The following is a 63,752-nucleotide window of genomic DNA, read 5'->3' as shown; positions in this document are numbered from 1 at the left end:
AGTATTTGGGAAAATGGCATCTGCACTGATCTACATGGGCAGTGCCCCATAGGGTTTTTTTAAATGTAGTATTTTAATTATCATTTAATTGAAGATATTTTTAATTTCCAATTGTGATGCATTTGATGTGTTATTTAGAAAATGTCATTTATACCTTAAATTATAAGGAGCTCATAGGTCTCTGTCATTAATGTTTTTTATGTTCATGGCCATGACAGCAAGACATACACCTTATGTTCTTTCAAACCATGAAGCTTGTTTTCTGTTGCTTTGTGGTCTCTTTAAGTATGTGTGAAGTGTGCTTCTTTGTCATCTTGTGCACATGCCAGTTTCAGAAGAGAACTTAAGTACAAGTACCTTAGTGTGAGACATGAAGACTGCAAGGAGCAGCTTATTGACCCCACTTGTGTCCAATAAGTTTTGGGGTTTCCCAATAAAAATTAATCTGTGAGATGTGCCACATGTTCTCATATTAGCTGCATGTTATCCATGTCACCTTTGTGAATATAAGATTCTGGCCTGACCTGTGATGGTGCAGTGGATAGAGCATCAAATTGGAATGCTGTAGTTGTCAGTTTGAAACTCAAGGCTTGCTGGTTCAAGGAACTTATGAGAGGCAACTCCTCTGAGGTGATGTTTCCACTTCTTTACATTTTCTCTCTCTCTCTCTCCTGTCTTTCTCTAAGATCATTGAATACATTTTTTTTTTCAAAAAATATTGCATTCTGTTATTCAGTTTTTGAAGTGTCCTTTTTTGTTGTTTTACAAAAATAGAGAGAGAGAGAGAGAGTCAGAGAGAGGAATAGATAGGAACAGACATACAGAAATGGAGAGAGATAAGAAGCATCAATCATCAGTTTTTGTTGTGGTACCTTAGTTGTTCATTGATTGCTTTCTCATATGTGCCTTGACCATGGAACTTCAGCAGACTGAGCAACATCTTGCTAAAGCCAGCAACCTTGGGTCAAAGCTGGTGAGCTTTGCTCAAACCAGATGAGCTTGTGCTCAAGCTTATGACCTCGGGTTCTCAAACCTGGGTCCTCTGCATCTCAGTCTGACGCTCTATCCACTGCACCACCACCTGGTCAGGTGTTTTGCAGTTTTCTATACACCCAGTATAAGCTCATTCTCTTTTATTCTTGGGAATAGCAGTTTCCCTTGAGCCTTTATTATACTTTGCAAATCCCTTGTTCAATTTATTATTTTACTTAATTATTAGCCCAGCTGCTAGAACTCTCAAAGTATGAAGATATTTTTAAATTTCATCGCCCACAGTGTCAATGAGGTGGCCTGTGACATGAATGGCTGGGGCACTAAGTCCTGGGGAGTCCTGCAGCTGAGATCATGAACATGTGTTGGCTAAGGGTAAGCATTATTACTGTTCCCTCTGTCTGTTTCTTGGTTTATTTTTTGGAAGTTTGGTAGAATGTGGTAGGGCTGCTGGTGATGTTTTTCTATTCTACATTTACACTGGTAATGAAATACATTTTGAAGCTCACTGCTTGGACTTAGGGAGTCATGAGATGTCCTTTATGGAGTCCTGCCTCTGTTTGCATTGTGAGTATCAGGTTCAGCTCCTGTATCTGTCATTTTGCAGGTGGGGTTTGTTGTTTGGCTCCTTGTCTGAAGTTTGGTTATAAGGTTGGGTACAGATCAGGAGTCTGTCTCCAGGGTTTGTTGTTGAATCTTTATTCTCCTGTGTACCTGGGGACCCCTTGCATGTAACCTCGTTTTTGAGTTCCAGTGTGGAGCCACAAGCAACTCCAGTTCTAGGACATGATGTATGGACGCTGGTGTTCAAGGTGCCGTGTCAGTTCCTGGCATTGTTGTGTCCTAGTCTCCGTTGGGTCTGTAGAGCAATGTTTGGTGTTTGGTGGGTGCCAAGTCTCCTTTTTGATTAGTCGGTTGGTCCATTGCTCAGTTTGAGTTGTCTATGGTCCATGGGGCCCTGACTTGTCTAAGGACTCTGGTGTCTGTTCAGTAATGATGTTGTATGGGGAAACAGAGCAAAACTAATGGGAGATTCTATTCTAGAAATCTCAGGATACTGCTCCAGGAAGGAGTCTCAAGGTTCCATTTAGTCATATTTGATAGAATGCTCCAATATTTGTAGGCTTGATGGCACATTAGAGTACTCCATTTTGTTCTGAGATGTCCATCATCCCATCAGCCCTCTGCTTCAGGTATGGGAGGAGTTTTTCCAAGGAACTGCTGGTCATGTTTGGGAAAATGATACAAAAAATGGTTCCAGTGTAGGAGAGGCACTATGGGAGACAGAAATGGGCAGGAAACACTGTGAGGTGTAGAATTAGATTGTTGATGGTAAAAAAAAAGTAGTCTTTTTTAGGTGAAAAATAGAAATATGGTTCAAAGATATCTGCATTTTTTAGTTTTCTGCCTTTCTGTTGAGAGAAATGCCCTAGGCATGTTCCAGGTCTATCACAGACTTTTGCATTAAATTTTTATATTTTTTAAATTGATTTGAGAGAGAAAAGTATAAAATTATTTCTTGGTCACTTCTCTTAGGTGCTGAGACCTGTGACAAAACCCAAAACCTTGTCACACAGATGGGACACTCCATACACTGAGCCATCTGTTCAGGGCACCATAGGTTTTTTTTGTTGTTGTTTTTTTTAAAATTATTTATTTATTTATTCATTTTAGAGAGGAGAGGGAGAGACAGAGAGAGAGAGAGAGAGAGAGGGAGGAGCTGGAAGCATCAACTCCCATATGTGCCTTGACCAGGCAAGCCCAGGGTTTTGAACCAGCGACCTCAGCATTTCCAGGTCGACACTTTATCCACTGCGCCACCATAGGTCAGGCAGGGCACCATAGGTTTTTAACATTATTCTCCTTCAGTAGATAAAATTATTTTAGAATTCTAATTACGGTGTATGTTACAGGTTATTTAAAATTGTATTTTATAACTGTAAGTAAAAGGACTTTCTGGTTTATCTGTTAATAAGGATTTCAAGGTCAGTTGTCATGAGAAGTGGAAACAGGTTATATAATTTCAAATATTTAAAGTTTTTTGTCACTTGCTTTATAGTGCAATATGGTCCCTTTTAAATGTGTCCTCAGTCTGTGTTTCTCTGCTGTTAGGCTGTGTGCATTTTTGGAACAACACCTTGGTGGCAGTAAAAAGAAACAGGGGTGGGTACAGTGCATTATCTGTCAGTGGCTGTATTGTAGGAATCAAGGCAAGACAAAAACGCTCAGAAAACTTGATGAAGGAAGTAGAATTTATTTAGCTGGTAGAGCAGATTGATCCCCAAAGAGAAAATCAAACACGTGCTCCACAAAGTTAGATTTCTTACATCTTATATACCAGGGGTCCCCAAACTTTTTACACAGGGGGCCAGTTCACTCTCCCTCAGACCATTGGAGGGCTGGACTATAAAAAAAACTATGAACAAATCCCTACACACACTGCATATATCTTATTTTAAAGTAAAAAAACAAAACGGGAACAAATACAATATTTAAAATAAAGACCAAGTAAATTTAAATCAACAAACTGACCAGTATTTCAATGGGAACTATGCTCCTCTCACTGACCACCAATGAAAGAGGTGCCCCTTCTGGAAGTGTGGCAGGGGCTGGATAAATGGCCTCAGGGGGCCACATGCCGTAGTTTGGGGACCCCTGTTATATACCTTTTACAGAATACAAATATTCATGCAAGGGGCTGGTGATCCCTTTTTTCCAGAGGTACATGTCACTCTCATGACTCCAGGATGAGAAGGTGAATTCAGGTGGAATAAGAAAATAAGTGTTAGAATTTTTAATTAAGGTATGTAAACATGGTTTCTTAAAAGTTTTGGAGAAAAAGGGGTTTTCAGATAAGTTCTATCTTCCTTGCTCTGTGTAGCAAGTGGTCCCAGGCACCCTTTCATAGAAATATAGGAAGTATTTAATCTCGAATGTCTGACTCAGTTACCCATGCAGGCTCTCTTGCATTCTTCTTGTTTTTTTCTCCTCAGTGAAGAGGAGGCCTGCCCCTCCTTCTTTACTTGATCCACTTACTTGCTTATGTTAACTAAGTTTTCTCTCTACTGGTTTTCTTTTTATGTAGTAATCTATTGGTTCTGAAAGAGGTATTTTTTATCTTTAAATGAGAGAGTTGGATGAAATCCATGGTTATGCCCTGGCCAGGAAGCTTAGTTAGAGTTTCATTCTGATACACCAAAGTTATAGGCTGAATCCTTAGTCAGGGGACATCTAAGACTTAATGAATACATGAGAACATTGGTACTCTCATATTTAAACTTCAGCAGTTTTAACAGATGTGAGTGCCATAATATAGAAGTCTGAATTTGCCATTTTCTAATCATGTATCAGGTAGAGCTTATTTTTAAAAGGTTAGGTACTTGGTCTTGTCAAATAAAAAGCATGAAAACTGGGAGTATTTAAGGAGTTTATCTGAGCCAAAATGACTCCAAATTTTTGGAATGAAGATCTCCAATCCTGCAGACTGATCATGTAGCAATTTCTGTTTTACTTATTTTTAACATTTAGAGAGTGGAGATAGAGAGAAGGGGGAAGAGCAGAAAGCAACAAATTCCATATATGCCTTGATCTGGAGAGTTAACTCATTTTACTTTATTTTTTAAAAGATTTTATTTTATTCATTTTAGAGAGGAGAGAGAGAGAGAGAGAGAGAGAGAGAGAGAGAAGGGGAGGAGCAGGAAGCATCAACTCCTATCTGTGCCTTGACCAGGCAAGCCCAGGGTTTTGAACCAGCAACCTCAGCATTTCAGGTCGATGCTTTATCCACTGCGCCACCACAGGACAGGCCTGATCATTTTATTTTATTTTATTCATGTTAAGAGTGTGGAGACAAAAAACCAAAAAAATTTTTAGAGAGACAAGAAAAGGGACAAATAGTGACAAAGAGGGAGATAATGAGATAAGCATTAATTCTTTATTAGAGCAACCTTAGTTGTTCATTGGTTGCTCTCTCATATGTGCCTTGAGCAGACTAAAGCAAAAGTGACTTCTTGTTCAAGCCAGCAACGTTAAACTTCAAGACAGTGACCACAAAAATCATATCTATGATTCCACGCTGAAGCATGCAACCCTGCACTCAAGCTGGTGAACCTGTGCTCAAGCCAGCAACCTTGGCATTTTGAACCTGGGTCATCTCCATCCCATTCCAATGCTCTATGCACTGCACCACTGCTTGCTTAGGCACCATTTCCATTTTATAGATTAAAAAACAGGAAAAGAGGAGTTGAGAATCCTGCCTTAGGTCACAAAGCTGGTGAAGGCAGAGCATAGATTGAAACCCACTATGGAATGATCTAGAGTCCATGTGGTTTACATCATAAGATTCTCATTCTGAAGAAACAATGAGAAGAGAGTGAGGGAGGCTAGCTGTCCAGTCTGAGCCAGGGACATGAGCATGCACATATTCCTTCCTGGTTTTCACCAGAGACTACAGAGGTCAGAGAAAACCAGGACAGGAGCCAAGAAAAGCCAAGGGAGGAGGGTGGTGAGCCTACTAGGTGAGAAGCCTCTACTTCCTGGGAGTGAAGGAAATCCCTTTCCCTGGTGAGTCTGTCTCAAATCCCTCTCTGGGAAGTAACCTATGTAAATTGACTCCAGATTTTCATGTTTTTAGGGGTTGAGTTCCTGTGCTTGACAGTGTGAGTTCTCTGTGGCCATCTGGGAACTCTCTTCTTTCAGTGATGGGAGGGGAAGAATGAGTTATGTGGGCACCATAGTTTTATGAAGATTTATTAGAACAGAAGAATATTGGTGTTGACATTCCCATATCACTTGAGGAACTATTTGTCAAGCTAACCTTTTGTCATGAAAGTGAAGAAGTTGTTTTGTTACTTCTATACTAATTAAAATCTTATGAGAATAAGGGTTCAGTAAACTTCCTGTGAAGTCCTCTCAGAGCTGGGATATGACCTGTGTAAGAGCTATGAATGTAGAGATGCAATTTAATGCTAATAATTCACTCTCTCTTTGTAAACAAAGGGCTTCTTCCTTGACTGTGTCCTCTGGAGTCTGAGGAAAGTTGACTTCTGTGAAAAACCTCACTCACACATACTGCAAACATAGCAGTTCTACACTGAGTGTGTTCTATGGTGTCCGAGGAGATGTGACTTCTGTGAAAAGCCTTGATTACATTTCCTGCAAACATAGGGCTTCTCCCCTGAGTGTATTCTCTGGTGTCTTAGGAGATCTGACTTTTGTGTAAAGCCTTGTTCACACTCCCTGCAAACATAGGGCTTCTCCTGTAAGTGTGTTCTCTGGTATGTGAGGTGATGTGCCTTCCTTGAAAAGCCTCAATTACACTCCATGCAAACATAGGGCTTCTCCTCTGAATGTATTCTTGTGTGTGAGGAGATGTGCCTTCCTTGAAAAGCCTCAATTACACTCCATGCAAACATACGGCTTCTCTCCTGAGTGTATTCCCTGGTGTGAGAGGAGAGTTGATTTCAGTGGAAAGCCTTGCTCACACTCCCTGCAAACATATGGCTTCTCTCCTGAGTGTGTTCTCTGGTGTGAGAGATTTGATTTCATTGAAAAGCCTCATTCACACTCCCTGCAAACATAGGGCTTCTCTCCTGAGTGTATCCTCTGGTGTCTTAGGAGAGTTGATTTCATTGAAAAGCCTCGCTCACACTCCCTGCAAACATAGGGCTTCTCCCCTGAGTGTATTCTCTGGTGTCTTAGGAGATTTGACTTTTGTGTAAACCCTTGTTCACACTCCCTGCAAACATAGGGCTTCTCCCCTGAGTGTATCCTCTGGTGTCTTAGGAGAGTTGACTTCATTGAAAAGCCTCGCTCACACTCACTGCAAACATAGGGCTTCTCCCCTGAGTGTATTCTCTGGTGTCTTAGGAGATTTGACTTTTGTGTAAAGCCTCGCTCACACTCCTTGCATACATAGGGTTTCTCCCCTGAGTGTGTTCTCTGGTGTATTCAGAGATCTGACTTTTGTGCAAACGCTTGTTCACACTCTCTGCAAACATAGGGTTTCTCCCCTGAGTGTGTTCTTTGGTGTGTAAGAAGACGTGACTTTTGTGTAAAGCCTTGTTCACACTCCCTGCAAATGTAGGGCTTCTCTCCTGAGTGTATCTTCTGGTGTTTTACGAGAGTTGATTTTATTGAAAAGGCTCGCTCACACTCGCTGCAAACATAGGGTTTCTCCCCTGAGTGTGTTCTCTGATGTATTAAGAGATATGACTTTTGTGCAAACCCTCGTTCACACTCCATGCAAACATAGGGTTTCTCCCCTGAGTGTGTTCTTTGGTGTGTAAGAAGACGTGACTTTTGGGTAAAGCCTCATTCACACTCCCTGCAAATGTAGGGCTTCTCCCCTGAGTGTAACTTCTGGTGTCTTACGAGAGTTGATTTTATTGAAAAGGCTCGCTCACACTCGCTGCAAACGTAGGGTTTCTCCCCTGAGTGTGTTCTCTGATGTATTAAGAGATATGACTTTTGTGCAAACCCTCGTTCACACTCCTTGCATACATAGGGTTTCTCCCCTGAGTGTGTTCTCTGGTGTATTCAGAGATCTGACTTTTGCATAAAGCCTTGGTCACACTCCCTGCAAACATAGGGCTTCTCCCCTGAGTGTATTCTCTGGTGTCTTAGGAGATTTGACTTTTGTGTAAAGCCTCACTCACACTCCTTGCATACATAAGGTTTCTCCCCTGAGTGTGTTCTCTGGTGTATTAGGAGATATGACTTTTGTGCAAACGCTCGTTCACACTCCCTGCAAACATAGGGCTTCTCCCCTGAGTGTGTTCTTTGGTGTGTAAGAAGGCATGACTTTTGTGTAAAGCCTCATTCACACTCCCTGCTAACGTAGGGTTTCTCCCCTGAGTGTATCTTCTGGTGTCTTACGAGAGTTGATTTTATTGAAAAGGCTCGCTCACACTCGCTGCAAACATAGGGTTTCTCCCCTGAGTGTGTTCTCTGATGTATTAAGAGATATGACTTTCATGCAAACCCTCGTTCACACTCCTTGCATACATAGGGTTTCTCCCCTGAGTGTATCTTCTGGTGTCTTACAAGAGTTGATTTCATTGAAAAGCCTCGCTCACACTCGCTGCAGACATAGGGTTTCTCCCCTGAGTGTATTCTCTGGTGTATTCGGAGATCTGACTTTTGCGTAAAGCCTTGTTCAAACCCCCTGCAAACATAAGGCCTCTGCCCTGAGTGTGTCCTCTGGTGTCTGACAAGAGTTGACTTCTGTGAAAATCCTCGCTCACACTCCTTGCAAACATAGGGTTTCTTCCCAGAGTGTGTTCTCTGCTGTGTGAGAAGATGTGACTTCAGTGAAAAGACTTGTTCACACTCCCTGCAAACATTGGGCTTCTTCCCTGAGTGTGTCCTCTGGTGTGTGAGGAGGTCTGACTTTTGTGAAAAGCCTCGCTTACACTGCCTGCAAATATAGTTCTTCTCATCTGAGTGTGTTCTCTGTTTTTTGAGGAGATGGGACCCATCATCAAAGTCTTGCAAACAATCTCCATATTTGATAGTTTCATTTGTCGACATTACTACTCTCATAGACAGTTTTTCTGTGTCCACTGAATTCACTTTCTGGCCTCTGCTTGGTGCTTTCTGTATCATTCTCTCTTGCTCACTAGAGCTTCCCATGTGTCCTTTGGGAGGTTTGAAAAAGGCCCTTGAAATCCTCCTTGGCCTGCTTCTCTTAATCAAATGTTTGGACTTTTCTTTGAACTTTTGACCTTCAGCTTTGTCATTCTCGTTGTGTGTATTAGTATGAGGCTGCTGCTGATTTTCATTCTCTGGGTAGGGATCCTTTGATTTGAGGTGTTTTCTTGTAGATGTTCCGGGGAGAATATCAAAGGGGTGATTGCATTGCACATGTTGACTGAGAAAGTTCTGACTGGAGAAGGCCAGAGAGAAGGAAGAACATGAGTGTAACTCTGGCTGTGGTTCTGCTGAAAGAGAAAATTTTGGTCAGGACAGATGTTGACAAGGCTGCCTGGGTAATATGTTTTGTTAAGACCTGTCACACAAGTCATTCTTATGGGGTTGACAATGTATTCTCTTTCTCCCCCCACAAAGTTTTTTTTTACAGTCTCTTTTCTCTTTTGATTTTTATGTAGTATATCTTCTTTAGAAATCCAGAAAACACATGCCAAGGGTATTTTCTATGCATTGTCAGATGAGGAACTGTCAAGTAGCATCAGAGGCTCTTTCACCCCCTGTATGGTGGAAAATGTTGACATTTCCTATCTACATGTAGCTTTTAACACAGTTCTTTATAAAGACCACTGATTCCAACTAGGAATTGCTTCCATCATAGGTTTTTTTTTTTTTTTTTTGTATTTTTCTGAAGCTGGAAATGGGGATAGAAAGTCAGACAGACTCCCGCATGCGCCCGACCGGGATCCACCCGGCACGCCCACCAGGGGGCGATGCTCTGCCAACCAGGGGGCGACCCTCTGCCCCTCTGGGGCTTCGCTCTGTCGTGACCAGAGCCACTCTAGCCCTGGGGCAGAGGCCAAGGAGCCATCCCCAGCGCCCGGGCCATCCTTGCTCCAATGGAGCCTCGCTGCAGGAGGGGAAGAGAGACAGAGAGGAAGGAGAGGGGGAGGGGTGGAGAAGCAGATGGGCGCTTCTCCTGTGTGACCTGGCTGGGAATCGAACCCGGGATTTCTGAACGCCAGGCCAACGCTCTACCACTGAGCCAACCGGCCAGGGCCCCATCATAGTTTTTGACAGATGATAAACTAACAATATGTCCTTCCTCAAGCTTCATATCAAATATTCATACTTGATTTTATTCAGTGTCAGCCCATTTCATATACAATGGAAAGTCTTTTAAAAATGTTTCCCCAACCATACTTTTTAAAAATTAATTTATTTTTGAGCAGAAAAGGAAGAGGAGGAAGAAAAAATAGAGGAGGAAGAGCAGAATGAGAAAAACAAGAAGAAAAAAGAGAGGCATTTATTCATTGTTCTACCTAGACATGCAGTCATTGGTCATTTCTAGTATGTGCCCTGCCACAGGCTCAACCTCGGTATTACAGGTTGCAGCTCTAACCAACTGAGCTAACTAGCCAGGACCCGCAATCATACTTCTTGCATGCCTGGCTTCTATTCCTCTTCAGCTAAACCATAATCCTCTCTCCCTTGGAGATAAATGAAGCTCTGAGAGGATTACCACTAAACTGTATTCTCCAAAAATGAACAAAGCAAATCTTAAAGAATAAGCCACCATATAGGCAAGAACAGCACCATTATCCCACCACACTCAGGAAAGTTTCCAGCATCTTAGCTCGGATCACAGTACTGCATTTCAGGCTTCTGGGCATCTTTGAAACTGCTCTTACCCTATATACTATACAGAGGTGGCCCTCAGAAAACAGGCCAATGCTTGTTTTCCCAGTGGATAGAGTGTTGGCCTGGCATGTGAACGTCCCAGGTTTGAACTCCGGTCAGTGCACACATGAAAAGTGACAATCTGCTTCGCTTCCCCTCTATCTCCCCTTTCTCTCTCTCTTTCCCTCCTACAGCCAGTGGCTTGATTGGTTTGATCATCAGCTTGATAGTTCAGTTGGTTCAAGTGTTGAACTCAGGCGCTGAGGATAACACAGCTAGTCTGAGTATGGACCTCAGACTGGGGTTGCTGGGTGGATCCTGGTTGGGGCACATTAAGAAATCTATCTTCCTTTGTCTCACTTAAAAAAATTAAATTTCTTAATTTTTTTTTCATCTTCATAGAAAGTCATGGTTAGTGCTGTGTTAAAAATCTGATATTCCTTGCTTAATGGTGAATGGCAGTTTCTTATTTCACTTGGTGACTGGGGAGTGGCAGAAGCAGTGAACAAACAGTATCAAAAGGGCTTAGGAATTCATTGACTTCTCAAGAAATATTTGTCCTAGAGAGACCTGAAGATGGCAGCGGAGTTGGCAGATGCACAGACTCCCAGCTCACACCACCAAACTAAATTACAAATTAATTTAGGAACAATCAGTGTGAAAAACTAAAGCCTGGACAAGAACAGTTTCAAATAAGCCCCTTGCTGAGATCAGTAAAGAAGACTACCACCAAGATAACTCAGAAAAAAATAAACAAATCAAGTCTTCAAATCGGCTCGACTAGAAAAGCCAAACCTGACAGTGGATTATAAACAACAGCTGATAACAACTCAAGACCTAGAAATAACACAAATAAGAATTGTAGGCAGACAACACCAAGCCTAGACTCAACCAGATCTACAAACAACACACCCAAACACACACACATAATGAGAAGACAGAAAAGTGCAATCCAAATGAAACTACAAGATAAATCTCCAGAAAAAGAACTGAGTGATATGGAAATAACCAAACTGTCAGATACAGAGTTTAGAATAATGATTTTTAGGATGCTTAGGGATCTTAAAACAACAATGGGTGGTCATTATGAACACCTAAATAAAGAGATAGCAAATATAAAAAAAAGATTGAAATATTAAAAAAGAATCAGTCATAGGTGATAAATACAATATCAGAAATGAAGACCACAATAGAAGGAATTAAAAGCAGGATGGATGAAGCTGAGGATTGAATCAGCAAGTTAGAAAACATGATAAATGAAGGCACAGAAGCAGATCAGAAAAAAGAAAAGAGACTCAAAAAGTCTGAGGTAACTCTAAGAGAGCTCTGTGATAACAAGAAGAGAAATGACATTTGCATCATAGGTGTTTCTAAAGAAGAAGAGAAAGAACGAGAGATAGAAACTTTATTCAATCAAGTCATAGCTGAAAACCTCCCTAAATTGATGCAAGCAAGAATTTCACAAGTTCAAGAAGCACAGAGAACTCCATTAAAGTGAAACCCAAAAAGACCTAGACCAAGCCACATTATAATTAAAATGTCAAAGCTAAGTGATAAAGAGAAAATATTAAAAGCTGCTAAAGAAAAGAAGGCTATCACCTACAAAGGAGTCCCCAACAATGACATCTGGATTCTCATCAGAAACATTTGAGGCCAAAAGGGCATGGCAAGAAATATTCAAAGTAATGCAGAACAAGAGCCTACAACCAAAACTACTTTATCCAGCAAGGCTAACACTTAAAATTGAAGGAGAAATAAAAAGCTTCCCAGACAAAAAAAAAAGAGAGAAAACAAAAAAAATTAGGCTCTAGCTGGATGGCTCGCTTGGCTGCAGCATTGTCTTGCAATTCAGAGGTGGCTGGTTCGGTCCTTAGCTGGGGCACATACAGAAACAGATTGATGCTTCTGTTTCCCCCTTACCCCTTCCTCTCTCTGAATTCAATAAAAATAAAAGATTAAAAAAATAGAAAAAAATAAAATAAAAAAAGAAACAGAGAATATTTTTTTAAAAAATTAGGAATTCATTACAACCAAACCAGTGCTGCAGGAAACGTTAAGGGGTCTGTTGTAAAAAGATTAAAGTGGGAAAAGAATATAGCAAAGAAGAAATACAGCTTTAAAGAATAAAATGGCAATGAACAACTACATATCAATAATAACCTTAAATGTAAATGGATTAAATGATCCAATCAAAAGACATAGGATAGCTGCATGGAAAACAGGACCTGTACATATGCTGTCTACAAGAAACATGCCTTAGCCCCCTGGTGGGCATGCCGTGTGGGTTCCAGTCGGGCGCATGCAGGAGTCTGTCTCACTGCCTCCCAGTTTCCAACTACATAAAAATACAAAACAAACAAACAAACAAAAAACAACAGAGACACACCTTAAAACAAAAGATGCACATAAACTGAAGGTAAAAGGATGGGAAAAATATTTCATGCAAATGAAAATGAAAAAAAAAAACCTGCGGTAACAATGCTAATATCAGACAAAATGGAATTTAAAACAAAGACTATAGTAAGAGATGAAGAAAGTCATTACATAATAATAAAGGGAGCAATCAAACAGGAAGATATAACAGTCATAAATATCTATGCACCTAATATAGGAGCACCTAAATATATAAAGCAGACTTTGATGAATATAAAGGGTGAGATCAACAGCAATGCTATAATAGTAGGAGATTTCAATACCCCACTAACATCACTAGATAGATCCTCAAGAGAGAAAATTAACAAAGAAACAGCAGACTTAAAGGACACACTATCAGGCATCCCCAAACTATGGCCCGCGGGCCCCATGCAGCCCCCTGAGGCCATTTATCCGGCCCCCCACTGCACTTCCGGAAGGGCCACCTCTTTCATTGGTGGTCAGTGAGAGGAGCACTGTATGTGGCAGCCCTCCAACGGTCTGAGGGACAGTGAACTGGCCCTCTGTGTAAAAAGTTTGGGGACCCCTGAGGAGATCAACTTGATTTAATCACCTTTCACGCTAAGGCAGCAGAATATACATTCTTTTCAAGTGCTCATGGTACATTCTCTAAGATAGACCACAGGTTAAGAAACAAAACCAGTCTCAACAAATTTAAAAAGATTGAAATGATATCAAGCAATTTCTCTCATCACAATGGCATGAAACTAGAAATCAACCACAAAAGAAAAACTGAAAAATACTCAAACACATGGAAACTAAGTAGCATGTTATTAAATACAGAATGGGATAACAATGAAATCAAAGAAGTAATAAAAAAAATTCCTAGGATGATGTCAGAGTAATGGTGGGGTAGGAAGCGATACTGATAAATCTCCCCCAAAACTCAACAAGATCTTCAACCAGAAACAGAAAAACCTATCCTTGGAGCCTCCAGATGTTTCGCAATACACCCAAAGGTATGGTCGAGCAAAAAATTGGCTAAATATATAACCAAACCCCGAAGGAAATAGGGAGTAAGAAATGCTCCGCCTTCCTCATTAACCTAAACAGGGCGGCTTTCTCTGGTAACTGTGAATATAGAAACTAAGGCGGGCAAAGGGGGTGAATAGATCCAGGCCGCAGCACAAACGGCCGAACCAGGCTGTGGCACGGAGATCCAAGCCAAGGAAAAACTGATCCTGTGGCAACCCGGGCAATACAAGCTAACACTTGCACCAAACCCAAACAAAGAAAGACAAGCGGGGCGGCCATTTTACCTGGTCTCCTGGTTGGCGTGCGCGCAGTTAGTGGGCGAGAGATTTCTTCCTAGGCCCCGAGAGTGGGTGCCCGTGTTGCCCCACGGAAAGGCAGGGTCAGAGGCCTTTCTGTGGGCTGAGGGCAGAATCTCTGGGCAGCCCCAGCGCCCTGGGAAAGCCACGCACGGGAGGGAGTGAGAACTAATTCCAACGGTGGAGATTTACCGTGCTGGAGGGGGTTTCACTCAGAGGGAAACGCGGCCGGCCTCATATCCTGGTCTGCGCGCACAGATAGTGAATGAGAGATTCCTCCGAGTGCCTCAGCAGTGCTCGCCTGTGTTATCGCACAGAGGGGAAGAGTCAGGGGCCTTTGTGTGGGCCAAAGCGGAATCTCGGGCTGCCCGAGCGCCTTGCAAAAGCCGCGCACGGGGAGAGAGCGAGACTCAATTCCAACACTGCAACTTTTCCATGCGGTTGGGGGTTTCACTCAGAGCGTGAGACTGCTGGCCGGATATCCTGGTCTGTGCACGCAGAAGGTGAGTGAGAGTTTCCTCCAAGCACCCCAGAAGTGGGCGCCTGCCTGTGTTACCGAACAGAGTGGCAGAGCCAGAGGTCTTTGAGTGGGCGGAAAGCCCGCCTGATTATGCTAGCAGCTCTGACTGACTGAGCCTTACCAAGAGCCCTGTGCTGAGTGGAAATAGAGTGGGGAGTTGCCAACTCATTGAGCCTCTTACTATCCAGGCAGAGGCAGCAGCAACCCCATAGCTGGATTATCAGGCTACTAATTGAGGAAGGAAAGACTAGGAGAAAGGCTCCAGGAACACGGACCCTCTCACTGTCGGAGCCTATAAATGCTAATGAGCCTCGACTGCAAACGAGACTAAAGCACAATACATGACATTGCCATAGAGACTTATCAACTGCAAACCTCTACCTGAGCATTCCAAAGGGGCAGAACCCGGGGTACAGAGTCACTGACCAGGAAGAGGGAGAGAAAAGAAAAAGCAAGAAGATAACCTCTCAAAATCAAGAATAATCTGCAGACTTTATAACCTATCCCATTTTATTATATTTGTTTGTTTGTTTCTCTGATCTTCATTCTTGATACTTTTTTTACTCCTCCAATTTGGCCGATTAACTCTCTGCCGGTCTTATTCTCTCCTCTCCTTGAACTACACTACCCATAAGTGTTACATCTCCCATTATTTTTCTCTTCTCTTCCTTTCACTCTATGAGGGTTGCACTCCAAAACCCTTAACTCTCTCTCTCTCTCCTTTCTTTTTTCTTCTTTTAATGGTTCCCTCTTTTTTTTCTCTCTCTCTCTCTTTCTTTTCTCCCTCTATATTAGTTCTTTACTTTCTCCTTTACATCTCCTCTCATTCAAACCTCAATAACAAACAAATTATCTTATCTGGGACTCAAACTTATGATTGTGGCATTTTGGGGGTTTTTACTTCACCTTTTTAACTCACTAGCAGTGCTCCCATCCCTGGCTCTCCATTTTATCTAGTTCTTGTTCCACTAAATAAAATAGTAATTTTTAAATTTGTCCCCAAATTTTTCCGTTTTCCTCTTATTCCTCTCATCATAACTCTTAGACAACCAACACCTAAAAGCAAATCATTTTATTCTTGACCAAAATTTTTTCCTTATTTGCTTTTTGTGGGTCCATACCTCTTTTTTTTTCTTTATTTTTTTATCTTTTTTCTTTTTTTTTTCTTTTTTTTTTTTTTTTTTGACCCTTTATTACTTTTCCCCAATTCAGGCCCTCCATCACAGGCATTGTTTGTTATAATTCACAGTCCACCACAAGATTTTATCAAGAAAGAGGGGAGAGGAGAGGAGAGGAAAAAAAGGAGGGGTAATAATTTTTTTTTAAAAATTTTTATTAATTTTATTTTTCTTTATTTCATTATTAATTTTTTTTAAAAAAAGCACTTCTTTTATTTTTTTTTTATTTTTTTAACTTTTTATTCTTTATTAAATTCTCATTAATACTATCAACTAAAACCACCCTCAGATGCCCATAAGGAAGAGAAAATCGAATATCATGGATACAAAAGAAAGAGAGGTAACACAGCTAGATGAGGAAAAATCTATGGAGAAAAAGATTTAAGATATTGGAAACCTTGGAGCTAAATGACAGAGAATTTAAAATAGAAATCCTAAAAATACTCAGAGATATACAAGAAAACACAGAAAGGCAATTTAGGGAGCTCAGAAAACAACTCAATGAACACAAAGAATTATATTACCAAGGAAATTGAAACTATAAAAACAAATCAAACAGAGATGAAAAACTCAATTCACGAGCTGAAAAACGAAGGTAACAAGCTTAGCTAATAGAACAGGCAGATAGAAGAGAGGATTAGTGAAATAGAAGACAAGCAACTTGAGGCACAACAGAGAGAAGAAGAAAGAGACTCAAAAATATAAAAAACATGAGATAGCCCTACAGGAATTATCTGACTCCATCAAAAGAATAACATAAGAATAATAGGTATATCAGAGGGAGAAGAGAAAGAAAATGGAATGGAGAATATACTCAAACAAATAATAGATGAGAACTTCCCAAGCCTGTGGAAAGAACTAAAGCCTCAAATTCAAGAAGCAAACAGAACACCGAGTTTTCTTAACCCCAACAAACCCACTCCAAGGCACATCATAATAAAGATGACACAAACCAATGACAAAGAAAAAATTCTCAAGGCAGCCAGGGAAAAGAAGAATACAACATATAAAGGAAGGCCTATTAGATTATCATCAGATTTCTCAGCAGAAACTCTACAAGCTAGAAGAGAGTGGACCCCAATATTTAAAGTCCTGAAAGAGAGGAACTTTCAGCCACGAATACTATACCCATCAAAGCTATCCTTCAAATATGAAGGAGAAATAAAAACATTCACAGATACAGAAAAGATGAGAGAATTTATCATCAGAAAACCCCCACTCCAGGAAATACTAAAGGGGTTCTCCAATCAGATACAAAGAACAAAAAAAAACAGAGCCACAAGTAAAAGCTCCAAGAAGAAAACAATAAAACCAACTTTAAACTGTGACAACAAAAAGAAAGGGGGGAGAAGGATGAGATTAACAGTAGCAAAGGACGATGAGTGCAAAAGTACTCACAAAATAGTGCGACTACAATGAACAGGGTAGGTACCCTTTTCATTACTAATGGTAACCACCATTGAAAAAACCACCACAGAAGCACATGAATTAAAAAAGATAGCAACAGAGGAAAGATGTATGGAATACAACCAAATAAAAACAAAAGATAGAAAAAACGAAAGAGAAGAATCAAACAAGACACAAAACTAACAGAAAGCAATATATAAAATGGCAATAGGGAACCACAAGTGTCAATAATTACACTAAATGTAAATGGATTAAACTCACCAATAAAAAGACACAGAGTAGCAGAATGGATTAAAAAAGAAAATCCAACTGTATGCTGCCTACAAGAAACTCATCTAAGTAACAAGGATAAAAACAAATTCAAAGTGAAAGGCTGGAAAACAATACTCCAAGCAAACAACACCCAAAAAAATGCAGGTGTAGCAATACTCATATCTGATAATGCTGACTACAAGACAGAAAAGTACTCAGATACAAAAATGGTCATTTCATAATGATTAAGGGGACACTGAATCAAGAAGACATAATAATCCTTAATATATATGCACCAAACAAGGAGCACCAAAATATATGACAGCTACTTATTGACCTTAAAACAAAAACTGACAAAAATACAATCATACTTGGAGACCTCAATACACCGCTGACGGTTCTAGATCGGTCATCCAAACAGAGAATCAATAAATATATAGTGGCCTTAAACGAAATACTAGAACAACAGGATATGATAGACATCTACAGGACATTTCATCCCAAAGCGACTGAGTATACATTTTTCTCCAGTGTACATGGAACATTCTCAAGAATTGACCATATGTTGGGCCACAAAGACAACATCAGCAAATTCAGAAAAATTGAAATTGTACCAAGCATATTCTGTGATCATAAAGCCTTAAAACTAGAATTCAACTGCAAAAAAGAGGGGGAAAAAACCCACAAAAATGGGGAAACTAAACAACATACTTCTAAAAATGAATGGGTCAAAGAATAAATAAGTTCAGAGATCAAAAGACATATACAGACAAATGAAAATGAAAATACAACATATCAGAATTTCTGGGATGCAGGAAAAGCAGTAATAAGAGGAAAGTTCATATCACTTCAGGCCTATATGAACAAACAAGAGAGAGCCGAAGTGAACCACTTAACTTCACACCTTAAGGAACTAGAAAAAGAAGAACAAAGACAACCCAAAACCAGCCGAAGAAAGGAGATAATAAAATCAGAGCAGAAATAAATGAAATAGAGCACAGAAAAACTATAGAAAAAATTAATAGAACAAGGAGCTGGTTCTTTGAAAAGATCAACAAAATTGACAAACCCTTGGCAAGACTTACCAAGGAAAAAAGAGACAGGAACTCATATAAACAAAATCCAAAATGAAAGAGGAGAAATCACCACAGACATCATAGATATACAAAGAATTATTGTAGAATACTATGAAAAACTTTATGCCACTAATTCAACAACCTAGAAGAAATGGATAAATTCCTAGAACAATACAACCTTCCTAGACTGAGTCAAGAAGAAGCAGAAAGCCTAAACAGACCTATCAGCAGAGAAGAAATAGAAAAAACCATTAAAAACCTCCCCAAAAATAAAAGTCCAGGCCCTGACGGCTATACCAGCGAATTTCTATCAAACATTCAAAGAAGACTTGGTTCCTATTCTACTCAAAGTCTTCCAAAAAATTGAAGAAGAAGCAATACTTCCAAACACATTTTATGAGGCCAACATAACCCTCATACCAAAACCAGGCAAGGATGGCACAAAAAAAGAAAACTACAGACCAATATCTCTAATGAATACAGATGCTAAAATACTAAACAAAATACTAGCAAATCGAATACAACAACATATTAAAAAAAATAATACATCATGATCAAGTGGGATTCATCCCAGAATCTCAAGGATGGTTCAACATACGTAAAACGGTTAACATAATACACCATATCAACAAAACAAAGAACAAAAACCACATGATCTTATCAATAGACGCAGAAAAGGCTTTCGATAAAATACAACACAATTTATGTTTAAGACTCTCAACAAAATGGGTATAGAAGGAAAATATCTCAACATGATAAAGGCCATATATGATAAACCATCAGCTAACATCATATTAAATGGCATAAAACTGAAGGCTTTCCACCTTAAATCAGGAACAAGACAGGGTTGTCCACTCTCTCCACTCTTATTTAATGTGGTGCTAGAGGTTCTAGCCAGAGCAATCAGACAAGACAAAGAAATAAAAGGCATCCATATCGGAAAAGAAGAAGTAAAGGTATCACTTTTTGCAGATGATATGATCCTATACATCGAAAACCCCAAAGAATCCACATAAAAGACTACTAGAAACAATAAGCCAATACAGTAAGGTCGCAGGATACAAAATTAACATACAGAAGTCAATAGCCTTTCTATATGCCAACAATGAAATATTGAGAACGAACTCAAAAGAATAATCCCCTTCACGATTGCAACAAAAAAAATAAAATACCTTAGGAATAAACATAACAAAGAATGTAAAGGACATATATAATGAAAACTAAAGCATTGTTAAGGAAATTGAAAAAAGATACAATGAGATGGAAGAATATTCCTTGTTCTTGGATAGGAAGAATAAATATATTCAAGATGGCCTATATTACCCAAAGCAATATACAAATTTAATGCAATTCCCATCAAATTTCCAATGACATTTTTTAAAGAAATAGAGCAAAAAATCATCAGATTTATATGGAACTATAAAAATCCCCGAATAGCCAAAGCAATCCTAAAGAAAAAGAATGAAGCTGGGGGCATATCAATACCCTGACTTCAAACTCTATTATATGGGCCACGACAATCAAAACAGCATGGTATTGCAGAAAAAATAGACACTCAGTACCAATGGGAACAGAATGAGAAGCCAGAAATAAAACCACATATATATAGTCAAATAATTTTTGATAAAGGGCCAACAACACACAATGGAGAAAAGAAAGCCTCTTCAATAAATGGTGCTGGGAAAACTGGAAAGCCACATGCAAAAGAATGAAACTGGACTACAGTATGTCCCCCTGTACAAAAATTAACTCAAAATGGATCAAAGATCTAAACATAAGACCTGAAACAATTAAGTACATAGAAGAAGACATAGGTACTCAACTCATGGACCTGGGTTTTAAAGAGCATTTTATGAATTTGACTCCAATGGCAAGAGAAGTGAAGGCAAAAATTAATGAATGGGACTACATCAGACTAAGAAGTTTTTGCTCAGCAAGAGAAACTGATAACAAAATAAACAGAAAGCCAACTAAATGGGAAATGATATTTTCTAACAACAGCTCAGATAAGGGCCTATATCCAAAATTTACAAAGAACTCATAAAACTCAACAACAAACAAACAAACAATCCAATAAAAAAATGGGAAGAGATATGAACAGACACTTCTCCCAGGAAGAAATACAAATGGCCAACAGATATATGAAAGATGCTCAGCTTCATTAGTTATTAGAGAAATGCAAATCAAAACTACAATGAGATACCACCTCACCCCTGTTAGATTAGCTATTATCAACAAGACGGGTAATAGCAAATGTTGGAGAGGCTGTGGAGAAAAAGGAACCCTCATACACTGTTGGTGGGAATGTAAAGTAGTACAACCATTATGGAGAAAGTATGGTGGTTCCTCAAAAAACTGCAAATAGAACTACCTTATGACCCAGCAATCCCTCTACTGGGTATATACCCCAAAAACTCAGAAACATTGATACGTAAAGACACATGCAGCCCCATGTTCATTGCAGCATTGTTCACAGTGGCCAGGACATGGAAACAACCAAAAAGCCCATCAATAGATGACTGGATAAAGAAGATGTGGCACATATACACTATGGAATACTACTCAGCCATAAGAAATGATGACATCGGAACATTTACAGCAAAATAATGGGATCTTGATAACATGATACGAAGCGAAATAAGTAAATCAGAAAAAAACAGGAACTGCATTATTCCATACGTAGGTGGGACATAAAAGTGAAACTAAGAGACATTGATAAGAGTGTGGTGGTTACGGGGTGGAGGGGGGAATGGGAGAGGGAAAGGGGGAGGGGGAGGGGCACAAAGAAAACTAGATAGAAGGTGACAGAGGACAATCTGACTTTGGGTGATGGGTATGCAACATAGTTGAACGACAAGATAACCTGGACTTGTTATCTTTGAATATATGTATCCTGATTTATTGATGTCACCCCATTAAAAAAATAAAATTATTATAAAAAAAAATTCCTAGAAACAAATGATAATGAGCAAGCAAAATCTCAAAATTTATGGGACACAGCAAAAGCAGTCCTGAGAGGGAAGTTTATAGCATTACAGGCATACCTCAAGAAGCTAGAAAAAGCTCAAATAAACAACTTAACCCTGCATCTAAAAGAACTAGAAAAAGAAAAGCAAGTAAAGCCCAGAGCTAGTAGAAGGAAGGAAATAATAAAGATCAGAGCAGAAATAAATGACATAGAGGCTAAAGAAACAATACAGAGGATCAATGAAACCAGGAGCTGGTTCTTTGAAAAGGTAAACAAGATTGATGAACCTTTAACAAGACTCACCAAGAAAAAAAGAGAGAGGACTCAAATAAATAAAATTAGAAACGAGAGTGGAGAAATAACAACTGACACAACAGAAATACAAAATATTGTAAGAAAATACTATGAAGAACTGTACGCCAAAAAACTAGACAACCTAGATGAAATGGACAAATTCCTTGAATCATATAATCTTCCAAAAATCAATCTGGAAGAATCAGAAAACCTAAACAGACCAATTACAACAAATGAGATTGAAACAGCTATCAAAAAACTCCCAAAAAAGAAAAGTCCTGGGCCTGATGGCTTCACAAGTGAATTCTACCAAATATTCAAAGAAGAACTAACTCCTATCCTTCTCAAGCTATTTCAAAAAATTCAAGAGGAAGGAAGACTTCCAAACTCCTTTTATGAGGCGAGCATAATTCTGATTCCAAAACCAGGCAAAGACAACACAAAAAAAGAAAATTATAGGCCAATATCCCTGATGAACTTAGATGCAAAAATCCTCAACAAAATATTAGCAAACCGGATCCAGCAATATATGGAAAAAATCATACACCATGATCAAGTAGGATTTATTCTTGGGAGGCAAGGCTGGTACAATATTCGCAAATCAATCAATGTGATTCATCACATAAACAAAAGAAAGGAGAAAAACCACATGATAATTTCAATAGATGCAGAAAAAGCATTTGATAAAGTCCAGCACCCATTCATGATCAAAACTCTCAGCAAAGTGGGAATACAGGGAACATACCTCAACATGATAAAGGCCATCTATGACAAACCCACAGCCAACATCATACTCAATGGGCAAAAATTAAAAGCAATCCCCTTAAGATCAGGAACAAGGCAGGGGTGCCCCCTTTCACCACTCTTATTCAACATAGTTCTGGAAGTCCTAGCCACAGCAATCAGACAAGAAAAAGAAATAAAAGGCATCCAAATTGGAAAAGAAGAAGTAAAACTATCATTATTTGCAGATGACATGATATTGTATATAGAAAATCCCTAAAGTCTCAGTCAAAAAACTACTAGACCTGATAAAAGAATTGGCAAGGTGGCAGGATATAAAATCAATACTCAGAAATCAGAGGCATTTTTATACACTAATAATGAACTGTCAGAAAGAGAAATCAGGGAATCAATCCCCTTTACCATTGCAACCAAAAAAATAAAGTACCTAGGAATAAATCTAACCAAGGAGATTAAAGACTTGTACTCGGAAAATTATAAAACATTGATAAAAGAAATCAGGGAAGATACGAATAAGTGGAGGCATATACCATGCTCATGGTTAGGAAGAATAAACATCATTAAAATGTCTATATTACCCAAAGCAATTTATAAATTCAATGCAATACCAATGAAAATACCAATGACTTACTTCAAAGACATAGAACACATATTCCAAAAATTTATATGGAACCAAAAAAGAACACGAATAGCCTCAGCAATCCTGAAAAGGAAGAAAAAAGCGGGAGGTATCACACTTCCAGATATCAAGTTATATTATAAGGCCATTGTACTCAAAACAGCATGGTACTGGCATAAGAACAGGCATATAGATCAATGGAACAGAACAGAGAACCCAGAAATAAACCCACAGCTCTATGGACAACTGATATTTGACAAAGGAGGTAAGACAATACAATGGAGTAAAGACAGCCTCTTCAACAAATGGTGTTGGGAAAACTGGACAGCTACCTGCAAAAAAATGAAACTAGACCACCAACTTACACCACTCACAAAAATAAACTCAAAATGGATAAAAGACTTGAATGTAAGCCGTGAAACCATAAGCATCTTAGAAGAAAACATAGGCAGTAAGCTCTCTGACATCTCTCGCAGCAATATATTTGCTGATTTGTCTCCACAGGCAAGTGAAATAAAAGACAGGATAAACAAATGGGACTTTATCAAACTAAAAAGCTTCTGCACAGCTAAAGACAATAAGAACAGAATAAAAAGACAAACTACACAATGGGAGAATATATTTGACATAGCGTCTGATAAGGGGTTAATAACCAAAATTTATAAAGAACTTGTAAAACTTAATACCAGGAAGACAAACAATCCAATCCAAAAATGGGCAAAAGAAATGAATAGACACTTCTCCAAAGAGGACACACAGATGGCCAATAGGCATATGAAAAAATGTTCAACATCACTAATGATTAGAGAAATGCAAATTAAAACCACAATGAGATATCACCTCACACCAGTCAGAATGGCGCTCATCAACAAAACAACACAGAATAAGTGCTGGCGAGGATGTGGAGAAAAGGGAACCCTCCTGCACTGCTGGTGGGAATGCAGACTGGTGCAGCCACTGTGGAAAACAGTATGGAGATTCCTCAAGAAATTAAAAATCGAACTGCCTTTGACCCAGCTATACCACTGTTAGGAATATACCCCAAGAACACCATAGCACTGTTTGAAAAGAAGAAATGCACCCCCATATTTATGGCAGCATTGTTCACAATAGCAAAGATTTGGAAACAGCCCAAGTGTCCATCAGTGTACAAGTGGATTAAAAAGCTGTGGTACATATATACAATGGAATACTATGGGGCTATGAAAAAGAAGGAAATATTACCTTTTGCAACAATATGGAGGGACCTGGAAACTATTTTGAGTGTAATAAGCCAGGCAGAGAATAAAAAATATATGACCTCACTCATTTGAGGAATCCAAGGAATAATGTGAACTGAGGAATGGAATAGAGACAGAGGAAGAATCATAGGGACCAGAGGAAAAGAGGACAGAGGGAAGGGGATGATAGGATGGGATAAACCTGAACAGAAGAGGGAGGGCACTTTAGGGAAGGGGCAAGAAAGATGTTGAGGGGAATAGGGGGAGGGGAGATGCATTTGGGGTGACCCTAGAATCTATGTAAACACGAAATGGCCTTTTAGTTGTATAGGAAAAGACATTTAGAATCTTCTGGTTCCTTAACATGTCGTACCATTTTATGAGAGGAATATTATTTTTTTTAATTGTTTGGCAAAACTTTTGACAAAATACCTTCTAAAGCAGCCGCAGCTTGTAAATATAATGTCAACCCTACAGTGATCATTTTTTCCCAGAGAAAATTAGGTGTGAATTTGTCATGTTAAATTGAAATGAGTAACAAAATGTATCCCCTTCCAGTTTACCTTTTTTGAGTTTTAGAGAATTAAAAGTTTTATTTTATTATATTTTGAAATAATTTCTACATGTGATCCGTGAGACTGACTGTAATTCCAGTGCTTAATTTTCTATGGACAAACTTGATAAACTAGACACCTTGCAACAGGATTACCCCAATTATAGTGTCAGGATTTTAGCTGTACCAGAGGCCTTTATGTGCTACACATAATTTGTATGAAGTTTTGTATGTGCAAATTGGGTACATAAACAGATCTCCATTTCTCTAAGGGAATGCAATAAATGTAGCATCGTGAATAAATATAACTTTTATAATCCTTAAAAAAAAACCACAATTAATTAAATTTAAAAAAATAAAGAAGAAAAAAATCTAAAAAAGTAAAAAATATAAAAATTTCTTTTAAGAATCAAAGACATAGGAAATGAATTTTTAATTTCTGAACCATCTGATTCAAAATCTTACTGACTTTAGAGCAGGGGTCTCAAACTCAACTCAGCATGTGGGCCGCAGAGCAAGATCACAGCCGTTTGGCGGGCCGCACTAGGTCTACAAAAGGCAACTGTTATGCAACAGTTTTCTCACTGCAGTTGAAAACAAAAAAAAATCAGTACAACAAGCACAATCGTACATGCAGTTTACTCAGTGTCACAAAACGACCAGAAACTGTAGTTCGCATCACAACTGCTGTTAATGAAGCTAATATCTAGCTAGGATGCTAGAGAAATGAAAAATACAAGTAGGCCCCTAGGCTTACTTAATTTTATCCAAAATATTTTGAACTTCGTGGATTAGTCTGCGGGCCGCATGTGGCCCGTGGGCCGCGAGTTTGAGACCCCTGCTTTAGAGTGTACCATGAACAGTTCTAAGGTGAGTTCTTTTTTTTCTTTCCATTTTGAAGAATGGTTGTGCCCACCTCTAGTTGCTGAGAGCTCTCTCTGCTTGCTTCCGTAGTTGATGGCCAGCTTCTGGCCATACTTGTCACTGTACCAGACTAGCAGTTCACAGTCTGGCTTGATGAACTGGCAGGTTCGGTAGCAAATCTGCTTGCAATACTGAAAGGCCACCAGGTTCTGCTCTTCATCATCCTGGGCACAGTTCACATACCTGGGATTGAGGCAGGTGAAAGAAAAGAAACACACAGGCGATGAGTTCCTATTACCTCTCAGATCCATGACCAGCTCTGCACCTGACACTTGGGCTCTGATATCACCCACTCCCACAGTGCTCCCGGAGAACCTTCTGTTCAATGTCTGTGCCTCTCACAATGTCATACTACTTCCTATCTCCAGGTCCTGCTTACAATGATTATCCTGCCTAATACTATTTTCCAAAGCCAATTCCAGATGTAACCTCCACCCTGATTGGCCATAAAACCCAGTGACCTCTAGCTTCTCTAAACTAACTCAGGTCCTGTTTATATCACAGAACTTGCTAGTTGATGTTGGACTCTGTGTCTAGATTAGTTCACATTATTCAATACTCAATGCGAGTTCATCTTTTTTTGAGAGGCATTACTTCATTCTCCTCACATTTTATTTAGGTAGTATTTGATGCCTCACCCAGGTTCCCAAAAAACCTGGAGGTCTCCCTGCCCCACTGAAGTGAGAAATGGGGAGGCAGACAAACTCCTGCATGCGCCCAAACAGGATCCACCTGAAATGCCCACCAGGGGGCGATACTCAACCCATTTCAGCATTGCACCGGTCCAACTGAAGCCATTCTAGCAACTGAGGCAGAAGCTATGGAGCCATCCTCAGTGCTCAGGCCAAAATTGCTCCAATATAGCTTTGGCTATGGGAGGGGAAGAGAGAGATAGAGATGAAAGAGAGGAAGAAGGGTAGAGAAGCAGATGAGCACTTCTGTGTACCCTGGCTGGGAATCAAACCCTGGACTTCCATGATCGGGCTGATGCTCTACTGCTGAGCCAACATATCGGGACTTGGAGGTGTCTTTAACTTAGCAAAATCATAAAGAACAATAATAGCTTATTCACATTCTGTAGCCTCTGATAAAAGAGCCCCTAGGATAGTGGTTAATGATCATTGCTCTGCAAGCTTCAGAACTCACTTCTAGTTAGAAGTGAGGCTGGGATAATTTGCTGCCCTCACAGTTCTAGGCTATCCTTGGTTTAGGTATCCTGGCACTGTGCACTTCTCAAAAAATAGAAAAATTATAGTTAAACATTTCTAAAATCAATTGTTTCACTCTGTCTGCAATTTGTCCTCCATAAGAAGATGGATTATATGATCTGTTTTAATAATGAATACCTTCCTCTAAACTGGAATATAGTAAGGACTTGCTAAAATAATGTTCATCAATTAAAGTGTTATCCAGGCCCTCAAAATTTTTTTCCAGTGCCTAAATTTTGTCTAGCATAGAGATTTATATTTTGAGGACATATGCTATATTTTTATTGCCTTTTTTCCTCTAAATACCTTTTTCCTTGAGAGAGCACCAAATAAAGAAAAAAGAGGAACAGAGGATTGAGGGAGACCACTGAGGGAGGCATGATGAGAAGAAAAGATGTATGGGCCTGAGAGGGATGAGTGTTCTCCGTGACTCCCCGAAATTTCTTGGCCTTACCTCATCCAGTTGGCCCAGGATTCATCCTTTGCATTCACATACTCATGACAGTTTCTTCCTTTGGTGGTCTGCATTTTAGGAAGAAAAAATAAAGGATTTTTTTGCATGTGGAGGTATTTTCTCTACTGTCAACAAAGCTCTTTCAGCTTGCATGCATTTCCACTCATGATCACATGATAGTTTTCTATACTCATTACATCTGAGTTGACCTGTCCACTTAGGGCTGGGAGGAGGAATTCCTTTGTGTCTCTACCACATTGCTCCCACTTAACCTGTGATCCTCAACAGGAGCTCCATGGTCTACAAAGTCCACTCAGTACCCAGAGCTAACCATATTGTCTCCCTCCATGTCCTAGCATGTAGAAAGACAGTTTCCACATAGCTATGGGAGGGATGTGGGAAGCCACAAGACAGGGGAAGAGGTAAATACTCACCAGCCAGGAGTATCCGTTGTTGCCTGCCTCTTCATCTTCTGTGATCTGGCCCTTATAAGGGCCAAAGTGCAGACCCACTGGCAGAGCAGATGCCTCATTCCACACTCCAAGCCCAGCCTCAGTAATGCCTGATGGTCTGATTCTCAACCCAGGAGGCAGAGTGAGGGCTGCGTGGTTTGGATGCCTCTTATTCACTGCACTGTCTTCTACAAATATCAGGGGCCCATGCACGTCACAACTGTCAATGAAGAAGTTCTGACACTTCTCACAATCTGGGGGTGAGAGTAACAGGGATTAGGGAAAGTGTAGTGCATGTTCCTGGATGTATAGAGTTTCAGAGAGAGCCCAGGAACTCACATCATTGAGCCTCCATTCTGTAGTGCAGATCCATAGGGGAATGGAATTCTCTAATGGTCAAATGACCAATGAAATTATTGTATGAAGAGATAACATGCTTTGTGAGGGTCACTTACAGAGATAGTCATCATCCTGGGGATCGCTGACCTCTTGGTACACATGGTCTTTTATTTCTCGTAGGCTATACATCTTTACTTCAGTCTCCTTTCTCCTGAGTTCTAAGTTGGAGAAGAGTGAGTTTGGTGGAGTCTGAGGTATTAGTCCCTACTTTGTCAAAAAACACATACTCTCCTCCGATCAAATTATCACCCATACTTCTTTAAACTCTGGTATTGTCCTTTGCCAACTATTGGCTCAGAAAGTCTCTATAATAGTAAGCCTCTGACTACAGATGGTCAATTCAATCTTTGTTTCTAGATCTTCTCATTATAAGGCTTAATTTCCCAACTTTTAGCTATACATAAAATATATATTTAGGGCACAGTATATGTAAGGTATTGAGGAAAGGCCTAGTATACAACACCAACAGGGTATGGTCGCTAGTATCAGGGGTGTATTTACTGGACAACATGTAAGTGTCAGTTTTTTGGTTTTTTGTTTTTTACAGAGACAGAGTGAGAGAGTAAGAGAGAGGGATAGACAGGGACAGACAGACAGGACCAGAGAGATGAAAAGCATCAATCAATTGTTTTTTGTTGCGCATTGCAACACCTTAATTTTTCGTTAATTGCCTTCTCATATGTGCCTTGACTGCAGGCCTTCAGCAGACCAAGTAACCCCTTGCTCGAGCCAGTGACCTTGGGCTCAAGCTGGTGAGCTTTTGCTCAAACCAGATGAGCTTTCGCTCAAGCTGGCGACCTCGAGGTCTCAAACCTGGGTCTTTCACATCCCAGTCCGATGCTCTATCCACTGCGCCCCCAACCGGTCAGGCGCAGGTGTCAGTTTTTTTATATTGAATTTAAGCCCTAGTCACTGGCTCAGTGGATAGAGTGTTGGCCCATTGTATGTCCCAGGTGTGATTTCATTCAGGATACATAGGAGAAGCAACCATCTCCTCCACCCCTCCATCTCCCACTTCTCTCCTTCTTTCTTTTCTGCAGCTAGCAGCTCAATTGGTTCTAGTATTGGCCCTGGGTACTGAGGAAGACTCAGTTAGCTGAAGCACATCATTCTGAGGTGCTAAAAACCAGTTCAGTATTCAAAAATTGTGGTTGCCAGGTAGATCCTGGTAAAAGTGCATATGGGAGACAGCCTCACTATCTCCCCTCAACTTACCTAAAATATAAACAAATACATATGCAAATAAATAAATTGAATTGAATACTGTCAAAGAATACATGCATGTATCCTCACCTTACACATTAGTATTCAAGAGCTCAGAGAATTTGTAAAATTTGCCCAAATCTCCAGTGCTAAATTAACTCTGAATTTAGTAGAGCTTAAATCCAGGCCTATCCAAAGTCCACCCCACATACCTAGGTCATACTTATTAGCCTTTCTAAAGGACTCAGAGGAACTGAAATCTACAAATAATTTTCTCTTACCGAATTTTTAACTAGAGTGTTTTTCAGACACATTGAAGAGATGGCTGACACAGGACCTGATACAATGGTCCCTGGCTCACAACCCCAGCTGCCTTAATCACCAGGATTAATCCTTTCTGATCTGCAATGTGGCCGGCACTGCCCAGATAGCCCTGTCCTGGAGCACTGCTCATCGGCCAGACTTTCCTCATTGTCTTGTGATGACAAGCGCTCTGAATGAGTTGTTTCTTACGTGCTTTTTATACTTCTCTACCATTCCTGCTCATTAACACATCTATAAATATGTGTAATTATTTACACATAGAAGTGGTGTAGCAAATTGCCCCTTACTACACAATGCACTGTTTGCATCGCGCTTGTTTGCTAAACGCAATCTCTGCTCCTCCTTAGCTTATGAGACAGAACACACAAAGCACACACCACTCAGCCCCTTTTACACCAGGAGCCCTGCCCAGATTAAATGTGCAAGGAGGCTCACACACCCCAGGTGGCCCATTTAGAACTCACTCAGGTCAGGTGACAGGACAGGAACTGACGACCCGTCAGTTTCAAAAGGGCAGCGCCATGCCTGTGGCCCCTCACCTCGCTGCCTCGGAGTCCATTCTTCATGCGAGTCCTCAGTGTCCTTCGCCGGGGTTTTGGCGTTCTGCGAGCCGTGAACCATGAAAGCGGTTCGAGGGGCTCTGAGGCCTGGGGAGAAACAAAATTGTGGTCCCCAAAGCGAAGTGCGTGAGGTAGCAGCTCCCACCCAGGTGGGCCTTCCTGCCGCCCGCGGATCCCACACCCTGGTTCCAGTGCAACGTCACCTGTGCGCAGCAGTGCGTCCTGGTTCCTTTCCACGTTGGGGCAGCGCACCTTCTCCCAGTCACCCATGGCGGCCACCCCTCCCGGGAGAAGGAAGCGCGGATGTCCCTGAAGGCTTTGGGGGCCTGGGTGGAGACGCGGCCACGTGACTCCCGGCAGCAGCCGGCAGGAACTGCCGGTCGCCCCGCTGGGTCCAGGCTTCCCCCGCCTCCCTCAGTGCTCTGCCGCTCCCTCAGCGCCGTCCACCGCCCCCCCCCCAACAAAATCCCATCTGCGTCCCTGCTCCGGCCACCCCGCAGGCCCAGCTCCCACGTGCCTGAGCGGGAGACGGCAATGAGGCTGACTGCTTTGCCCACGGGCGGGCATTCGCGTGCCTGTGTGCTTGCGCTGGGTGTCCCGAGAGGGAAAAGGTGGGGCCAACTTCAGGGAAGCAAGGTCCAGCTAGGGCAGGGACTCCAACCAAGTCAGTGACCTCCTTGCTCAAGTCAGCCACTTGGGCTTTAAGCCAGCGATCTTTGGGCTCAACTGAAGACCACTGGGTCCAGTCTATGATCCCGCGCTCAAGCTGGTGAGTCCACGCTCAAGCCAGATGAGCTTATTACATTTTCTTGTTATTCAAGCGCTCTCTTGAGTTCCTCTATTCTACTCTCAAGTTTATCGAACATCATTATGACTGTTTGCTTTGAATTCTTTATCTGTCCAATTACCCATCTCCATTTCATTATGACATTTCTCCTGAGTTTTTTTCTTCTTCCTTCATTGGGGGTATATATTCTTCTGTCTCCCCATTTTGTTTGACTTTCTGGTTTTGTTCCTTTGAGTAGAATGAAATAGTCATCTCTCCCAGTCTTGAAAATGTCTTTGTTACATTGTGTGTTGAATAGTTTCAGCCTGCTGGTTGTGGTTGGGGGAGGTGCATGCAGTACCTGTCCTGTCACCTGACCTGAGTGAGTTCTAAATGGGCCACCTGGGGTGTGTGAGCCTCCTTGCACATTTAATCTGGGCAGGGCTCCTGGTGTAAAAGGGGCTGAGTGGTGTGTGCTTTGTGTGTTCTGTTTTAATTGTCTGTTGTCAGAGCACGTTCTGCGCTGGGTTACCTGAGTGCTTTCTTGTATCTCACCCCCCATTAGACCCACCCTTTGTCCTGGTGTGGTAGCCTGGGTGCACACACATCCTTAATTTGTTCATTCTTTACCTTCTCGGGCCTTGGCAGCCTTGTGCACATGCACAGCATTGCCCCCCTCACTCCTCACTGGGCCACAAGGTTTTGCTAGCTTTGTGTTTTCTTTGGGTAGAACAGCCCAATCAGTGTGTGCAGCAGCACCCCCCATTCTCTGTACTTTTTCTGATCAGGGAGTCCTGTGTACAGACCATAGACCATTTGCCAGCTCCATATTTTCCAGGAGGGGTAATGCCAGTAGTAACCCACTATCGCTGCACTATTCTCTTGGTCAAATATTCCTGCAGCTGGTACTGGAGTGTTTTTGCTAGCTCTGCAATCTCTCTATGTGGGGGGCACCACATTCACATGCAGCTCAGTGGACAAAGTTTTGCCACTCCCCCATACCTACCTGCTGGGTCCATATCTGGGAAGAGGAGCTCTCTTTATACAAGCTACACTGCCCTCATGATTCTGTTGTATTTAGCTCCAGGAGGTTGGCTGGGGATATGCTGCAGCACCCTGCGGGTGATCATAGAGCCTGGATGGAGCTCCAGTCTTCTATCCACATGCCTGGGAGATGTAAACAGTGGCACTTGAGGAGCCACTGAGCCATTTCACCTGCAGATGTTGTAAAGTACCAAAAGGCTACAGAATTAATATTAATATTTTAGGAGGCTTGGAGAACATTTTATTAATTTGGGTTAAGGTGTGCAGAGAAAATTGTGAGAATAGTCTCTGTACTGTATGATTAGCATAACCAGGATGGCTCTTGCCATTGTATTGTAAATAAAAAGGGAAGGAAAGCATAGATTCCCTGACATTCCACCACACCTGTGGGGAAAGAAGTGAATGGCTAGCCAGGTGCAGGAAGGGAAAAGCCAAAATAAACCTTTTCTTATAACTATGAGCCATTTGTGGGCATTTGTCCCCATGGAAACTACCTTTCTTATGTAAATGCATGTGGTTAATACCTCTGACTCTGGACAGAGAGATGACAATGAACACTAGAAAATATAGGAAGGCCTTTTAATATGTAAAGAGATATCTTTCTACCATTGTGTTGGCTTGTAAATTTGTTTTCTCCAAAATGATGTATGGTTTGCAAATTGAATGTGGTCCTATCATGTTAAAGGACAAATGACTATAACCAATAGCGGTAAGGGGCTCCTAATTGCAATTTTTGCTTCTGTATTTCCCACTTACAAAACTATAAAAATTAAGTAGAACAAAGGGCCAGTGCGCTCTCCGTCAGATTTCTGTTGGAGTTCCCGCCGCTTGGCCAAGCTAGACAATAAAGCTTTGATGTGTAAACGACGGACCTTGCTCCTGTCTTTCATATTTCAGGTCCCTCCGAATTTGGATTAACACACTCACTGGTCTTTTTGGTCCTGAGCTGATCCTTCACCTCCTGCAGAGCTTTCATGGTTTCTCAGCCTTCTCTATGCACCCCCCCCATCTCTCTCTCTCTCTCTAGCTTGTTGTGCAGGTGTTTAATTGTTCCTCAGTTGTCTTTCAGGAGGAATTGTTCTAAGTAAAGGGGTACATTGGATGGGTTTTGGGGAGGGTGCAAGCTCAGCGTTCACATGTGCCACCATTTTGGACCCACTGGAGAGTTCTTAAATAAAGTTTGAAATTGGCTAAAGCAACAAGCTTCTGCTCTGATATGCTCTTATTCCTCATGGTCAAATGTCTGCATAATTATTGGGACATTGGTTTTACCTCTGACTTCTATTCTTTGTTGGATCGGGGAGAAGTAGTTTATTTTCACCTTGTTTAGCTTTTTTCTCCTGTGAGGATGGGAATAACTTCCAGCTTCTTACTTGTAAAAGCAGAAACAGGAAGTTTTGTGTTAATTGCTTTTTAAGTCTTGGCTTCCTGTTCCTATTTGTAAAATAAAGGGATCAGATTACTCCGTGGTGCCTAAAGTCTCCAATAGTTCCAGCATTCTGTTCATTTCATCAGCCCTGACTTGCATGAAGAACAGTGCCAATTTGTGACATTTGGTACCGTTCTACAGGTAGACCTGCAGGTGGACAGAGAGGCACATTATTTTCAGGTTGTCCCTTGATTATGTTTATCAAATCCAGGAAGTTCAGGAGTCCAAGAAATTCAACAATGTGGAGCCTATAATTTTCATTTATTCTTTAATGCTGTAAAAATATTTTCTGAATGCTTGGTAAATGCTGAGAACTTTTATCATAAACTTAGTATCTCAAAGAATATGAATGTGTATAATTCTGATGAATCTATCTTTTTTCTCCACCATTTTTTCTCTCTAGTTATGATTTGTTTTTTTCCCTCTTCATCTTTCCCTCCCTGGATTTCTCTATCACCCTTCTTTTCATCTTGTTTTCCATCTTTCCTTCCTCCTGTGCTCTTAAAGCCTTTGGAAGTGCCCATCATATACCAGGCACTATGCTAGTAAATCATGTCCCTGCACTCAGTGACTTCCCATTCTACTATTTTTAATCCTGTCTTTTTAACTTTTTTATTTAAATCTCCTTAATTTATTATAAAATATGACATGCTTTGATTTGACAAATATATTGAATTTTACCAACTTTTTATTATAAAAATATACTCTTATTGCAAAAATGATAAAAACAAAACAAATTTCCCATAATGACATATTTACTGTTATTATGACATTTTCTTCCCATATTCTCTGTGTACCTATTATATTTCTCTATCTATATGTACTAAGGTCGATTGGGTGTGTGTACTTCTGTGTGCATAGATGTGCATTGCACATGAGCATATCTCTCTGTGTCCATGTGTGTCGGTTATTTGTGTATATCTCTATATGTATACAAATGAGTATTTATTCACTCTTACAGTAAACACTTATTGTATTTCTATTATCTGCCAGACACTGTGCTTGACATTGGTTGCCTATAGTGAATGAGACAGACTCACTTTCTCTCTTTATAAAAACTACATTGTCATGAGGTAGACAGAGGGAAAGAAAAATATACATAAATAATATAATTATAAGTTGTGACAAGCACTGGATTTGGCAGTGAAATGCCTTTGGTCCCAGTTTTGATTGATCATGGCAAGGTTCAATATCTCAGCTTTTTTGAAGGCAGAGCTGAGACCTAAGTCTTGGTCCTTCAGCAATGCATGTTCTCAGCTATAAAACTGAGAAAATTTGTAAGTGATGAAACAAATACCCTGGGAGGTGTTCTGTGAACAAAATATCCTAGCTTGTAAGTGGTGACTCAGGCTCAGATAAATTCTGGATGCCCAGAATTTAGAAGGTCTCTCAGTCTGGACTGCTGTCACAACACAAGAAAAAAAGACCATGTTAGGAAAGATGTCACTTTTTGCTAAACAATTAAAAATAGTGTTTATGCCCCTGACTGTCAAGAGCAAAGAAAAGACTTCTTTTAGTGTTATCACCACAGCAGATAGATTATTATTTTATTTTTTGTTAACTCAGGTTTTCTCTAGTATTTTTTCCCACCAAAAGACAATAGCTTGCTCTTACCAGAGAGCTCAGTAGGTTAGAGTAGAGGTAGTCAACCTTTTTATAACTACCACCCACATTTTTATCTCTGTTAGTAGTAAAACTTTCTAACTGCCCACTGGTTCCACAGTAATGGTGATTTATAAAATAGGAAAGTAACTTTACTTTATAAAATTTATAAAGCAGGCCCTGGCCGGTTGGCTCAGCGGTAGAGCGTTGGCCTGCCGTGCGGAGGACCCGGGTTCAATTCCCGGCCAGGGCACATAGGAGAAGCGCCCATTTGATTCTCCACCTCCCCTCCTTCCTCTCTGTCTCTCTCTTCCCCTCCCGCAGCCAAGGCTCCATTGGAGCAAGGATGGCCCAGGCGCTGGGGATGGCTTCTTGGCCTCTGCCCCCGGTGCTAGAGTGGCTCTGGTCACTGCAGAGCGATGCCCCGGAGGGGCAGAGCATCACCCCCTGGTGGGCAGAGCTTCGCCCCTGGTGGGCGTGCCGGGTGGATCCCGGTCGGGCGCATGCGGGAGTCTGTCTGACTGTCTCTCCCCATTTTCAGCTTCTTTAAAAAAAAGAAAAAATTTTTATAAAACAGAGTTTTAGCCAATTAAAGCATATAATAATAATTACTTACCAGGTACTTTACATCCAATTTTTGCTGTTTGGCAAAATAAATCTTTATAAAACAACTTACTATAGTTAAATCTATTTATTTATACTTTGAATACATAGAAATTACATTAGTTGGCCCTGGCCGGTTGGCTCAGCGGTAGAGCGTTGGCCTGGCGTGCAGGGGACCTGGGTTCGATTCCCGGCCAGGGCACATAGGAGAAGTGCCCATTTGCTTCTCCACCCCCCCTCCTTCCTCTCTGTCTCTCTCTTCCCCTCCCGCAGCCAAGACTCCATTGGAGCAAAGATGGCCTGGGCGCTGGGGATGGCTCCTTGGCCTCTGCCCCAGGCACTAGAGTGGCTCTGGTCGCAGCAGAGTGACGCCCCAGAGGGGCAGAGCATTGCCCCCTGGTGGTCAGAGCTTTGCCCCTGGTGGGCGTGCCAGGTGGATCCTGGTCGGGTGCATGTGGGAGTCTGTCTGACTGTCTCTCCCCATTTCCAGCTCCAGAAAAATACAAAAAAAAAAAAGAAATTACATTAATTAATTGAATTATTAGTGGGATCCCTGATGTTGATGCTGGGAAACTAAATATTGAATATTCGGTTCAATATTTGTGAGGAACAAGCAAAGGTTTCCCCTTTCAGAAATTTAGGTGGTTTCTTTTGTCATAATATGATTAACAGCAGTAAATCCTGATTCCATAAGATATGAGGTGGGGAAAGGTATCAATAAACTGAATACCATTTCCCACATATTTGTATAGAAGACCAGCATTGTTTTATTTTGCCATGGGTTTTCATATCTACTACTGTCGAATTTATGTTTACTTTCTTCATCATATCTAGTTTCTAATAGTTCTTCTTGGCAAGTTGTATCAGCCTCTTCAATATTTGTGGTAAAAGGATTTTTCATCCAGTCATATACCTTCAATTTCAAAATATCTTCAAATTGTTTTTCCATGTCCAATTTAAGTTTGTTGAGGTGGTTACTCAATCTGTCAATATCATCTGGAGTTACGTCATCTTTTATAGATGATAATTGAGGAAATTGATGAAATTCTCTCTTCAATAGATTATGATGAAGTAGTTCAAGTTTGTCAATAAATAATAGCACAATACTTTGGCAACCTATCAAAGTTTTATTAGCTCCTTGAAGCTGCAAATTGACATCATTAAATCTCTTGAAAATATCTGCCAAGTAAAAGGCACCATTCTTTCCTGTTTTTAACTGTTGACACAGATTGGCTTCACTATTACTTTCCAAAAACTGTATGACTCTGTTAATCCAAATTCGGAGGGACCCGAATTATGGAAGACAGAAGCAAGGTCCATCGTTTACACATTAAAGCTTTATTGTCTAGCTTGGCCAAGCAGCGGGAACTCCGACAGAAATCTGACGGAGAGCGCGCCGGCCCTTTGTTCTACTTAGTTTTTATAGTTTTGTAAGTGGGAAGTACAGAAGCAAAAATTGCAATTAGGAGCCCCTTACCGCTATTGGTTATAGTCATATGTCCTTTAACATGATAGGACCACGTTCAATTTGCAAACCATACATTATTTTGGAGAGAACAAAATTTACAAGTCAACACAATGGTAGAAAGATATCTCTTTACATATTAAAAGGCCTTCCTATATTTTCTAGTGTTCATCCGCCATCTCTCTGTCCAGAGTCAGACGTATTAACCACATGCATTTACATAAGAGAGGTAGTTTCTGTGGAGACAAATGCCCGCAAATGGCTCATAGTTATAAGAAAAGGTTTATTTTGGCTTTTCCCTTCCTGCACCTGGCTAGCCATTCACTCCTTTCCCCACAGGTGTGGTGGAATGTCAGGGAATCTATGCTTTCCTTCCCTTTTCATTTACAATACAATGGCAAGAGCCATACTGGTTATGCTAATCACACAGTACAGAGACTATTCTCACAATTTCTCTGCACACCTTAACCCAAATTAATAAAATGTTCTCCAAGCCTCCTAAAATATTAATATTAATTCTGTAGCCTTTTGGTACTTTACAACATCTGCAGGTGAAATGGCTCAGCGGCTCCTCATTCCCCCCTCTGAATGGGAAGATAAGACGCGGTATCTACCAAGGGGAGAGGCTGGTAGGTAGGCTGAAATGTAGGTCGGCAGACCAGGAGGTTGACGGCCCCTAGCTGGCATTTGACCAGGGTGGGATAAGCAATAATCAGGTATTGCTCTATTTGTTAACTGGGCAGGTGAGATGGGTGGTTAAGCCCAGCACCTGTCCCCTGGATATAAAAAAAAACCCTGCTTATATTTCGGTTTCCAAAAGATATTAAAATTTCAAAGTTGTGTGTTGTGATTCTTACTTATTTGAATTCCCATGTTCGGATTTGAAGGCAGACTGGAAAAATACAGAACAAAACACAAAATTAGTATAGCCAATGCTACAGATACCCAAAACAAGTATACTAATACATCACAGTGATTAAAGCCTTTAAGCAAACTCTTTAAGCTAATACAACAAGAATTTATAAAAGAGTAATGTCCTTAAAGTGTTCACCAAGTCCAAGGTGGCACCAACACCATTCCAAATCTCCGCAAATGCAACCCAACTCCAGTTCAGTCCATCAAAAATTGTCCCAGGAGGCGTCCAGGAAAAGTCCACATTCAGGAAAAGTCCACATGGCACTGGAATTGCCGTCACACTTCTACACTCTGCAGTTAGCGTCAAAGTCCCAATGACTGCTGCTCCCAGCTGGCAATGACCCAGGTAGACTGGAAAAGCTATCTGCAGCATGCATGAAAACGGAGCTTCTGTTTTCTTTAAACTGGAGAGGTGAACCCAGGGTGCCTTTCTCTGGAGCTCTGCAATTATGGCATGGTGATAATGGATACACTATCCTGGGTAGCAGAGGTAAGTTCATCTAAATTAGGAGTAAGTCCCAGCCTAAAATAGGCATGGGGAATTGAAGCAAGAGGAATAAAGGAAACACTAAATATTAAACAAAGCAGCAGAAAATAAGACTTATCAACACTCACAACAGAGATCTTCGAGGGATGAATAAAAAAAACTGAATATTCAGGCAAGGCATAGTGGGTAGCCCTTGTGTCCATAAGAAAGGAGATCAGTTTACCTGCTACTTGGAAGAAATACCCTAGGCTCATCCACAGTGACGTGAGATGGGGCCGATAGCCCTGGGCACCTTTAGTCTTCAGTGGCAAGCCTCAATAGGCTGGCAAGGTCAGGTCACAGGTAGCCAGAGCAGGGCTAGAAGAGACTGAACCCTCCCTTGGAGGAGTGAGGGAGCAGCTTACCTTCCAGTGTCCCTTTTTTCCATAGTAAAGGCATGTCCCTGGTGGGGGTTGAGAAGCCTGGCAGACTTTAGCTCAATGACCTTCCTTTCCACTCTTAAAGCAGGGCCCTGGTGGGAGTCCTATGAAGTCTCTCGAGGGCATTGGAGCCTTTATGGGTGTATGCCAAGAGCTGGTATTTTACCTGATCTCTTTTTGGCTCTGTCTGCCTTTTCTGTTCCTCTCTTGGTCATTATAGACCTTAAATGCCATGCTCAGAAGATCTTGTTGAGGGGTTTGAGGGTCCCCATCTGCCTATATAAACTTTTTTCATATACCTAGGGCTGATTGGAAAAAGACAAAACAGCATTATCAGCTGGACTAAATAAAAGAAGGTAGAAGTTTGCAGGAAGAGAAAAGAAGTTTGGCATCTTTTGTAGGATTTCAGAGTCTCTCAGTTGCTGAATCAACCTGTACATTAGTGTTTAAGAGAAAATTTTTAAAAGGTCCAAAACATGAATTTTTATTGAAAACAATAAAATACAGCAGATTCTTATTTTAAAGTAAAACTGACTTTCCCCAGAACTTTTCTAGTACCGCATTATTTTGATTACTATTAAAAACAAAACAAAACAAAGTCCCAATTTCAAAATAATTAGCAAACCTATTGGTAAACATTTTTTCATGGTTCTAGTTATTTTTTTCCTAAATTTTACATTTGCACCTTTTTAAGAATGAGAGTTTTTTCTTTACACTAAAGGAAACAAACAGATTTATTGTAATAAACTTAAATATAAAAAAACCTGAATGTCAGAATTACATAGACCTTTCATTCAGAATAAATATTTAAAGAATAAGCTGTTCTGATGCATGTAAAACATTCATTCAACAAATTAAAACAAGTTTTAGCACATACTTGCACAATGCACGCTTGCAGCGGTGAGATACTATCAGGAATACAAAAACAAATGTATTTAAGTAACCCATATAACAATAACAAAGTATTCAATGTATTAATACTATTAGAGAGGTATTATAAATTGGTACAGTAGCTTAGTGCCATGAAAGATTAATTTCGACCGGTCTTTAAAGAGAAAGAGGTAGTATGTAGTCATGTTAGACAGCTTAACTCCTGAAGCAAGTTTAGATTTTTAACAGAATCTTAACTCTCTCCTGTATTTACCAATGGAATTAGAACCTTGCTTAGGGTGGCTCTTCTTTCTTCCTTGTCACCACACAGATTTTTAAGCATTTGTTGAGTATACTTTATAATATCTTTACTTCAAAATTGTAAGTAATACTTGTCTTTATGTTAACTTAACAAAACATAGTAAATGCATTTTCAAGTAACATTTCCAAACTTATTAAAACAGTTCTATTAATTAACAGGCAAATTAAAGTGCACAATAAGGCTGGAAAATTCCAGTACATTATTTCCAGTGGACATTATTTTTCTATATTATTAATGAAAATCTACACCTTTGTTAGGTAAATTCACCCTGTTTTAAGTGTTGCAGCCTAAAGTTTGAAGCAGTTTGGCCAAAATTAGCAAGTTTTAGGATTCACATTTTATTCAATTTAAATTTAAATGAGCGCACTATATTTACTCCAATTAAAATTAGAAGTTTGTAGGGATGATATCATCTTTAATCCTAGCTTGCGCAGTGGGCAAGCAAAAATGCACACACACCAGGCTTCAAAACCCACTCACATTCAGTGCTCACAAAGCTACTGACCTATCCGAGCTTCCCAGAATCAAAGGTTCCTGCTCATCAGACCTATCCACTTCTGCTCCCCATCTTCTCCCTTCTCTTTGCATAAACTCTGCACAAGCCGGCCCCTCACTCAGCACTCCACCATCCTGGCCGCCTCTCCCGGCCCCCTCCACGTGGCCTTTCTCTGCTCTCTCTAAAGTTAATCTCAGGAACCAAGAGAGCAAGCTCCTGTTCTGCCCTCATTTTATAGTGTAGAAATCCAATCCTCTAATCCAATATACAAAATAGGGAAGTCTCTAATACAAAGTCACTTATCAGAGACATGATGGGATTGTACCACCCCACATCAAAAAGGGCTGTGAAGGCTTAATCCCAAAACCAAGCCCCAGGCTACAAGAATTCTGCCTGCTCACAGCCCACAGAGACACACATTAATATCACCTGGGCAACAGCCTCCACGTGGGCAGCGCCATCTTTAACAAAGTGAGCATAATATATTTTATCTGCCCAACACCTTTATTCAAGATTTGCACCAGCCGACAAGCAAACACACTGGGCTCCCAAAGCCACTGACACATTCTTGGTTCCAAAACCAGGAGATCTTCTCCGGTATTTCCTAGAATCAAAGGCTTCACCAGTCCCAAAGCCCCAGGATGCTGACTGGGCCCTTCTCTTCCCCCCAGCCAAACACTGTCCAATCTCGCTGGGGCAGGACCCGCCAAACCCTGCCGCCGCCTGCTCACACAGTTTCCTCTTCCCCACGCGCTGAAAGGCACTTCTCTCACAATGACCCCGGGCTGGGGAGCGCCCCACACAACTAGCCCTAGGACGCCAGAGGCGGCCGCTGAACCGCGCGGTGAGAGAGAGCATGCATCCTCGGCTAGCCGGGCACCCGTGGCAAGGGGAGGGGCCCATAACAAGCACACGCGGAGGAAACCAAGCGGGTGTGGGAAGCCCCTCGGGCAACAGGTGGGTCCACCGGGAAAACACATGGGAATTCCCAAAACCACCACACACGGGCAGCCCCTGACGCCCACCCCCTTTCTCCACACTCTAAAAACTGACGAATCGCAGTGACAAAAACAGATAGACAAACAGCAAAAAAAAAACAGACAAACAGCAAAAACAGATAAACAAATAGGCGCCATCACCTGCTCTCGAGCTCGGAATATCTAAACTCAAACGGGGTTCCCTAAATGCGGGGTGCCCCCACCAAAGTTTCCCAACCTCACGTCTGAGGGGAAACCGGCCACCGGCTCCTTCCCGGCCCGTCAGCCAGAGCGCACGTGGCAACCAAAATGGTCACGACCTTGTTTCTACTTACCCGGGGTTGGACAATAAAGCTCCAATGTGCAGACCGACGGCTCCTTCCCGGCCAATGCACCAAATGTTAATCCAAATTTGAAGGGACCCGAAATATGGAAGACAGGAGCAAGGTCCGTCTTTTACACATTAAAGCTTTATTGTCTAGCTTGGCCAAGCGGCGGGAACTCTGACAGAAATCTGACGGAGAGCGCGCCGACTCTTTGTTCTACTTAGTTTTTATAGTTTTGTAAATGGGAAATACAGAAGCAAAAATTGCAATTAGGAGCCCCTTACCGCTATTGGTTATAGTCATATGTCCTTTAACATGATAGGATCACATTCAATTTGCAAACCATACATCATTTTGGAGAAAACAAAATTTACAAGTCAACACAATGTTAGAAAGATATCTCTTTACATATTAAAAGGCCTTCCTATATTTTCTAGTGTTCATTCGCCATCTCTCTGTCCAGAGTCAGAGATATTAACCACATGCATTTACATAAGAGAGGTAGTTTCCGTGGGGACAAATGCCCGCAAATGGCTCATTGCTATAAGAAAAGGTTTATTTTGGCTTTTCCCTTCCTGCACCTGGCTAGCCATTCACTTCTTTCCCCACAGGTGTAGTGGAATGTCAGGGAATCTATGCTTCCTTCTCTTTTCATTTACAATACAATGGCAAGAGCCATCCTAGTTATGCTAATCACACAGCACAGAGACTATTCTCACAATTTCTCTTAACCCAAATTAATAAAATGTTTGCCAAGCCTCCTAAAATATTAATATTAAATCTGTAGCCTTTGGTACTTTATAACACCTGTGGGTGAAATGGCTCAGTGGCTCCTCAACTCTATCATATAATGCTACAAATCTAGCCAAAGATGTACCCTTTGACAGCCACTGAACTTCTGTGTGCAATAGTAACTTAATAAAATCTTTATTATTGCCCTGGTAAAGTGACCGAAACATTCTATCATTCTTTGCTTTGGATTTGATCTTGTTTATGGCTCGAATTATTGTAGTTAATGATGAACGGAGACCTGTTCTTAGATGTTTTCCTAGAAGACGTTGTCTGCACACCACACAATGAATACATAAAACATTTGGCACTTTTTGCTTCAAATAAGCAACAAATCCATGATAGCGACTGTAACCGTGAGTGGAAAAATTCTGCTTGACCTTTTGACTAAAATTAAAGAAAGCAGGAATTGACCGCTCCCTACCATAAGCCACTTAGAAATTTGCTTAGAGCTAGTTCACAGGAGGCAGCTGGACCCCAACCTGCTTACGCGAATAGGTATGTGTTCCTGATAAAGATAGAGATAGGATAAGGGTTAACGACTAACTGACAACTCAGCTTCTGTAAACGGTTGCTTGCTTGCCTACCAAAGTATAAAAGCCCTTGCAAAAAGACTGAGAGTGCTCTTGGCCCCCTCCTTGCCTTGAGCCCGCTCGCGAGTGTAATAAACTTTTTCTTCTGTTTTACCCACACACTTGGGTCTAGAGTCTTTGTGGTGCGCCCTTGGTCAACAGCGACCTACCATTGATGGTGCTCCATCAGTAGCACATGCAACAATATTATTCAAAGGAATAGTCTTTTTTGTAAAGTATGTTCTCACAGTATTAAATATCGATAATCCTTTTGTGTCTGTGATGAGATTTATTGTGAATGGCATTTCTTCTCATAATATATTGTTTTTATCAAAATAGCATACATATGCCATCAATAAAGCATCATTATCTTCAATGATAGATTTGTCCAATTGCATGGAAAATGAAGAGTTTTGGAGAATACTTATGTTTGTTTTCAACATTAACTGCCATTTTATCAATTCATCGCTTTTACTGTGCTATCACTTAGGGCAGGGGTCCCCAAACTACGGCCTGCAGGCCACATGTGGCCCCCTGAGGCCATTTATCTGGCCCCGCCGCACTTCTGGAAGGGGCACCTCTTTTATTGGCAGTCAGTGAGAGGAGCAAAGTTCTCATTGAAATATGGTCAGTTTGTTGATTTAAATTTATTTGTTCTTTATTTTAAATATTGTATTTGTTCCCATTTTGTTTATTTTTACTTTAAAATAAGATGTGCAGTGTGCATAGGATTTGTTCATAGTTTTTTTTTATAGTCCGGCCCTCCAATGGTCTGAGGGACAGTGAACTGGCCCCCTGTGTAAAAAGTTTGGGGACCCCTGACTTAGGGGCAACTTTTTAAAATTTGAGGTGTATTCTGATGCATTACTGTTGAGATAAATTCTTTTAGAGATGGTATTATTACAGTTTCTCCAATATTATAGCTTTTACTACTTTTTGCAATTATTTTTCAAATAAGTGGCAATTAATCCTTCTTCATTCATTGTATGTTGTTTCTTTTTTTTTTTTTTTTTGTATTTTTCTGAAGCTGGAAATGGGGAGAGACAGTCAGACAGACTCCCGCATGCACCCGATGGGATCCACCGGGCACGCCCACCAGGGGGGCGATGCTCTGCCCACAAGGGGGCGATGCTCTGCCCTTCCAGGGCATCGCTCTGTTGCAACCAGAGCCACTCTAGCACCTGGGGCAGAGGCCAAGGAGCCATCTCCAGTGCCCAGGCCATTTTTGCTCCAATGGAGCCTTGGCTGCGGGAGGGGAAGAGAGAGACAGAGAGGAAGGAGAGGGGGAGGGGTGGAGAAGCAGATGGGCGCTTCTCCTGTGTGCCCTGGCCGGGAATCGAACCCAGGACTTCTGCACGCCAGGCTGATGCTCTACCACTGAGCCAACCGGCCAGGGCCTGTATGTTGTTTCTTAAATGATGCAACGATAGTTGAATAATTTTAAAATTTTTTATATATTTCCAGAAAATAATATTCAATGAGCTTTTCCTTGTCATTTGGATGCTTTGTAGAAAGATGTTCTCACCATTGACTTGGCTTCATTGCCTCATTGGATAATGTTTTATGGCACAATAAACACATTGAATGTTGTTTATTTGTAACAGATTTTATGAAACGCATCTTCAGATACTCTGGTGAATAGCCGCGTGTGTATTTTTCTTGAGACATGGGCTCATGATATTTCACAATATTTTGTTTGAAGCTGTAAGTACGTGCTTGCTCTCAGAAATCTAACTACGTACTGGCTTTAGTTTTGATTATGTAATGATTTAGCTTCACATACAAAACGTGAACAAAACTTATACGCTTGAAGTCGGTTGCGTGGTCACGATGTTACAAGTATCATAGTTGAGCGAGAGTTTGTCGAGACAAGACTAACTTAGTGAGTATCCGTGGTTGTGCATTTTATAAAATTTTATGTAGCGAGTGTTGGCCAATGGCATCACTTCTTTGCGATCAGGGCCAAGTAGCAAGATATCAGCTAGTTTTGGCAGTCCAAGAGGGGGTTCCTAGAATGTCACCATATTACCCTAAAATCTGGGAATCGAGGTGAAAATATGAGTTAATTGGTGTCTCCATTGTCCGGCATTTTCTGTCATAGAAAGAAGTGTTGAACCATGAAGTTCTTTGTCTCTGCTACAGGGTAATAAAACGACAAACTGCTAGTTTTTGGGCAACAATAGCGGTCATAAACTGCTGGGGCTGTGAGTGTGAACCCGGGATTAGGTACCTGGCCACTTGCAGATGTGGGCCAGGTGGTTGCAAAAGAGGTTCAATGTGGTCCCAATACAAAACCCTGTAACAGAGTCTGACCGCTGTCCTGATCCTGACTGGTCAATTGTTAGTCGATTAGTATGTAATCCTGGTGCCATTTGGTTGCTCCGCTACCACCCACTATGAAAGCTGGAATGCCCACTAGTGGGCAGTAGGGGCCCTGTTGACTAGCACTGGGTTAGAGCATTACACCCATACACTAATGTCATAGGTTTGATCCTGGGTCAGGGCACATACACAAAGAGATTGGTGTTTCTGACTGTCTGTCTCATCCTTTTTCTCTCTCTAATATTAATAATTAAAATTTAGAAAGAAGAAAAAATGACAATGGCTTTTTTTGGTTATTGCAGCTTAAATTGTAGAGATCAGTGGTCAGTAACCTATGGCTTGCGAGCCAGATGTGGCTCTTTTGATGGCTGCATTTGGCTCGCGGACAAATCTTTAATAAAAAAAGAATAATAACATTAAAAATATAAAACATTATCATGTATTACAATCCATTCATTTTCTACTGCTCATGTTCATGGTTGCAGGTGGTTGAAGCCAATCACAGCTGTCCTCTGGGACAACACCATATTTTTATTGGATCATGCGTAATATACACAGGTCATTGTATGGCTCTCATGAAATTACATTTTAAAATATGTGGTGTTCATATCTCTTTCAGCCAAAAAGTTTCTGAACCCCTGCCTTAGGCTATAAGGACCCTGTCTGCTCACAGCCTGTGCTCCACACTCAATGCAAACTATAAGCATACAAACATATACATCATATATATTTACAAACTTATTTGACCCACAACAAACTTTAAAGATTTGAAATTAACCCATGTTTCCTACTCTTATAACAGTTAACCTTGATATCAGTATTAACAGATAAAACAGAAAGTCCTTTTACTTAGTTTTTAAATACCATTTTAAATAACCTGAAACATACATTGCAATTGGAATTCTAAATTTTTTTCAACTTAAAAATAATAATAAAATAAAAAACAAATAAACCTATGGTGCCCTGACCAGATGTCTCAGTGCATGGAGTGTCCTTCCCGTGTGTCAAGGTTCTGGGTTCCATCCCAGGTCTCAGCACCTAAGAGAAGCAAACAAGAAGTTCACAACTAAATGGAACAACTAAGTGGAGAAATAAGCTCCTCTCTCTTTCTCTTTCTCAAATCAATGTAAAAACATTAAAATCCAATGAGAAATGGTGTGATACATCTGCACATGCCTAGTACATTTCTCTCAACAAAAACACAGAAAAAAAAGACAGGAAAACAAAGAAAAAGTCCCAGATCTCTCTACGGATCATGTTTCTATTTTTCACACCTAGTAAGGACTACTTTTTTTTAACCATAATATATTTCAACTCTGAAACTCACAGTGTTTCCCACTCACTTTTGACTCCCATGGTGCATCTTTTACAATGGAACCATTTCTCTCTTGCTTCTCCAAAACACCTGACCAGCAGTGCCTTGGGAAAACTCTTCCCAAACCTGAGGCTAGAGGGTTGATGAGGCCAATGGACTTTTCATGACACAATGGATTCCTTTAATGTGCAATCAACCCTATGAATACTAGAGCCTTTTATCAGATTAGACCAAATGAAATCCTGAGGCTTCTCCCTGGAGTTTCATAAAATACAATGTGAAACTCTTCCCTCTCTTTTCCCATCAATATCTACCTTCCTGCCAACATGAACACAACAAGCATGACTGGATAAGCACCAGAAGCCAGAAAGCTTATAGCTCATCAGGATCAAGGGGGAGAATGTTACAGCAATATAATGTTATAGTAATTAAATATATAGAAATATAGAAACTATAGAAAATATATAAAAATGTTAGGGTATAATATTAAAAGCTACTAAGGTAAGTGAATAAGACTACACCCTCTCAGTGGGAGCTAATCTAGTGTATAGGGATATGATAGGCAAGACCATGCCCTTTGCACCGGGCCCAGTTAATGTGTGTGTGAAGTTATATATAGATAAAAAGAGCTCTATGGGTCAAATAAGTTTGCAAATATAATATATATGTTTGCTTGCTTATAGTTTGTATTGGATGTGGGGGACAGGTTGTAAGCAGGCAGTGTCCTTATAACCTAAGGCTTAGTTTGAAACCTAAACTTTTCCTCACACCCTTGACTGTTGCATGATAGGGAATGGTTCACTCTTATGAGGAATCCCATTTATGCCTCAGATAAGTGGCTTTGTATCAGAGACTTTCTTGTTTGTATATTGCATTAAGGGTTTTGATCTCTACACTATAAGATGGGGCAGAGGAGCCCATGCTGGAGGAGAGCAGAGAAAGGCCACGTGGAGGAGAGTAGAAGCAGCCAAGATGGTGGTAGTACTTTACAACATTTTTATTTCTATATATTTAATTACTATTGTAAAGTAGCATACCCCAGATGCTGAAAAGTACTGTACCTTACTTCTGTGGGTTTATGGAGAGACAACAAGTCCAGATGAGTTTTGAAGGGTTTTATTTAAGGAGATTTATTTAATATTCCAGCCGCATATGCTGACACAGTACATTTGCAGACACAAATTGTGTGCACCAAATACATCTCAGGAGCTGGTTATATACCTGTGTGTCACACATGGGCTGAGGAGAGCATGACATCATGGCATAAGCTTACAACATTTGTTTAGGGGACACACAGAAACATTAAGACTTTCAAGGCAACACAACCAAATATATTTACAATCTTTCAGGGTTCATCTTCCTTCCTTTGCTTACAGATATTTTCCCCTCAATATTCCAGGAAGGGGCCCTGGCTGGTTGGCTCAGTGGTAGAGTGTCTGCCTAGTGTGCAGGAGTCCCAGGTTTGATTCCCAGCCAGGACACACAGGAGAAGCGCCCATCTGCTTTTCCACCTCTCCCCCTCTCCTGCCTTTCTGTCTCTCTCTTTCCCTCCTGCAGTCAAGGCTCCATTGGAGCAAAGATGGCCTGGGAGATGAGAATGGGTCTATGGCCTCTGCCTCAGGTGCTAGAATGGCTCTGGTTGCAACAGAGCAACGCCCCAGATGGCAGAGCATCATCCCCTGGTGGGCGTGCCGGGTGGATCCCGGTCAGGCACATGCAGGAGTCTGTCTGACTGCCTCCCATTTCCAACTTCAGAAAAAAAAATCCAGGAAGGGGGAGGAACTATAGTCAATGCAAGGTGGTATGTAAATTCTTTCTCTCATTGAAAGAGAAGAAGTTTCTCAGTTAACATTTATTTTAGTTTTAAAACTAAATGACCCGGGCCCTGGCCGGTTGGCTCAGTGGTAGAGCATTGGCCTGGCGTGCAGGGGACCCGGGTTTGATTCCTGGCCAGGGCACATAGGAGAAGCGCCCATTTGCTTTTCCACCCCCCCCTCCTTCCTCTCTGTCTCTCTCTTCCCCTCCCACAGCCAAGGCTCCATTGGAGCAAAGATGGCCCGGGCACTGGGGATGGCTCTGTGGCCTCTGCCTCAGGCGCTAGAGTGGCTCTGGTTGCAACATGGCAATGCCCAGGATGGGCAGAGCATCGCCCCCTGGTGGGCATGCCGGGTGGATCCCGGTCGGGCGCATGCAGGAGTCTGTCTAACTGTCTCTCCCTGTTTCCAGCTTCGGAAAAATGCAAAAAAAAAAACAACCCGAGGTCACCCTGGCCGGTTGGCTCAGTGGTAGAGCGTAGGCCTGGCGTGCAGGAGTCCCGGGTTCAATTCCCAGCCAGGGCACACAGGAGAAGCACCCATCTGCTTCTCCACCCCTCCCCCTCTCCTTCCTCTCTGTCTCTCTCTTCCCCTCCCGCAGCCGAGGCTCCATTGGAGCAAAGATGGCCCGGGCGCTGGGGATGGCTCCTTGGCCTCTACCCCAGGCACTAGAGTGGCTCTGGTCATGACAGAGCGACGCCCCAGAGGGGCAGAGCATCACCCCCTGGTGGGCAGAGCATCACCCCCCCCATGGGCAGACCGTCGCCCCCTGGTGGGCGTGCTGGGTGGGTCCCGGTCGGGCACATGCGGGAGTCTGTCTGTCTCTCCCCATTTCTAGCTTCAGAAAAATACAAAAAAAGAAAAGAAAAAAAAAGATTAAAAAAAAAAAACCCAAGGTCCCCGGCTTGAGCATGAGCTTATCTGATTTGAGCAAGGCTCACCAGATTGAGCCCAAGGTCGCTGGCTTGAGCAAGGGGTCACTCACTCTGCTGTAGCCCCCCCCCCCGCCCCCGGTCAAGGCACATATGAGAAAGCAATCAATGAACAACTAAGGTGCTGTAACTAAGAATCGATGCTTGTCATCTCTCCCTTCTTGTCTGTCCCTCTCTTTCACAAAAGCAGCTAGTGTGCACCATGGGAACAGCACCCATTTACGGAGCATCTGCCTTTGTCATGTTGCAGGGACACAGTAAATGTTTAAGGTGCCTCCCATCACCCCCAGCTCTGGATGTCTGTGTCTCCATAATGGTAGGAACTAAAGTGTGTGGGAGAAAGCTCACCACTCTCCCAGGTGGGACTCTTCTCCACGGAGACAAAATCCAAAGCTCACCTTACCCCCTCCTAGGTGGGGCCCCACACCAGTCAGAAGACCCAACTCTGCTGTACCATGACTCCTGTGGTAGGACCCCCTTTTAACATCACAGGGACCAGAGGCAATGTGATCAAACCCAGACCCTCTACTCTCTCAGTTGTGACCCTTCCACACCGCCAAATAACAGAGTATGTGTGACGGGATGCCCTATGCTCTCAGGGAAAGACCTTTTCTTGCACTCACGTGGATCAAAAATGACGTGATGCCCTCCTTACTCTCTCAGGGAGGGACCTCTCCTCACACTCACAGGTTCCAGAGCTGATGTGACAGGACCCCCTTCTCTCTGGTGGGCCCATTTCCTATGCTCACAGGGAACAGAACCAATGTGACAGGACTCCCTGTGTCAGGCGAGACCCCTTCCACAATGCCTGGACCCAGAGCTTACGGGCATGACCCCTTACTTTCACAAGGCACAGCCTTCTTCCTGTGAGACTATCCATTACTTCACTGTCTTGTGTTCTTTGGAATATAAATTCACATTGAGCTTGTATTGTATGTTGGGTATCTCTTGTTCATCTGATTAAGTTCCTTTGATTATTACCACAGCTATTGAGACTTATAAGGTACGAGGAAAAATATGTTTGTTTGTTTTTTATCCCCCACACTATCGATGAGCTGGACATGTGGAGACAAAAGATGAGAAACTGACTTCAGGAAAGTGCTGCAGCTGAGACGTGGACCTCTGCCAGGTAGAATTACCATTATTTTGTTCATTGTCAGCTGTTTGGGTTAATTTTTGTAGGGTTTGGTGGAATTATGTAGTGCTCCCTCATTTAGCAGCATGAAAACACATCTGAGAAGCTAGCTGCTTGGACTCAGAGTCATGAGTTTTCTGTATCGAGTCCCAGCTGTGTTTACATTGTGAGGATCCGGTTCAGCCTCTGCATCTGTCATGTGGAAACTTGGGTGCGTTGTCTGGCTCCATGTCTGGAGTTCGGCTGTGGGGTCTCAGTTACAGATGTGGATTCAGTCTCTGAGGTCTGTAATGAGTTCTGTGGCATCTGGTGTGTGGGGTCCCTCTGTGTGTGTCTCCATGTCCAGGTTTCCAGTATGAGGCCCACACACAGCTCTACCCATAAGATGTAATGCGGGGCATCTGGTGTCCAATATCTTGTGTCAGTCTCTGGTGTCAGGCATTTGGGTTCTAGGGTCTGACTTGGGTCTGGAGAACAAACAGTGTTTGGTTTGGGGCTTAGAGTCCAGGGTCCTACTTTTGGTTTGGGATCTGTTGTTAAATGGAGAAATGTAGGGTCTATGTTTGGGGTCCTGATTCTGTCTGTGGCCACTGTCTGGTGTCTATCAAGTAATGGTTGTTGTGTTTACAAAGACAGGTAGCTGGCTATTGTTGAAGAAAGAGAGGTAAGGAAATAGCACATTATAGTTTATAATTCTAAGAAGGCCTGTTTTAGGAAGAAGCTTCAGCATTCCATTGAGCTTAAGCTTAATCAGCAGGAAAGCTCAAGTATTTCTAGGCTTGATGGCCCGTTTCAGGAATCCACTGTGTCCTCAAAAGTTCATTGTCCCCTGTGTTCCAGGCGGGCAGGTGAAGGAGGCCCAGGTCATCACGCACTGGAAGGTGTCCCAGTTCTTAGCATGGACACAGATAACCCACATTGGCATATTGAGAGCTAGCTTACAAAATGAATAGGGTGGAGCCCTGGCTGGGTACCTCAGTGGGTTAGAGTGTCCTCCCAATATAAAAAGGTTGTGGGTTTGATCCCTGGTCAGGACACATGTCAGAAGCAACTATTAAATGCTTAAATAAGTTGAACAACACATCATTGTTTCTCTTTCTCAGCCTCTGTCTGTCTCCCCTACTCACCTTCCTCTTGCTCTCTAAAATCAATAAATAGCCTGACCTGTGGTGGTGCAGTGAATAAAGCATTGAGCTGGAAATGCTGAGGTTGCTGGTTAGAAACCCCAAGCTCTGCTGCTCAAGGCACATGGGAGAAGCAACTACCAGTGGATGCTTCCTGCTCCTCCCCACCTTGCTCTGTGTTCTCTCTCTAAAATTAATAAATAAAAACTTTAAGAATTAAGTTTTTTAAATGAATAGGTTGGATAGTCCCATCTTTACAGGGACCCCAGTAAGGCCATATGAGCCATTGATACAGCTTGAGGATCTCACATTAGATGCCAGGAAGGGGTTTAGGGAAAACAGCCCAGTGGCCTGTGGGTCTGGCCCCTCTGTGCCATAGCCATTCTGCTTCTGGAGAAGGTCAAGAGCAAATCATAATGGTGGAGATTATGGGCACTGAGTCCTTCTGCCCTTTTCCTCTGGATGCCTTCCCTTTTCAGGTGGCTCCTTAGTGTCCCTTCTCAGACCACAGTCTACAAGAAACGAAGAGGTTGTGAGAGAGCAAGGGCTGGGAGGGTGTCCCGGGTAAGCCTGGGCTTCCAGGTGCTCAGTCACATCAGTTTATTATTGGCCTGGATGTCAGCTGAGAACAGCAAGGACAGAGTGCAGGAAGGCCGTCCTGAGCTCCAAGGTCTCTCATGCCATGTGGTGGTGGCTGCAGAGAGGAAGGGACTGATAGGAATGTCATATGAGGCATGGACCAAGACAGGACAGAGGGAGAGAGAGTGCTGTTCACACAGTTGGCAGGAGCTAACACACCACTTTCCTGAATCCTCACAGCCACTGAGAGGGAGCCGTTCTCCCCATTTGACGGATGAGGACACTTGAGTTTTCATTTATTTGCCTGAAATCACACAGCTTACAGGTGGTGGAGCCAGAAGTCAGCTCTAGAGTTTATTCTGAGCCAGTGGGAAGCTCCTGTCAGTTGAGGTCTCAGAGGAAGGACACGTGGGTAGAAGCAGACCAATGCTCTGGACTGAAGAACAGATTGTAAAGACAGGGAGGGGGTAGAAGTGGGGAGGGCACCTATCCTATCTCGTTTCCTGCCCAAGTTCCACCTCAAACACCACCTCGGGTGAGAGCATGGCAAGTGGACCCTCAGGTTATGAGCAGTTTTTCTTTAAAAGATAAAAAAGCCTGACCAGGAGGTGGCACAGTGGATACAGCATTGGACTGGGATGCAGAAAACCCAGGTTCGAGACCCTGAGGTCACCAGCTGGAGTGTGGCCTCATTTGGTTTGAGCAATAGCTCACCAGCTTGGACCCAATGTCACTGGCTTGAGCAAGGGGTTACTCGGTCTGCTGAAGGACCATGGTCAAGGCACATATGAGAAAGCAATCAATGAACAACTAAGGTGTCGCAACAAAGAACTAATGATTGATGCTTCTCATCTCTCTTTGTTCCTGTCTGTCGCTATCTATCCCTCTCTCTGACTCTCTCTGTCTCTGTAAATAAAAAAAGTAAAAATAAATTAAAAATAAAAATAATGTTTAAAAAAACAAATAAAAATTAAAGTAGAGTAGTACCTTGAGATACGAACAGACCAACATACTTTTTTTTAAAGATATGAGCTGCAGTTCTGTCTGTATTTTTGTTGGAGATCTGAGCGAAATTCCGAGATACGAGTCATGATTCGGGAAGCTGCTGCTAGTTGGTGCGATGTTGTACGGGTCCAGTATTGGCAGTTTGATACACGAGTTGACTGACTGACGAGCTTGATTACAGAACTACAATTAAGATTGTATCTCAAGGTGCCACTGTTCAATGTTCAACAGAAGACTGCAAGGAGTACTTGGATTGCTCGTTTTGTCCAGGATACTGTGAGTGCGCACTCTTCTAACCCATCTTGGAGCATCGGTTCTGGAATTTGAACTGTGTTAGAATCAGTCCGTAGTTCAGATACCTGTGAAATGGAGATAACAATCGTCCCTGTTTCATTCGGCAAATGGGAGCAAGAGGTAAGGTGAGGGTCTTAAAGTAGGAATTATTACCAGGTCTGGATTCTCATTTAATGTAGTGGGCAGTGCTGTTGCTTAATTTTTATTTTTATTTTCTCTTTTTCTTTTTAATTGAATCCTGGGAAGGGAAGGGGGAGAGAGGGAGACAGAAGCATGAATCTGTTCCTGTATGTGCCCCAGCCAGGGATTGAACCAGCCACCTCTGCATCTCAGCACGATGCTGCAACCCACCAGGCCATCCAGCCAGGGCGTTTGCTGTTCTGTTTTGCACATATATTTTTATTTATTTATTTATTTGTATTTTTCTGAAGCTGGAAACGGGGAGGCAGTCAGACAGACTCCCGAATGCGCCCAACCGGGATCCACCCGGCACACCCACCAGGGGGCGATGCTCTGCCCCTCCGGGGCATTGCTCTGTTGTGACCAGAGCCACTCTAGCGCCTGGGGCAGAGGCCAAGGAGCCATCCCCAGCGCCCGGGCCATCTTTTTGCTCCAATGGAGCCTCGGCTGCGGGAGGGGAAGAGAGAGACAGAGAGGAAGGAGGGGGGGTGGAGAAGCAGATGGGCGCCTCTCCTGTGTGCCCTGGCCGGGAATCGAACCTGGGACTTCCGCACGCCAGGCCGACGCTCTACCACTGAGCCAACTGGCCAGGGCCAATGTTTTGCACATATTTTAATCAACATCACAGTGGACCCGTCTAGGGGAAAAGCCCACAAGTATGTTTTTGCTGCCATCTCGTGTGCATCTTGAGAATAACAGCTAGGTAAGAGTCACCAGAAAGTTGTGTCCTCTGCTGCAATATGGTGCACAATTAGAAATGAAAAGCTGAGTGCATGTAACCGGAGACTGTCAACCTACTTCTGCATCACTGCATGGAAGTGTCTTTTTCCATCTTTCAATTTTAATCTCTTTACACGCTTATATTTTAGGGATGGCGCAGGGCGCGGTTCGAAGTCGCGGGCGGTGATGGGATGGGACCAATGGCGCGGGGTGTGGACCGCGAGGGGAGGGCCAGTGCGGGGCAGGTCAGACAGCATGGGGCTGGAAGGTCAGAGGTAGCCCAGTCGGGTCAGTCCCAGCAGGCGAGGCGCGTGGATGGCATGGGGCGGGGATAGCGTGGGACGTGCATAGCATGGGGCGGATACAGCGAGGGGGCGGTTCCAGGTGCGCTGGGCGGGTTGTTTGGCAAGGGGCTGGGGGAAGGGGGGACTGAGCAGGGCGGTTTGGGAGGGGCAGGGTGGGCATCCCGCTCGGGACAGCGGGGAGGATCGGGGACAGCGCGGGGCAGGGGGCACGGGGGCGGGGCTGACAGTGTGTGGTACAGGAGGGTGCGCTGGGGTCCACGAGGGCAGGACATCTCCTGTGGTTGGGTCAGTCCCTGGAAAGGAGCAGCAGCCTCGCCTTAGACAGGAGCTCCCTCCCCGGGGAGGGTACAACTCCCTGAGGAGGGTCTCCCTCCTTGGATTTGGTGACCTTCCCAGTAAGGGGGCCCTCCTTGTGTAGAGGGGCTCTTCTTCCATGGAGGGGCGGCATCTCCCTGGAGACGTTTATTGAGGGAAGGGAGCCTCCCCCTCCCCCAAGTTTCCCTTGTCAAGTTAAGCAGCGTCCAGACCTGTAGAATATTTATGAGTTTATTTTAGCCAAACTGTGCACAATTGCTGGAAATCAAAATCTCAGCAGATTGAAAATGTGATCTGGAAAATGGCGTTTTCCCCGTATTCTGTACATCAGAAGCAAAGCGGAAGACAAAGGGGTAACATGAAGTTGGTGATAGATTCAGGAGGCTGAGAACGGAAAGCAGGGTAATGGTTGAAAGTAAAAATGTATATACTAAACTTTCTTTTATGTGGGCAGGAATATGATAGCTAACAATGACCGTGATAATAACAATGAGGCTGATTGGCTTCTGCTCTGGTGATGAGCTTGCTCTGAGGACTGCAGTAAAAAATTACTCTTACATTTCAAAGGTGTGCTATCCTTAGGATAGACAGGCACTAGGGCAGGAAAAGGAAACAAAGGGGTTTTATCTCACCCACTGAAGGAGGGGGTCAGAGATCACAGGGTCTGCCAGAATAAAATCACCAAATGTCCAAACACCCTTGAAATACTGTACGATGGTCAGAGTATCAGCAAAAGGGAAACTTTTTTTTTTTCCATTTTTCCAAAGCTGGAAACGGGGAGACAGACAGACTCCCGCATGTGTCCGACCGGGATCCACCCGGCATGCCCACCAGGGGGTGATGCTTTGCCCCTCTGGGATGTAGCTCTGTTGTGTTCAGAGCCATTCTAGCGCCTGAGGCAGAGGCCACAGAGCCATCCCCAGCTCCCGGCCATCCTTGCTCCAATGGAGCCTCACTGTGGGAGGGGAAGAGAGAGACAGAGAGGAAGGAGAGGGGGAGGGGTGGAGAAGCCAATGAGCGCCTCTACTGTGTGCCCTGGCCAGGAATCGAACCCGGGACTCCTGCACGCCAGGCCGACGCTCCACCGCTGAGCCAACTGGCCAGGGACAGCAAAAGGGAAACTTGAAAGTTAGAATTCAAAAGTATATGATCTCACCTGACCTGTGGTGACACAGTGGATAAAGTGTCAACCTGGAATGCTGAGGTTGCCGGTTCGAAACCCTGGGCTTGCCGGGTCAAGGCACATGTGGGAGTTGATTCTTCCTGCTCCTCTCCTCCTCCTCCTCCTTTTTATCTCTCTCTCTCTCTCTCTCTCTCTTTCCCCTAAAATGAATAAATAAAATCTTTAAAATAAATAAATAAAATAAAATATTCATGAAAAGTATTAAATAATACCTGGCAAAAAACAATAAAACTTATTTAACATATTCCCATATTGCTTCTTGATTGGCATCCTCACTTGCAATTTAAAAAAAAAATTTTTTTTTAAAAAGTATATGATCTCTAAGACCCCAACAGGTAGCAGTGCTCAGACGAGCTGAGTTGTCCACCTGTGTCTTGTGCCAAGTGCACAGCTTTGCTTAATATACTGCTTGCTTTGCTTGAACACTGCACCCTGTCTCTCACCTGAATTCTTTCTCACCTGAGAAGCCCTCTAGGACCTGAGTTTTCTCTGGTGCCATTATCAGGTACATTACTGTAGATCCAAAAGACAAGAGCCAGGCTCAATTAAAGTAAGCCTTTTACCTTTGTTAGAGAAAAATACCTCTCTATACATGACTACCCATCCTACCATGAACTGCTTGCTTTTAGTTAGAAAGTTTCAATTTCAGACCATCCTGTGTGGTTATTTTAGGTCTCTGAATTTGTAAGGCCACCATGCAAGCCTCCCCAGAGCTTGTCAGGTTCAGCATGTGGCCCCTTTTTTTGTCCACACCCTCCTCAGAGAGAGGCTGGCTTCCTAGAGAAGTGCTTCCCTGTCCCAGTAGAGCCCTAGCTCTATGTTGGTCAGGCGTCCCTGATTCGACTTCCCCGTGCAGTGGGACACTCCTGCTTAGCAGCAGGGCTGGCAGCCTCTTTGAGACTACTCTTGATGGGGCCATGAGGACTCTGCTTATTGGTACTGAGACCAATCGCCACCGGAGGAAAGACACGGCAAACACACTGTTATAAAGTACCACACCCCAGATTCTTAAAGGCACTGTACTTCATTTCATCAAGGTCATGTAGAGACACCAAGTCCAGATGAATTTTGAAGAGTTTTATTAGAGGAGGAGATTTATTAATACGCTGGTCGCATATGGCCTACAGGGAACATCAGGCCCAAATCGTGCACTGCCAAAAATAGATCAGGGGCTGCTTGTATACCCTTGATTGCACACGGGAGGGGGAGAGTATGACATCACTGTACAAGCTGGCAACATTTCTTTAGGGGATACACAGAAACATTATGACTCTCAAGGTAACACAAAGATGTTTACAAATGTTTCAGGGTTTATCTTCCCTCACTAGCCTAGAGGTATTTTACTCTCAAGATTCCAGGAACAGGAGGAACTACAATCAATGCAAGGTGGTATGTAAATTTTGCCTCCTATTGAAAGAGAAGAAGTTTCTAGGTTAACCTTTATTTTAGATTTCAAACTGAATGGCCTATTGTTCTTGCAAGCCAGAAACTTCTGCATTCTTCTCCCTCCCCTCCCTAAAGGAGGGATGGGACAGGAAAGCCTGATAAGAAAACCTGACTTTTCCTCCCAGAGTATCAATATCAATTTTCAGCTTTTTGGTACCTTACAACATTCCCCACTGGTTCTATTTCCTAAGTCAAATCCTTGACTTAGTTTACTGAAGATTATGAGGCTGCTGTCTAGGGATATAATAACATGTAACAGATATTTAACAGACAGAATTAATAGCATTACAGTTCACTAAAGAAACAAATATTACTAATTAATGTTCTATAGACTGTACAATTTCCTTTCCAGTTGTTGGGCAGATAAAATGTATTATGCTCACTTTGTTAAAGATAACACGAGGAGGCCGTCGCCCAGGTGATATTAATGTGTGTTGGGGTGGGCTAAAGATAGGCAGAATCCTTGTAGCCTGGGGCTTGGTTTTGGGATTAAGCCTTTCCTACCCTTCTTGCTGTGGGGTGGTACAATCCAATCATGCCTCAGAAAGTGACTTTGTATTAGAGACTTCCCTATTTCATATATTGGATTAAGGGTTTGGATTTCTACACTATAAAATGGGGATGGAGCGAGAGCTTGCGCTCTTGGTTCCTGAGATTATCATTAGAAGAGAGAGCAGAGGAGAGCAGAGAAAAGCCACGTGGAGGAGGCCAGGAGAAGCAGCCAAGATGGTGGAGTGCTGAAGGAGAAGCCAGTTTGTGTAGAGTTTGTATTTGGGATAAGGAAGGTTTAAGGCCAGGAGCCGCCATCATGGCCATTCACATGCAGGTTCACATCGGATTCGGACAGTCAGTAAAGAAACAGCGGAGCCAAAAACTGATGGGCCATAGTCTTTTTCCTAGCTTACACCCAGCGGGCAAGTAAAAAATACACACTGGGCTCCAAAACCCAGTCACATTCAGTGCTCACAAAGCCACTGACTTATCCAAGTTTCCTAGAATCAAAGGTTTCTAGCTCACCAGACTTATTCACCTCTGTTCCCCATCTCCTTCCTTATCCCTAATACAAACTCTACACAAACTGGCATCTCACTCAGCACTCCACCATCTTGGCTGCTTCTCCTGGCCTCCTCCACGTGGCCTTTCTCTGCTCTCCTCTGCTCTCTCTTCTAATCATCCCAGAAACCAAGAGCCCAAACTCTCGTTCCATCCCCATTTTATATTGTAGCTTCACAATCTCTAATCCAATATACAAAATAGGGAAGTCTCTAATACAGTCACTTCTCTGAGGCATGATTTGATTGTACCACCCCACATCAAAAAGGGTGGGAGAGGCTTAATCCCAGAACCAAGCCCCAGGCTACAAGGATTCTCAACACACATTAATATCACCTGGGCGACGGCCTCACGTGGGCAGCGCCGTCTTTAACAAAGTGAGCATAATATATTTTATCTGCCCAACAGAAGGAGATGGGGAACAGAGGTGAATAAGTCTGGTGAGCTAGAAACCTTTGATTCTAGGAAACTCGAATAAGTCAGTGGCTTTGTGAGCCCTGAATGTGAGTGGGTTTTGGAACCCAGTGTGTATTTTTACTTGCCCGCCGGGTGCAAGCTAGGATTAAAGACTATGGCCCATCAGTTTTTGGCTCCGCTGTTTCTTTACCGACTGTCCGAATCCAATGCGAACCTGCATGGGCCGGGCGGCTGTGATGGTAGCCCTGGCCATGGCTTCTGGCTTTACACCAGTCAAAACTCTTGATATTAAAAATCTTAACCTTTAGTGACAATTAAGTTGGCTTTTGTTTTACTCTAGTTTCCCTTTTCCGAAAGTCTGATAAAAAGAAGTCCATAGTGAGGTTTTCATACATTCACCGTACATAGACCAACCAGCTTCTGGTTTGTGTTTGGAGTAGGGCATGCTGTTTTTCTACCTTAGCAGCAGTGGGAGTTGTCAGGATCATGGTGTGTGGATCTGTCCATGTGAAAGTTAGTTGGGTGATATACTGAATCTGCTGGAAGCACCTTTGGACAGTTTTTGAACAGTTTGCTGAGTAACCTGTAAATCTGTCAATTATGTAGGGAAAGGGTGGTTACTTTTCTTTTACTATTTGATTCATGCATTTTACTTGCCTTGACCTTTTGGTACCTGTGGGCACAATGTAACTTCAAATTAGTTTCTAATTAATATTGGGTTCCTTTCTGTTGGGCAGATAAAATGTATTATGCTCACTTTGTTAAAGAGGCCATTGCCCAGGTGATATTAATGTGTGTTGAGAATTGTTGTAGCCTGAGGCTTGGTTTTGGGATTAAGCCTGTCCCACCCTTTTTGGTGTGAGGTGGTACAATCCTATCATGCCTCAGAGAAGTGACTTTGTATTAGGGACTTCCCTACTTTGTATATTTGATTAGAGGTTGTGAAGCTACACTATAAAATGGAGGCAGAACGGGACTTGGCTCTTGGTTCCTGAGGTTAGCATGAGAGAGCGAAGAGAGTAGAGCCAGCAGTGGAAGGAGGCCACATGGAGGAGGCCAGGAAAAGCAGCCAAGATGGTGGAGTGCTGAGTGAGATGCCAGTTTGTACAGAGTTTGTATCTGGGATAGGGAAGGAGATGGGGAACTGAGGAGAATAAGGCTGGTGAGCTAGAAACCTTTGATTCTAGGAAACTCGGATAAGTCAGTGGCTTTGTGAGCACTGAATGTGACTGGGTTTTGGAGCCCAGTGTGTATTTTTACTTGCCCGCTGGGTGCAAGCTAGGATTAAAGACTATAGCCCATCAGTTTGTGGCTCTGTTGTTTCTTTACCGACTGTCCGAATCCAATGTGAACCTGCATGGGCCGGGCTGCTCTGATGGTGGCACTGGCCTTGCCTGCTGGCTTTACACTTTCCTACTAGCTTTGAAACTGTGGACACTGTTGGAATCCATGGGAGTCCGGAAGACCAGAGTAACAGGCTTTAATGAAAGGAAGAAAGGAACCCTGCTGGGCACTTCTCCCAGGGAGAAGGGTGCTGGTTACAGACTAGGGGCAAGTTATATAGTGTTTGGGAGAGCCTGAGGGGATACTGAGGCAAAAGTTCTGGTATGTCCAGAATGCTCCTCCTTGGGGAACTTCGAGCATGTGGGTGTTGAATCAAAAGTTCTGGTAAATCCGGAGCCCCTCCTTGGGGTGGCTCGTCAGTTTCTTTGAAATCCTCTGTCTCGGGGGCAGTAAGGGTGAGGTCTGACAGATAAGGGGAACATCAAGAGGGCAGTTTGGAATACACATATCTATCATTTCTCAACTCTGTGGTTACATATAAAAGATAGGCAGTTATTAACTTTATAATACATGGTGAGAGGTGATGAGGAAAAAGAGGAGAAAAAATTGGAAAATTATTGCTTTTTCTGGAGAGAACTCAAGAAGGAAACTTTTGAGGAGCCACTGAGCCATTTCACCCGCAGGTGTTGTAAAGTACCAAAGGCTACAGAATTAATATTAATATTTTAGGAGGCTTGGAGAACATTTTATTAATTTGGATTAAGGTGTGCAGAGAAATTGTGAGAATAGTCTCTGTACTGTGTGATTGGCATAACCAGGATGGCCCTTGGCATTGTATTGTAAATGCAAGGGGAGGAAAACATGGATTCCCAGACATTCCACCACACCTGTGGGGAAAGGGGTGAATGGCTAGCCAGGTGCAGGAAGAGAAAAGCCAAAATAAACCTTTTCTATAGCAATGAGTCATTTGCAGGCATTTGTCCCCACTGAAACTACCTCTCCTATGTAAATGTGTGTGTGACTCTGGACAGAGAGATAGCAGATAAACACTAGATAATATAGGAATGCCTTTTATATGTAAAGAGACATCTTTCTACCATTGTGTTGGCTTGTAAACTTTGTTTTCCCCAAAATGATGTATAGCTTGCAAATTGAACGTGGTCCTATCATGTTAAAGGACATATGACTATAACCAATAGTGGTAAGGGGCTCCTAATTGCAATTTTTGCTTCTGTACCTCCCACTTACAAAACTATAAAAACTAAGAACAAAGGGCCGGCGCGCTCTTCCTCAGATTTCTGTTGGAGTTGCCGCCACTTGGCCAAGTTGGACAATAAAGCTTCAATGTGTAAACGACGGACCTTGCTCCTGTCTTCCATATTTCGGGTCCCTCCGAAATTGGATTAACAGTGGCGCAGTGGATAAAGTGTCAACCTGGAAATGCTGAGGTCGCAGGTTTGAAACCCTGTGCTTGCCTGGTCAAGGCACATATGGGAGTTGATGCTTCCAGCTCCTCCCCCCTGCCTGTCTCTATCTCTCTCTCTCTCCTCTCTAAAATGAATAAATAAAATAAAAAAATAAAAAAATATGCCGTAAGCGCGATACCCGGGTGCCCTCCTGTGGACATCTCGGGGAATGACACCGTAGCGTAGGCTCCTCTACGAAAGCGGAATCCACTCTGCTGTTCACGTACGGTTTTCTTTCTGTCCTTACCGGTTTTTTAAAAATGATTTTATTTATTAAATTTAGAGAGGGTAGAGAAAGAGAGAGAGAAGGGGGGAGGAACAGGAGCATCAACTCCCATATGTGTCTTGACCAGGCAAGCCCAGGGTTTCAAACCGGCAACCTCAGTGTTCCAGGTGGAAACTTTATCCACTGCGCCACCAGAGGTCAGGCCTTACGGATTTTTTTGAAGCAGAGTGCCTATCGTTTTTGAAGGCTTGATGGTCCGTCTCTGAATGAGAGAGGTGTGTTGAATATATTTAAATGATAGTTTTTTTAAATTTTGTTTGTAACTGTGCTGTAAGTGGGAGTTTATGTTACGGAGTTTATATTAAGTACAGGAAAAGTTGGAATTACCGAGTGAACAAAGGTTATCGATAGGAAGCGCTACTGTTTGCAGTGGTGGTTTTTGTCCTCAATCGTAACAATTGTTAATATCTATTTGTATAACGTTTGCATAATACAGAAGGGTTCCACAATAGGTTTTCGCTGTGATTGTGAGAAGGAATTAATTGTCGTATTCATATTTATTAATTCTTGTAGTATTTTATTTGGAATGACCGTCACCCTTTATTCACCCCACTGAGCAGTTTTCCCACCGTTTCCCTTGCAATCTGCATGTCCCTATAGGGTTATTGCATTTCAGAATGTCTATGTTGTGGCTCCTGTTTATATTCTATAAAGAAGGTATTTTCCATGGCAGCTTTTAGTTTTATGACGTGTCAATGAATTTATTTTGCTAAAGTAAACGTGAATGAGTGTACTAGATTCATGGCTGTTTTTATGTCAATGAACCATTGAAAACTGAAGCGGTGTGTGAGCTGCAGGGCCTGTTGTTTGGACCCGGAGGGAGGTGAGAGGTGGGGCTCCAGTGGAGATGCGGGGCGGGGCTGGGTGGAGGGAAATCGGGCAGCGAGCGGGTTCGAGATGAGGCGCCGGGGAAGAGGCAGCAGGTTGGTGGGCGCGAGGTGCGAGGCTTCTGGGCAGGGGCCGCTGTTCACGGGTCGGGAGGTGCAGAGTTCGGATAAACGTGAGTGTACCCCGGAGCCCGGGGATAACGGTGTGTGGGGGACAGGACAGAGTGGATGCGAGCGAGAGATTGGGGAGGAGGTGCAGCCGGCCGCGAGGAGAGAGGAGCTCCCAGACTGT

General features: G+C 42.5%; 1 non-coding gene and 1 pseudogene across 1 annotated transcript; one reads left to right on the top strand and one right to left on the bottom strand.

The window, feature by feature from the left end:
• Positions 1–5,905: 5,905 nt before the first annotated feature.
• LOC136387049 (histone-lysine N-methyltransferase PRDM9-like) lies at positions 5,906–30,646 on the bottom strand (annotated as a pseudogene).
• Positions 30,647–35,394: 4,748 nt separating this feature from the next.
• On the top strand, positions 35,395–35,470 carry TRNAG-GCC (transfer RNA glycine (anticodon GCC)). Its single transcript has one exon. It is a non-coding gene; the product is annotated as a tRNA-Gly (tRNA).
• Positions 35,471–63,752: the final 28,282 nt, after the last annotated feature.

The sequence above is a fragment of the Saccopteryx leptura genome, unplaced genomic scaffold (assembly GCF_036850995.1).
Source record: "Saccopteryx leptura isolate mSacLep1 unplaced genomic scaffold, mSacLep1_pri_phased_curated manual_scaffold_55, whole genome shotgun sequence".
NCBI classification, from domain to species: Eukaryota; Metazoa; Chordata; class Mammalia; order Chiroptera; family Emballonuridae; genus Saccopteryx; species Saccopteryx leptura.
The sequence above is the reverse complement of the archived record's forward strand: the minus strand, read 5'-3'. Positions and strand labels throughout refer to the sequence as shown.